At 42.2% G+C, this 72,089-nt stretch overlaps 2 protein-coding genes across 3 annotated transcripts in view; both read right to left on the bottom strand.

The window, feature by feature from the left end:
• Window positions 1-22,864: 22,864 nt before the first annotated feature.
• LOC145414594 (28S rRNA (cytosine(4447)-C(5))-methyltransferase) lies at window positions 22,865-53,172 on the bottom strand. 2 transcript variants are annotated; one of them, XM_080284121.1, is made up of 11 exons: window positions 52,965-53,172; window positions 45,998-46,120; window positions 44,900-45,143; window positions 42,044-42,199; window positions 38,910-39,102; window positions 37,648-37,803; window positions 32,443-32,542; window positions 29,974-30,113; window positions 27,676-27,891; window positions 26,448-26,560; window positions 22,865-23,144 (listed from the first exon to the last, which is right to left on the bottom strand). In XM_080284121.1, the coding sequence occupies exons 1-11, from the start codon at window positions 53,059-53,061 to the stop codon at window positions 23,009-23,011; spliced, it is 1,674 nt and encodes a 557-aa protein (XP_080140247.1). In that variant the 5' UTR covers window positions 53,062-53,172; the 3' UTR covers window positions 22,865-23,008. The 2 variants fall into 2 exon arrangements, with proteins under 2 accessions (XP_080140247.1, XP_080140248.1); XM_080284122.1 differs by lacking the exon at window positions 27,676-27,891.
• An 18,763-nt stretch (window positions 53,173-71,935) lies between these two features.
• The window catches only part of LOC145414548 (uncharacterized), a 17,286-nt gene continuing 17,132 nt past the window's right edge, over window positions 71,936-72,089 (bottom strand). The window contains exon 5 of the mRNA XM_080284068.1: window positions 71,936-72,089. This exon is cut by the window's right edge and continues 56 nt beyond it. Within this exon, the coding sequence (XP_080140194.1) occupies window positions 71,936-72,089 (154 nt within the window).

The following is a 72,089-nucleotide window of genomic DNA, read 5'->3' as shown; positions in this document are numbered from 1 at the left end:
CCGCTCTGACCGAAGGGTCGGAGGATCGAATCCACCCAAAGGTCATTGATAGACATCAGGAAGGGCATCCGGTCATAAAATGCTACACGCTCCAGTCCAAAGTCCTCTACCCAGGGTCAACGCCTTAGCCCTTCGGGGATACCTGGCGTAAAACCAATTTTTTTTCATTTTTTTTTTTTATAAAGCTAATCTGTGAATATCTTGTACTATTACAGCTACGACTAATATTGCTACTCTGCTGCTATAGTCCTAATACTAATGCAACTACTGTGCTGCTATTAATACTACTACAACTGCTACAAAGAATAATGTGAAAGCCAAACTCCACCACTGTACCCACTTAGTAACTACATAATATGTACTGAGGTTTAAAATACAAAGAATATTATTATACACGTTTTACTCTAACTTTGCCAAAAATTGTCATCTCCCCATCTTGCATCCCGAGCTGTTATATAACAAGAGATAATAGCTCGAATATGGTGCTAGTCACGAAGGAGTTGTATGTCAAGAATGTAGAGCCGTAACATTGTCATTTTCTGCCACTAAGTTGCGTGAAATAAGATGCAAAAGGACGAAGATCAGGGCCAAGGTAAAATAAAAACAATATAGTCCCTTTTACCTTAACGGGAATATATCGTTAAGGCTCCATAACACAAGACCGGCTATATAACTCCCTCTAGCGTAGTAAAAGTTGCAACCCCAGTCTCATCTGAATGTAAACCCAGTGGAATGAAGCCTGAAGCTTCATTATGAAGGGTTTGATGTAAGGGAGGAAGGGGTAAAGAAGGGGAAGTGGGCAGGGAGGGGAGGAAAGGGGCAAGGGAATGGAGAAATGAATTCCCCGAGCTAGACCCTGATCAATCATAATAGCCCTGCAAGGTGACGAGAGAGCGCTACCTCTCCCAGCAGGGCGGCTACCAGCGCGGGGCGCGAACTCTTGATCCTTTGGTCTTGGGTCAGGCGCTCTACCATCGACCCACCGTGCCCCCAAGGGGCAAGGAGAGCTACATCCTGCCAGGAGTAGGAGAAAAATTGAGGGAGGGGGGAAGGAGGACGACCTGCACTAAGTCTAAAAGGACTTTTAATTTTTTTTTTATTTCTTTGAATCACTCTTTTATGCCAAAGACATATTGTATTTTGTCCTCTCAGTCTATCAGTCAGTCTGTATCTGTTGTTATATCCTTAGGTACAGTAATAATCATCATCATCATCATCATAGTAATAATAATAATAATAATAATAATAATAACAACAACAACATCATCTTACTGCATGAATCAAGACAACTTCTGTGCTCTCATATCCCAAATAGCATCCCAACTTTGGTCACCACCTCCCGTCTCCTCTGTCTTACACACTGTCACACTCTTCTATAGTCAGTCACCCATTCTCCCTCCAGCTCACACACCCCTCTTGCATTTATCTCATTCTTCCGTCCTTGGTCCCTCACTTCACCTCAGTATAGTGAGTTGTGTGCAGGAATTTAGTTTTTCGTAAGTGAACAGTCAGTGAATCAGTGACAGTGTTTAGTGAGTCAAACTGAAGAGTAATCAGTGAAGGACGGAGTAGTCAGACAGTTAGAGTTAGTCAGCTAGTCGTAGCTAGTGCAGGACAGAGTTAACGTGGGAGAGAAAAATCGGTGTTTTGCAGGCATACCTCAGCTGTGCATAAAGGGAATAAAACTCTGAAGCGTTCATCTGTCTTTGATTAACCGCCTGGCCTATCTACGTGTCGTTCTCGACGTATGAACGAACCACTAATGTTGTAACAGTACTCTACTGTCACCATTCTCTCATATGATCGGCACAACTCTAGCAGTTTATTCCAGCTGATAATGGACAGTTTTATTTAGTTGAGAGTGTATAGGCGCCCAACAGCGATAATATCGTCATATGAACTCTCATGATCGAAACAACGCAAGTATTCTTTTCCAGTTAACACCAGACGATATTCAGCTGATAGTGAATATTCTCGATTGAGTGTTTGTTCAGCAGATACTGATAGTTTCTGTACTAATAGAAGAAGAGGCTTTACTCAGTGTTGTCACATATGTATACATTACATACCAAAAAAAAAAAAAAAAATGTACTGTGTCTGTATTACTTCACGTGGCCAGTTGTTCTGGCTTCAGAACCAGGTGATTTCAGGCTGAAGACGCCCTCCAGCACACCACCATCCTCCTCTCGGGGGATAGGGAGAGAGTTACAGGACGTTCGTACAACGTGGCCGTGGAGCCTCGCCCTGTTAAATCAGTGCCGCCACGTGAAGGCGCCTTCTTCAGCACCAGTTGTAGGCTAATCTAACGTAACCAGACCAGACAAACCATTTACTTATTACTCCAGCATAACCAATAATAATTTTTCTGACCTGACTCCCTCTTACTTAAATAGTCATCCCTAACATTTCATAACTAATTCTAAATTACTCTGACTGAAGCTTGTTGCCAATTAGCACCAGAGTTGGAATCCTGGTGAGGGCAACTGGCGTCACTCGACTTGGGTGTCCATCCACCCTTAGTGGGTTGATTGGTAAAATGAATACTTAGAGTAACACCCACCTGGATAAGGCAGTGGCCTTGTATCCCAGGATATCAGGTGAATAACTCGCCATAGGCCCAGAAGTCTATGTTGCGGAGACTAGCACGGCGGTTAAGTGCTTCATGGAGTTTTCCCTCACATTTGTCTTTCTAAATTACTTCACCATACCCTAATCTGACCTACCCTATCCTAGTCTTTGCTATCACACACACACACACACACACACACACACACACACACACACACACACACACACACACTTCTCCCCCTCCCGTGTCCCCTTCCACCGCGCCAGTCTACCAGTCACACCATGAGGATTAGACCAAAAGGGCACGTACGGACCGTTACAAGAACAGCGTAATACCAACAATACTTAACGTCAAGGTCCAAAATACATGCGATTTCAATGGATGTATCAATTAATCTCACTAAAGTTCCGCCTAACAATTTGCCAACAAAATTTATTCTTGTAACCTTTCCTCTGCGACCATGACGAAGTTTACTGTAATATTACCCGCAGTAACTGTCGAAGTGTCAACTTTCATCACTACCAGTCACATTAACCATATATCAGTATTGTACACTTTCAGTCTATGGCAGCAATATCAATGAATGTTTTACTGTTGTTATTGTTATTGTTATTGTTATTGTTATTATTATCATTATTATTATTATTATTATAGGGCATATGTGCAGGAGTAGGTGAGAATGAGAGGGCAAAGGAAGGAGTATGTATAGTTGTGAGTAAAAGATGGAAGAAGAGTATAATACAGTATGGATCAGTTGGGTCAAGGATTGTGTGGGTAAAGTTGAAAGTTGGAATACAAATGTGGGCGATTGTGTGTGTGTGTATGCGCCAACACAAGATCGTGCTAGCAGAGTGAGAGAAGAGTTCTGGACAGATGTGGAAGTGTGCATGGAAAAGTTTGGAAGGATGAGAGAGAGTTTTTGATCGGTGATATGAATGGTAAAGTAGGGAATGTGAAGGTGGATGGAATAGTTGGTGAGTGGGGTGTGCCTGCTGCGATAGATGAAAATGGCAGTGCGTTAGTGGACATTTGTGCTGGGAGGGAGTTGGTGATAGCCAATACCCTCTTCAGGCATAGAATGATCCACAGGTATACATGGCGAGTAATGAGAAGGGTGGGTGGTGAACTGAATGAAAGGAAGGCAATGATTGATTATGTGTGTGTGGATGAAAGGATGCGAAGATGTGTAATGGATGCAAGAGCTTATAGAGGTTGGGGGAGTGGACTTTCTGACCACTACTTGGTGGTGGCCAGAATTAGGATACAAGTAAGATGGAGGAATAGAAGAAGGGAAAGACGAGAGGAAGGAGTAGTTGCAAGGAGAGTGGAAAGGTTACAAGAGGATGAGAAAAAGGCAGAGTATAAGAGAGAAGTGGAGGAACGATTGGGCAAATATGAATTGGAGCAGATGGGGGATGTGGAAGGTGTGTGCGGGATATTTACAGAAGAAATATGTGCAGCATGTGATGTGGCGTGTAGGAGGAAGAGAAGACGGAGGGGGGTGCAAGGAACAGCGTGGTGGAGTGAAGAGGTGAGACAGGCTGTGGCACAAAAGAAGAAAGCATACAATGAATGGATGAGAAGTAGGGGCGTGGAAGAAGTTGAGAGGCGGAAGAGAGAGTTATATGTAGAAAGAAAGAGAGAGGTGAAAAGATTAGTAAGAGAGAGTAAGAAGAGAGTGGATGAGGAATTTGGAAGGAATTTGAGTGTAAAGTGGAGGGACTGTAAGATGTTCTGGAAAGAGGTGAAAAAGGTAAGACTGGGTGGAAGTGAGGTTTGCAGGGGAGTGAAAGATAAAAATGGTAGATTACTAGTGGAGAAAGGAGAAAAAGTGAGCAGATGGAGAGAACACTTTAAGGAATTGTTGAACATACATGATGGAAGTAATGTGAGTATAAGTGGCTGGGGAATGGCTGGGAGAAGGAGGGAGGTGAGAAGACAGGAAGAAATCAGTAGGATAGAAGTTGTGGAAGCAATGAAGAAAGTCAAAATGGGGAAAGCCCCAGGAATTGATGGAGTGTGTAGTGAAATGCTGAAGCATGGGGGAGAGATGGTAGTAGAATGGATGTGGAAGATGTGCAGACTGGCCTGGGAGGAAGGTAGAGTCCCGGAGGATTGGAAATCAGGTATAATTATTCCTTTGTACAAAGGAAAAGGGGAAAAAGAGGTGTGTGGTAATCATAGGGGCATTTGTCTTCTTAGTATAATAGGAAAAGTGTATGGTAGGATACTTATTGACAGAGTTAGAGAAAGAACAGAGGAATTGGTTGGAGAAGAACAGGGAGGCTTTAGGAAGGGAAGAGGTTGTGTAGATCAGATATTCATTCTTAGATCTTTAGTGGAAAAGTTTCTGGAGAAGGGAAAGAAGTTGTATGCGGCTTTCATGGATTTGGAGAAAGCTTATGACAGGGTGGATAGACAAGGATTGTGGAAAGTATTAAGAATATATGGAGTAGATGGAAAGTTGTTGAATGCTGTGAAGAGTATGTATGATGGTGCTAAGGCTGCAGTGCGTGTGGATGGTGAACTAAGTGAATTTTTCTCTTTGAAAGTTGGGTTGAAACAGGGATGTGTCATGTCTCCATGGTTGTTTAATCTGTTCATGGATGGGGTAATAAAAGAGGTACAAGGTAGGGCAGTGGATGTTGGAGTGGCCCTAGTGAGAAAGGATAGTGTTTGGAAACTCCCTGTACTGTTGTTTGCAGATGATACTGTGTTGTTGAGTGAAGACGAAGGGGAGCTGCAAGGCTTGGTGGATGAGTTTGGGAGAGTGTGCAAGAAACGGAATCTAAACGTGAATGTAGGGAAGAGTAAAGTGATGGTCTTTGAGAGAGGTGAAGTCAGTGAATGTACAGCGAGGTTGGATGGTGAGGAATTGGAAAATGTGAGTACGTTTAAGTACTTGGGTAGTGTGATGAGTAAGGATGGAGGTTTGGAGGGTGAAGTGCTTGAAAGGGTACAGCAGGGAAGAAAGGTTGCTGGTTCTTTGAAAGCAGTGATAAGAAACAGGGAAGTGAGCATGGAAGTGAAAAAGTTACTACATGACAGTATTGTGATACCAACTCTAACGTATGGTAGTGAAGGTTGGACATTGTTGGAAGGACACAAGTCAAGAGTGAGAGCAGCGGAAATGAGTTATTTAAGAGGAGCCTGTGGAGTCACATGGAGAGACAGGCTAACGAATGAGGTTATAAAGGAGCGTTGTGGTGTGGATGTGGATGTGATAGGAAGTGTTATGAGTAACATGCTGAGGTGGTTTGGCCATGTGGAGAGGATGGAGGGTGAAAGACTGACGAAGAGAGTGTATGTGAGTGAGGTGGAGGGGGGAAGAGGGAGGGGGAGGCCGAGGATGAGATGGAGGGATGGGGTGGAGAGGTATATGAGAGAGGGGGGTGTGAGTTGGGAGCAGGTTAGTGAAATGGCGGGGGACAGGACGACGTGGAGGCGATTTGTTTGTGGCCACCCCAAACGGGATTGAGGCATCTGGCAATAGATAGATAGATTATTATTATTATTATTATTATTATTATTATTATTATTATTATTATTATTGTTGTTGTTGTTATTGTTATTACTGTATTGTTGTTGTTGTTATTATTATTATTATTATTATTATTATTATTATTACTATTACTGTTATTGTTACTGTTATGCAGCGTATTCTGAGTCCCGATTTCTCTGGCTCAGGTACGGTGCGACCTTGGGTTCTTTGTTCTCGACCGGGTCAGTCACAGGCAAGGAAGGAAAGTCCAAACACAACTGGTTCAAGACACATATAGTAACAATACCCAATTACACATCACAATCCGTGATCAAAACTGCGTGATACAAAATAACAAGATGGCTCAGAAGACGACACTGTTTCTACCTAGTTCAGCGTGTTTGACCAATACACGGTACTCTACCTTTTCACATACAGGGCAATTCCCACACAGTGATACGCATATGGCCCATACAATACACCAGGTGTGCTCTGTCCTCAGGTATATGGCAAGTGCAATCACATGTATCTCAGTATACCCAAACGCGTGACATGACGGCAGTATATTCAGGTCCTTACATATTATGCTTGAGTAACATGAACGGCCTCCTATGCTATACTCAGTTTTTTTTATCGAGGCGAAGATGCACTTGACAGATTGGTGATTATTGGCTGAATGCAACATTACTTCATAATCTAGCATTATTAAGTGACAGCAAATATCTGAGGGGGAAATTTGGGTTGGTAAATATTTCTTGGACATGTTGCATTCAGCCAGTCATCATCAACCTGTCAAGTACATCTTTGCCTCAATAAAAAAAAAAAAAAACGGAGTATAGTTATGTGCATCCGCGTGACACAGACAATATCCTAGCTACCCTTATGCTACGTGCGCGTGACATAGGACGGGGGAATATAACACTGTCTATTCGCGTGAGATGGGCCGGAAAAGATGGGGGAAGGGGGACTCTATGGGGGTGTAGATTTCTCACGGGGACTGATTACTGGGAGTGTGCCTTACATACCACCTTCGGCTTATATTGACATAGACAGGTTCGGGGAGGGGGGGAAGGGGCTACATACGACAACTAAGAGAACGAGAGGGGGGGGGAGGGAGAGATACATGACACTGGTACTACGGGGGGAGGGGGGCAAGTCTGCTGTGTATAGCACTGGGGGGGGATGGTTCACACTTGCGGACAGCCCGTGGTCTGGCACCACACACTCCGCGCGTGAGTTTCTCTGTGATGGTGAGTTCAGTGTTCCACACAGGGGGAAGGTAACGTGGGGAGGGGGGGGCAGAGGGGAACATTGGGAGCACTGGGGAAAAGGGGAGGGGGCTGATGCACTGGGGATCGTGTCTTACAGTCACTAAAGGACAAACAACCGCAGAGTCTTTTACTCACAGGGCAGGTGGAGAGAGGCACTCGGGTATGCCGGGCAGGAGGTCCATACGCTGGTGGGGTCCGGGCGTCTGGGGTGGGCCGTCCAGAGTGTAGTCCAGAGGTAGGTCACCTCTGAGGTCGCCACAGGCCTGCCAGAGTTGGTGGGCGGCGTGGTGGGTGACCCTCTTTCTACAGAGGCCCTGGGCGAGGCAGGGCCGAAGAGGGCCAGGAGGCGCACAGCACAGCGCTGGCCCTTAGTCACAGTCGGGGTCCTGGGGGCAGACCTGGGGAGGCCCGGGCCAAGGGTCAGCTGCGGTGAGGGCGGCACCCTGGCTGGGCCGCGATCTCGTCCGGCAGGGGCAGCCATCAGGAGGGGACTGCAGCCGTCTGCACCGGGGAAGGTCCAGCAACTGCAGCAGGCGTCGGGGGTGTCTCAATGGCTCCGGGGGCTGCAGCCTCGCCTGCAGGAGGAGGCCGTCAGAGGTGGACTGCGGCCTCTTGCTCTAGGGCAGTCCGACAACGCCTGGGGACGATGAAGGAGGGGCTGCAGCTACAGGACACCTGGCCTCGGGGACGTCCCACCCTGACTGGTCTCTGGTGGGGTACCTGCGGGGGAGCAGATCCCAACCTCTTGAGAAGAGAGGCGGGGAGAGGGATGCCTTGCTCTGCCACAGGAAGGGCTGGCTGAGCAAGAGGCACTGCCCTCGATAGGAGCTCCGGGAGTCACAGAGGGGGAGCGATAGGTGGCCTGCTCCCCAGCTTGGCAGGCCTGACGAACCCTGCCGAAACTCAGGTCTGGGGCACAAGAGGGAGACCCGATGGGCACTCCTTCGGCCAGGCAGCCCTGGTGGGCACTGCCTGAGCTCCTACTCGGGACAGGGGCAGAGGAGGAACCTGGGGGAACTCCTCCAGGTGCCGCAGAACCTGGCTATGGCGGGAAGAAGAGGCTCGGTGGGCTCTCTTGGTGAAAGCCGCAACCCCGGTGGAGTTTGCTCTTCTGCCGTCGGGACTGAGGTGCCTGTCCCAGGGACGACGGGAGGGGGAGGCCCGGTGGGCACTCCTGGCCTAGGCTGCAGCTCCGGTGGAGTCTGTCCTCCGTTCGTCGTGGTTGGGGCAGCCTTGGGGACGACCGGTGGCCTGTCCTGAACGGTAGCTATGGTGGAATTTACGCCTGGGCCCGCCTCCCTCCTGGGGAGTCCCGGCGAAGGTGGGATGTGCCGACGTGCCGGCTCCCGAAGGTGGGTGGCAGAGGATGGAGAACCGGTGGTCACTCCACCCACAGTAGACCCGGTGGGCGCTACTGTGCAGCTGCTTCCCTGGGGTGTAGCAAGTCTAGAGGCTCCTCCTAAGTCCTAGCTCTCCTTTTATGGAGGCCGATCCGGTGGATACGGCGTCCAAGGGCTTGCTTGGGACTATTCGTGTGCAAGTCCCACCCCGATTCTGGCGAGTGTTTCCCCAGCTGGAGTGTAGTGTATTTTCACTGTACACTGCCCGGTGGTCTGGCTGTGGGGAAGAGGGGCATTGGGTCGCGGGGGAGATATTTCGTTCCTGCCTGGACGGCTCGTCAGGTAAAACGGCCTTCTCGTCATCTCGTGGGGTGGGTGTCACCCCCCTGTACTCTCCTCCTGGGGTGGTGGTGTCGGGCTCACCTCGCCGCGCGGGTGTTCGAATTATCATTATTTACATGTACATGCATACACATACATAAATACACACCCATACCTACAAGTACAAACACACACACATGTATACATACACCTGCAAACACGCACACTTGTGTACGTAAGGACCTAAGCACAAGCACACACTCACAGACTGTCTCGCCTCGTGTCTCCTACTACCTGTATGCTTTTCTGTCACCCAACTGTATAATATTGCCCATTTTTAAGCATATGTACAAACTGTTAGTATCTTATAAATAATAATATGGTGTAATTATTTCTTACTTTATAGAGGGGAAGTGACCACAAAGAGAGGCAGCTGACAGTGGGCAAGTTGCATTTGTTATTGTACTGTATTCTAAGAGGATTTGGAGAATTTATAACACCTGCATAGTGATTAATTTTACCCACTGTATCTCTATATCTTCTTGCATGCTACTGATGCAAACACTGACGATCATATTGTATCAGTCGCATCTTTTTATAAGGTTCTAACATGCTTGCCTGCGTCGGCTTTGGTCACCTAATGGTGGCTCTCCACGCTGCTCAATCTCTGGCAGCCTCCCAGTTCAGTCCCCTATTCCTGAAGTCATGCTCTATAACCTTGTCCCAGGTCTTTTTCAATCTCCCTCTTGCAACCCTACTCCCAATACTCACACTCTCACCCGCTACTGTACACCCAATTGTCATCCTCCACCCTGTCAGCATGCCCAAACCATTTCATTCTACCCCTCCTCATCGCAACAGCAATACATTTCAGTCCCATCCTTCATTTCAAGTCTTCAGTTGCAATCCCAATCCCCCAGGCCTTGCATTCAAGGACGCGCTACACATCCATCTAATAGCTGACATGGATGCGTAGTGTCTCCTTGAATGCGAAGCCTGAGGTTGCTAGGACTGTGATCTAAGAGTTCAGAGGAATGATGGGACTGGAATGCAATGAATTTTATACAAAAGAATGTCAAGGGAGAAGGTGAGATTGAGATGGCAAAAGAAGGAGTTTGTATTGTTGTATGCAAGAGATGGAAGAAGGATATAAGAGAGTATGGATCCGTCAGCTCAAGGATTGTGTGGGTCAAACTGAAAGTTGGACTACAAATGTGTGTGTGTGTGTGTGTGTGTGTGTGTGTGTGTGTGTAATTCACCAGGTCGGTCAGGATCACTTGATGGTCGTGATGGTCAGCTTTTACCCTCCCGGAAGGGAGCTGAGAGCTCATATAGTCCGATCTAAGGGCAAGGCTGTGACCTTCACACACGCACACACTCGTCCCCTTGCTCAAGGGGGACAGTAACCACCCACTTCGTCAGTGAAACTTTTCGCAACCTGAGCGAGGCGCGAACTCCCGTCCACCAGTTGGCAAGCGGGAACATTACCACTGCACCAGCGAGCGGTGTGTGTGTGTGTGTGTGTGTGTGTGTGTAATTCACCAGGTCGGTCAGGATCACTTGATGGTCGTGATGGTCAGCTTTTACCCTCCCGGAAGGGAGCTGAGAGCTCATATAGTCCGATCTAAGGGCAAGGCTGTGACCTTCACACACGCACACACTCGTCCCCTTGCTCCAGGGGGACAGTAACCACCCACTTCGTCAGTGAAACTTTTCGCAACCTGAGCGAGGCGCGAACTCCCGTCCACCAGTTGGCAAGCGGGAACATTACCACTGCACCAGCGAGCGGTGTGTGTGTGTGTGTGTGTGTGTGTGTGTGTGTGTGTAATTCACCAGGTCGGTCAGGATCACTTGATGGTCGTGATGGTCAGCTTTTACCCTCCCGGAAGGGAGCTGAGAGCTCATATAGTCCGATCTAAGGGCAAGGCTGTGACCTTCACACACGCACACACTCGTCCCCTTGCTCAAGGGGGACAGTAACCACCCACTTCGTCAGTGAAACTTTTCGCAACCTGAGCGAGGCGCGAACTCCCGTCCACCAGTTGGCAAGCGGGAACATTACCACTGCACCAGCGAGCGGTGTGTGTGTGTGTGTGTGTGTGTGTGTGTGTGTGTGTGTGTGTGTGTTTCCAACGCAAGATCGTGCAAGTAGAGTGAAAGACGAGTTCTGTAAAAGTGGAAGCGTGCATGGAAAAGTTTGAAAGGAATGAGAGAGTGTTTTTGACTGGAGATATACGTGGAAAAGTAGGGAATGTGAACGCGAATGGAGTAGTTGGAGAGTGCGGTGTGCCTGCAGAAGCAGATGAGAATGGCAGTGCTCTAATGGACGTTTGTGCAGCGAGGGGGTTGATGATAGCCAATACCCTCTTTAGACAGAAAACGATCCACAGGAATACGTGGCGAGTGATGCGAAGGGTGGGTAGTGAACTGAGTGAACGGAAGGAAATGATTAATTATGTGTGTGTGGATGACAGAATGAGATGAGTAATGGATGCAAGAGCATACAGAAGTTGGGGGAGTAGACTTTCTGACCACCACATGATGGTGGTGAAAGTCAAGGTTCAAATGAAATGGAGGAGTAGAAGGAGAAAACAGAAGGAAGTAGTCCATACAAGGAGGGTAGAAAGGTCGCAAGAGAATGGAAAAAAGACAATACAAGAAAGATGTAGAGGAGCGATTGGGTAAATATAATTTGGAGCAGATGGGGGACGTGGAAAGTCTGTGCAAGATATTCGCGAAGAAATCTGTGCAGCATGTGAGGTGGTGTGTGGGGTGAAGAGAAGACGAAAGGGTTGCAAGGAACAGCATGGTGGAATAAAGAGGTGTGACAGACTATGGGGCAAAGAAGAAAGCATATAGTGAGTGGATGAGAAAGAGGGATGTGGAGGAAGTTGAGAGATGGAAGAGAGAGTTATATGTAAAGAGGAAGAGAGAGTTGAAAAAATTAGTAAGGGAGAGTAAGAAGACAGTGGATGAGGAATCTGGAGGAAATTTGAGTGTAGAGAAAGGGGAATGTGAGGAAATGTTCTGGAAAGAGGTAAAGAGAGTTAGTCAGGGTGATAAAGAAATAAGTCAGGAAGCGAATGATAAAAATGGTAGATGGCTGGTGGAGAAGATAGAAAAAGTGAGCAGATTGACAGAACACTTTTAAGGAATTGTTGGGCATAGAAAATGAAAATAATGCGAGTATAAGTGGCTAGGGGAAGGAGGGAGGTGAGAAGAGAGGAAGAAATCAGTAGGATGGAAGTAGTGGAAGTAATAAAGTCAAAATGGGGAAAACCCCAAGAACTGATGCAGTGTGTAGTGAAATGCTGAAGCATAGGGAGAGATAGTAGTAGAACGGATCTGGAAGTTGTGCAGATTAGCCTGGGAGGAAGGTTGAGTCGCCGAGGATTGGAAGTCGGGTACAGTTATTCCCCTGTACAAAAGAAAAGACAAAAAAGAAGTGTGTGGAAGTCATAGGGCCATTTGTCTTCTTAGTGTAATAGAAGTATATGGTAGGATACTTATTGACAGAGTTAGGGAAATAACAGAGGAATTAGTTGAAGAACAGGGAGGTTTTAGTAAAGGAAGAGGTTGTGTAGATCAGATATTCATTCTTAGGTCTTTAGTGGAAAAGTTTCCAGAGAAGGGAAAGAAGTTATATACGGTCTTCATGGATTTGGAGGAAGTATATGATATAGTGGAATAGACAGGGAATGTGGAATGTATTAAGAAGATATGAAGTAAATGGGAAGTTGTTGAATGCCATGAAGCGTATGTATGAGGGGGCTAAGAGTGCAGTGCATGTGGATAGTGAACTGAGTGAATCTTTCTTTTTTGAATGTTGGATTGAAACAGGGATATGTCATGTCCCCATGGTTGTTCAGTCTGTATATGGATGGGGTTATAGAAGAGGTACAAGGTAGGGCAGTGGATGTTGGAGCGACCCTAATGAGTGAGGGCAGTGTTTGGAAACTCCCTGTAATGTTGTTTGCAGATTATACTGTATTGTCAAATAAAGACAAAGGAGAACTGCAAGGCTTGGTGAATGAGTTCAGAAGAGTGTGTAAGAAATAGAATCTAAAGGTGAATGTAGGGAAGAGTAAAGTTATGGTCTTCGAGAGAAATGAAGCCACTGAATGTACAGTGGGTCTATATGAGGAGGAAATGGAAAATGTGAGTGCATTCAAGTACTGTACTTGGGTAATATGCTGAGCAAGGAAGGAATTTCAGAGGGTGAAATGCTTGAAAGGATACAACAGGGAAGAAAGGTTGATGGTTCTTTGAAAGCAGTGATAAGGAACAGGGAAGTGAGTATGGAGGTAAAAAAGTCGCTGCATGACAGTACAGTACAGTGGGCTCGCATAGTGCGCGAGAGATTGGGCAGTGCACGAGCTCACGCACTGGGAATTCGCGTACTGGGAATACATAATCTTATGGGAATAATTACATGTGGGCAGTGCCCCCTCATACCTGGACATTTTTTTGGCCCTTAGAGAGACATAATAAAGGTCATATGTTTCAGACATTGTACTAAAGCTATAGCTGTCTATCTATCTATCTATTGCCAGACGCCTTAATCCCGTAAGGGGTGGCCATTTGACTACAATAAAAAAAATATGGGTAGTCACCTTAACAACAGTAGACAACAGGCCTGATGACCTTAAATAACATGGGTTCCGAGGCGCGGCAACACTTACAGCACTGCACTCCCCACCGCACCAACACTTCCCTCCACAGACTCCTCTTGATCACCTTCCCCAGGAGCATCAAAGTCACTCACTTCGGCCATAAACCCTTCAAAGTCCAATGCTGACACTTCTGACATTGCATCCTCTTCATCCTCAACAGGATCAGGAGCAGACGATGTCGATGGTTCCGCTATTTCACCAACTTGAGCCCGCTGTGTGTAGCTCGTTATGAGTGTCAGTCTTCTCCTGTTTATTTCTTCCCTGTGCCTGTCTGTGTAGAAACGGAAGAGTTTGTCGATACCAGCCAGAAGTTCCTCCGTTCTTAGGTTGCTCACTACCTGTGCCTTCACCTCTTCCTTGAGCTTATCCACAGCAGCAAGGATCTTGCTAATGTTTGACATACACAGCTCAGTCCTGCCTTCCATCACGTTACGCTGCTCAACTTGACTCTGTCTGGTGTCGGGCTCTGCGTCAGCCTCGTCTATCCATTGCAACACTTCCTCGGGAGGCTGTTCCTCAGTAGCAGTGTGCACTTCTTGTATGTCCGCCAATGTAACATCCTCGAAACCTGGTACAGCTTGTGCTGCTGTCAATGCTGCTGCCTCAGCATCAGCCAGTGGTTGAATGGCCGTCTCCTGGGTGATGCATAGGTGAGGCACGAGCATTCGCCATGCATGGTTCACCGTTGCAGGTGTAATCTGGCGCCAGGCTTGAAGAAGAAATTCAACAGCGTCCTTCACCATAAAGTTACGCCAAAATGCCTCAACAGTCATGGCATCTGTGGTAGGTCGGGATACAGGTGCTGGTGGAGATGGAATGGGAGCAGATGCCTCATCAAGGTCTTCATCGTGATCTTCTTGTTGAAGCTCCTCTTGTGTGTCGGTCTTCCTGTGTAGGTAATCGTACACTTCCTTATGGTAGAAATGCTTCAGTGTGGCGATTAGTTCTTGATCGAGTGGCTGCACTAGTGACGTTGTGTGGGGTGGCAGAAACATAACATGACAATCCTTGTGAAGATCTTCCACGTATGGAGGGTGACTTGGTGCATTATCAAGCACAAGGAGCATCTTAAATGGAATGCCCAGTTCCCGACACTTGGCTCTCGCATCAGGGACACACTGCCTCGTTAACCTGTCTGCCATAATGTTCCCGGTCATCCAACCATTTACGGACTTGTACCAATACACACCACTGGCATCCATGTTCGTGAGGTTTTTGTAGCACCTTGGATGTGAAGCTGTGTGTACAACAACTGGCCTCATCTTGTGGCTCCCAGACAGGTTTACAGCGAACATTACCGTCATCTTACACTTCTGGAGCTTGCGACCAGGGGCTTGTTTCTGTCTTTTAGCAATGTAAGTTGATTTTGGCATGGCCTTGTAATATAAGGACGTTTCATCGATGTTGTAGATCTGGTCCTTGGTGTACTGTCCCTCTTCAATAATCGTTTTAAATATTGCAAGATAGTCTCTCGCCGCCAGCTCATCGGCAGAGGCACATTCACCAGACAATTTCATGTAACGGAGTTCCTTGCGCATGAGAAAACAGTCCAGCCATCCAACCGATGCCCTGAACAGTTTTTCCACTTTTAACCTTCGAGATGCAGCCTTGTAAAAGAGCTGGGCTTGGTTCCAAATAAATCTTCCATTGTGTGGAACACCTTCCTTTTCTTTCCGCATTATGAAGGTGGCAAGATAGCACTCCATTAGTATCATAGCACGATTTCCCACCCGTGAACGGCCATCTAGGTCAGATGCACCGTACGTCTTCACTACAGCCTTTATGGCTTCACGGTTCTTCCACACAGTTCTCACTGTAGATTCAGCCAGTCCCAGGGTTCTCCCAATAGCTGTGTTTCCTTGACCTTCCTCCTTCATATTAATTATCTTTAACTTGGTGGTGTGCGTCAGAAGTTTCTTAACTCTTGGGGATGGAGCCATGGTGCGGCGAAGTACAGGCAGCACAAAAAACACCACACGTTGTACACGACAGGTTAGCTGTAGAGAGCGGATCAGCACAGTGTACGAGCCAGGACTGTTATGGCGCGCCTGCTTCCTTGTACCCCAAGCTGCACAGTAGAATACCCGGGAATTTCTGCGCATCAACATGATGACATGTGACGCGCTCTGTGAGGGGTGGTCGCGCACTAGTAGAAAATGGCATTTTTGAGCCACTCCTTGCCTCTGCCTTGCGTTCTGTGCGGTAAACTTGCACATTAAAGGGTTTTTGGTTATGATTTTTGGTCACTCGTGCACAAGGCGAATCGCGCACTGCGGTGACATGCACTGTGCGAGCCCACTGTATTTTGATACCAACCCTAACATATGGAAGTGAATTTTGGACCTCGATAGAAGACCACAAGTCAAGAGTGAGAGCAGTGGAAATGAGCTATTTGAGAGGAGCATGTGTAGTTACATGGAGAGACAGATTGGCAAATGAGCAAGTGAAGAAGTGTTGTAGTGTGGATGTGATAGAAAGTGTTAGGAGAAATACACTGAGGTGGTTTGGCCATGTGAAGAAGATGGAGAACGAGAGACTAATGAGGAGAGTGTATGTGAGTGAGGTGGAAGGGGGAAGAGGGAGGGGGAGGCTGAGGATGAGATGGAGGGATAGAGTGGAGAGGTACTGTATATGAGAGAGGGGGGTGTGAGCTGGGAGCAAGGCAGTGAAATGGCATTGTACAAGGCAACATAGAGGCGATTTTTTTGTGGCCACCCTTTACGGGATTGTGGCGTCTGGCAATTGATAGATATTTAGAATGTTAAGAGGTAACAAGCAAAATAAATTACTGTACTGAGGAAATGGTTCTGCAAATTGTTCTTTGCTACTTGGAATATGGTCCTTAACTGCAGTATCTGACCACTCTCACCACACATCCCTGCCAGTCCCTTGCCCCTCATCAGTCTGCCAAACATCCAAACATCGACTTTTTATCTATTGATCTATCTATAGCCAGACACCTTAATCCTGGAGGGGGATTGCTATAAACAAAATATCCCCATGTCCTCTGCCATCAGGCCAATCTCCCTCCACAAAACACCTCCTTCTTTCATGTACACCTCCACCCCTTCCCTCCCCTAACCTTTGGTCTCCCTCTTCTCCTCCACCAAAGTTATATACACATTTCATGGCAGATTCTCAAAGCCATATATTCCTCAAATGCCATGTAATTAGAAACGTAATCAACTACATCTTAATTTTATTGTCTTCTTTAATTGGACATGTTGCTACTTCCCACACTTATGAGACTTTCCAAGAAAAGTAATCTTTTCCTGCCTGTCTAGTTCTTTACACACTACACACTCAAAGTCAGCATAATTTTGCAGCCAACCTCCAATACAACTACAGCTCTTATGCACCCACTTATCACAACCACTGCACAAAATGGAGTTACACTCTACGCCCTTGTGGCAAAGTGCGAATGGCCACACTCCTGCTTTGACAACATTGCCATCTGCCTTAGATATCATCACTTATGTTTTATGTGCATTTACACTCAAACCCTTGTAACCCATTCCATTTCTCCACTTTCTAAATCTTTCCTCTGCTACCCTCTCATTCTCCACAATCAACATCAAGTCATCAGCATACAACACCTCCTATGGGAGTCCAACTCTAAAGTCATATGAAAGCTTCAAGTACCATGACAAACAATAAGTGGCTTGAAACTAACCCCTGCTGAACACCAACATTCATGGAAAATTCATCACTCAAACCTCTGCTCACACTCACCTGGGTGCAAGCACCTTTGTACATTGCCATAATTAGATTGTACAGAATGGAATTTTAACGCACTGCCAAGATAGAAAACTTAACACCCAGAGCACCTTAAAGTACTGATTTGGTAATCAGACTGTACATTTTATAGATACTACACTAGCCAGCCCTTCAGGATTATGACATTTATTATATTTATTCTTGCTACTGACAGATTATTTCATTCAGTGTAGCAGAGACAATGCTTGCAATGAAAAAATTAAAAACATCTTCAGGGGTATGGGAGCCTTAACATTTTATTCTTGCAACCACCAGATTATTTTACTTTTTCATCATCATCATCATCATCATCATCATCATCATCATCATCATCCGGACCTCCTTTCCCACCCTAGGGCAGGGTGAGGAGTAGCATGTCCAGACAGCCCAAGTTTGCCCAGTCCAATGGGCCACGCTTCCATTCACTCATCATTCAAGCCCCCAGAATCCTGGCTGAATCTGATACACCAAAAACTTTCACCACAGTCTGTAGCTTTGCATGCTACAGAACTTAGTATAGAAGGATCAAGAAAAGATTGATCCTTCTATCCTAAGCTCAATAAAATCAACAGGGGACAGCACGAATAAAATAAGATAAATATAACTGAGCTCACAAGGTTAAGGAGAGGCCCTCTTGTAGTGGTGGGGTAAAATGGAAGCAATTGGGTCCAGATTACACTAGCTACATACATTTAGCAATATCAGTCATTAACACCTTCCCTAACATATTAATCAATTCCTGCTACCACCCTGATTTTATTCAATTTATGAGACACATCTTTCCGTGAAGGGTTAATGTAGGCTGTTTGTAACCTTATCACTTTAATAAGTGTATCCTAAAGTTGAATAAATTATCTGGATTAACCAAAAGAGTGGAGAAAGGCTGTGATTCTACCCCTGTACAAAAATAAAGGTGAGTGAAGTGAGTGCAAGAATATTGTGGCATAAGTTCATTGAGTGTAGTAGGGAAGGTATTTGGAAGAATTATTACATGTATGGTGTAAGTACGGTGTAGATGGTAAGCTGCTAAGTGCCATCAAGAGTTTTTATGGTGGTAATGAAACATGTGTAATGGTTAATGGGAATCTAAGTGAATGGTTCATGATCAGCATGGGCATGCGACAAGGTTGTGTGATGTCCCCAAGGCTGTTCAATATATATGTGGATGGGGTAATGACAGAAGTAAAAACATGAGTAATGGAGACGAGGATTGCACTGGTAATGAATGGTGATGGATGAGATATCTCATATTTGTTGTATGCTGATGATGCAGTACTACTTGCAAATACCAGAAAAGAACTTGGTAGACTAGCACAGTTTTGCTGATGTCTGTGAGCACTGTGCCTTGAGAGTAAATATAGACAAAAGTAAAGTGATGGTTATTGAGAAAGAAGGTTACTCCCAGTGTGATGTTACAGTGAATGGAGAGAGACTGGAATTGGTGAGAGAGTTCAAATACCTGGGTACAGTGATAGAAAAGAGAAGAAAATGTGCAAAAGAAGTGAAAAGTAGAGTGACACAAGGAAAGAAAGAAGCTGGTGCTTTGAAGGCCTTGATAAGAAACAGAGGTTTGAGTGTTGCAGCTGCACGAGGCTTACATGAAGGAGTGTTAGTGCCAACTTTAACATATGGATGTGGCATGAAAATGAAAAGTCAGGAGTGAGAGCAGTGGAGATGGGACTGCTGAGGAATGTATGTGGAGTACAGAGAGTCGATAGGATACGAAATGTGATTCATGTAAGATGTGGAGTGAGGAAGTCTGTGGACACCAGAATCGAAGAGAGTGTACTCAGGTGGTATGGTCATGTGGAGAGAATGGATAACAATAAAGTGGTGAAAAAGATATATCTGAGTGACTTTCAAGGAGGGAGGAGGCAAGGTAGGCCAAGGAGAAGGTGGAGGGATATGGTGGATGAGTATGTGAGGAAGAGAGGTTTGGAAGTCGGTGAGGCTAGGGGACTGACAAGAGATCGAACTGGTTGGATGAATATTGTGAGAAGTGCATGATCAGGGATTTGGCACCCCTTTTTAATGTGACAGCGTCTGGACTGACTCCATCAGATATGTTTATGTGAAGCTACAGACCATGGTGAATGTTTGTGGCGTATCAGATAAAGCCAGGATTCCAGGGGCATGAATGGTGAGTGAATGGAAGCATGGCCCATTGGATTGGGTAAATTTGGGCTGTCTGGACATTGCTAATCCTCCCCCTGCCCTAAGGTGGGAAAGGAGGTCTGGATGATGATATGACGATGAACCAAAAATGTCACTAGACTGAAGAAGTTTCTCCTTCACTCCTATGATGTACATTCCCAGTTGATTCTTCTTACTTCCAAATAGTTTTGTTAACTTTAGAGAAACCATTTATAGTACCAAGGTTGGAAAGTCTCCATCAGCCCTTCACAACCCAATTTCTCTTCTTAAGCTGAATAAATCTTCTCAGAATAAAATTAAAAATACACCACTGGGCTAAGAGTAAGTTCATCACACATACATCCTTGCTGTAGGTGGTGGCAGCCATCATCCATGTGCTTGAACTTGAGGTAGTGCTGCCTGCTTCTCCCCAAGGTGGCTCTACACTGAGTGAGATGCCTAATGGTTTCTCGTACCCCAGGAAACCATTTACAATGCTAGGTGGTACCCATATAACCATACAGCAGGATGATGTGGAGCCTACTGTGGTGTTAACTCGGAGGAGAGATACAAATGTGGTGTCCAACCAAACTTCCACACTCTCCTGAACCTCACTGTGATGAAGCACTGTCCACTGCAAATGAAAGCTGGTTTCATTGTGCGAGATGGCCCTGCAGGAGCAATTGCTTTCCTGCGGTTGATGGGTCTGCTCGGCCAGAAAGACTGGGTTTGCTCTATTACTACTAATACTATTACTACTACTGCTACAACTACTACTTTTACACAAATACTCTGTTCAATGATGTACTCGATTATGGCAACTGGAACAGAAATAAAGAACACTTGGAATGCATTTTAAAATAACTATTATGTGCTGTCAGAACTGTATATGGTTATCTGTGGTTTTATCAGCTGAACCAGTTGACTTACTTCAGTTTAAGAGGGATGTCTTGTGCAGGGGTTCATGGAGGCAGTATCTAACACATCCATTTTACAAAGTCTTCTTGAGTAAAGCTGTCTGGTTGTATCAAGAGTGAAGGCAAATGTACTCGTATGTTGCTGTATTAATGGGGTTAATTGTACTCTCGGTGTATCGTTTATAAAAGCTCCAACATGCTTGCTAGCGTCGATCTTGATCACCTAATGTTAGCTCTCCATATTGCTCGATCTCTGGCAAACTCCCGATTCAGGCCCTTATCCCTGAGGTTACCCATGACCTTGTCCCAGATCTTTTTTGGTCTGCCTCATCACAAACCTACCTCCGGTGTTCACACTTCTTGCTTTCCACACCCAGCTGTTATCCTCCATCCTCTCCACATGCCCAACCCATCTCAATCTACCCCTCCTCATCACAACACCAACACACTCCAGTCTCATTCTTCCTGTTAACTCTTTAGTTGTAAACCTAGCCCACACAGGCCTCATATTCAAGGATGCACTACACATCCATCTAATCATTGACATTTCTGTATGTTTGAACTTATGAATATCCTCTTCCTTTACTGGCAAAGTCTTACTATCATTGCAGCATTACACTCCTAACAAATGCTGCATACAAAGATCCCTTAGTACGGAGGGAGAATCTCTCAGTGTCAGGAGAGGCAACAGCTCCCTGACCTTCCTCCAACTATGCCTTATTTTAGCCATAGAGATAGCTCCAGCTTCATCTCCAGAACATAACAAGTCCTCCAAATAAAAAAACTCTTCTACACACTCAAGAGATTAATCCTTTCATGCCTGACAATCTCTACATGCTCTCCTCGACACACTATGCACACGAAATCAGTATTACCTCACAATCTACCTCTAATGCCACTACATCTCTTACGCACCCACTTATCACAAATACTGGACGAGTAACATCTCACACCTTTGTGGCAAACAGCACATGGCCACTCTCCTGCTTTGACAGTACCGTCACCAGCCCTAGATATCATCATGTTCATTTTATTTGCATTTACTCTCGAACCCTTATGTGCCATTCTCTCTTTCTCTCTCCACTTCCTAAATCTTTCCTCCACCTCCCTTTCATCCTCTGCAGTCAGCATCAAGTCATCAGCATCCACCATCTCCCATGAAAGTCCATTCTTGAAGTCACATGTGAGAACTTCAAGCACCATTACAAACAATAAGGGACTCAAGACTGACCCCTGATGCATGCCAACATTCACAGAAAACTTATCACTCCAACCTCTATTCACCCTCACCTGGGTGTGATCACCCACATACATAGGCCATAACCACCCTAACCAACCACTCCTCGATTCCAAGTTTCCTCATTGACCACATCACCACCTACCTAGGGAGTCTGTCATAGGCCTTATCCAAATCAACAGAAATAAAGTGCAGCTCCCTCTTCTTTCTTCTATGTTTTTCCTGATGTTGTCAGACATAAATCTGGCATCAGTTGTCCCTTTGCCTAACATAAACCCAAACTGCATCTCATTAATATTTACTCTTCCCCTATATCATACCTTTTAGGACTCTCCATTCATTAGCTTCATTATCTGGTTCAGAAGTTTTATGGCACTACAATTTCCTCCTTCCAGGGCATTACCCTTCCCCTTGTACATATTTACAATCACACTCTTCAGCCAGTCATTTGGGACAACAAACTTATATATAGTCATATTTATCCAATCAGTTACAAAAACCCACTCATCTCCTGAAGCCTTCAGAATTCCAGCAGTCATCCCAAACACACCTGCTGCCTTCCCAACTACATCCCACCTGTTGTCCTGCTCACAGTAGCAACATCAATCAAAGGAAAGGGGCTAAACACTAGATTCACTGACTCCAATCCTTCCCTTTCAAACTCCTCATTTAGTAACTAGTTATAATGCTCTCTCCAGGTGTCTTTAAAATACTCATTGTCCACTACTACCTTTCCTTCATTATTCTTCACACACTGCTCACCTATGATATCCATTTTCCTTCATCATCTGAGTTGCCACCTTAAATACCATTTTCTTCCTTTCAGTGCTATTTTGGTTATCCAGTAAGTCTCTGGGATTCAGATTTTGCACTGTATACCTCCTTTCAACTTCTATGTGTGGCAGCCAAGTATTCCTCTCTGTTACCACCCTTTTCCATTCCCAGAAAAGCCTTCTCTTCTCCTTAACTGTGGCCTCTACACCCTCATCCCACCACCATGTTACCTTGTCTTTGACGGCACCCTTGTCCATCCACACAATATATCAATAACTCAGACAAAACTGACACACTTGCTGGCAAAATATTAAAAATTTTAACTTTCCAGTATTCAACATACCATACATAAACAAACTTGAAATAAAAAGCTTCTGAAATTACGGTATGTACTGTATTGGATATGACATATTACATTGTAACACAACAGCAGAAGTGAAGGTACAGTAATTATTGTACATTATGAATTATTGTTATATAAGTCACGATGTTTAACAACTAATATAACCAACTCCTATCAACAAGAAACCTAAGCTTTAACCTTCCTCCTCATCATGATCATTAGATTTTGTCTCCATTTCACTCATCTTCTTCAATTTGGCTATAAAGAATCCATCCATATTATAGGTATGGGGGTAGACTCTCTTGCACAGCTCCATTGATGGATTAAATCTGGAAAAGACCAATACCAGTGTCAATCTTAGTTACCACAGCTACATGGTTTCTGCTATAATATGATAAGGTCTTGCATCACTGAAGAAGGAAGGTCTATTCTGACACTAAATGAAATCACTTTAAGCAACTTAATATTACTGCAAAAGGATGTTAAAGTATGTTATGAGAGATGAGTAGACTTGAGTCAGTATGCACAGGCAGTATTTTATATCAATCTGCTTAAGTAACATAAACAGTACTGCCGATTCTATCATGTAATCCTCTCTCGTCCCTTCACAAGTTGGGAGCCTGAGGCTATGCTAATTGGTCTGTGAGGGTGCTCACCATCCACTCACTCAGTGTAGTGCTGCTCTCAAGTGACTGCCCTTTTCTCTCTTCCTTCCTTCTGTCCTTCCTTCCTCCTCTGTCTTTCCTCTATTCTTTCCTCTTCCTTCTGTCTATGGGTGACTCTACACTAAGTGACAAGCCAAATGGTTTCCTGTGCCAGGAAACCATTTACTATGCTGGGTGGTAACCATATAACCAAATTACATGGGGGAGGTGGTGGCTCATTTGGTAGAGAGGTGGCCTCCAGTTTTACTGGATCTGGGTTCAAATCCCGGCTGGGGCTGGGAACAGTTTAAGGATTTGAATTTCATAAAAATCAAACTTTACTGATCTACCAAAAGAACGGCCGACATGTCACAAAAATACCCCCACTAATACCAGTACACCAGTCCTGTATGAGACAGCCCTAGCATGTATTCGCTACGGACGGTGGATGTTAATGCCGAAGTGGTGACATGCAGAGGTGTATGGTATGTAGGACTACTGGGCCTTGGGAATAGGCTGTGAAGCCTATGCCCAGAGTCAGGCACATTAACCCCTTAACCGCGGGGCGTCACTTTTGTGACGCTTGGGAGCAAGGGATCATACCGCGGGGCGTCGCTTTTGTGATTCTGTGTTATTTTGAATTCACCCGGGCTTCCAAGTGGGGGCTTGTATCATCTATCAGTACTGCCGATGTCCAACACTAGTCAGCACTCCTAATCTCATCTGTACTCCCATCCATTGTTGACAATTTAGCCATTTCTCCCCGTTCTTGACTCCCCTCCCTACCCCCCCTCCATTACCCTATCCTCTCGCCTGCCCGGCCATGCTACGCTAAGTAAATCTTCCCTGGAATTTTTCACTGATTTCATCCATTGAAATAAGCCCTATGTCGTATTCTTATACCAAATAATATATACAAGAAAGAAATAAGGTAAGTGAGAGTGCCATACACCTGGAATTGGCTAATTATCACCTGACAACACCTCACGTGCACTCGTTCGCTAATTTTCGCTGTTTTTTTCCCCTTGAAATATGCCGTATAATCTATTTTCGTAATAAATATACATGTAAGGAGGGAAGGGAGAAGCCTAAGTGATATTTACATTCACCTGGAACTACCTAATTTATAATGTATTGTCTAGATTTCCTGCCAATCATATCAGTGCTACACAAAGCTGTTTCAAGATTTAACATTGGTAGCTCTGATTATATATCTCCTAAGTAGGCCTCTAATCTATTTTCGTAATAAATATACATGTAAGGAGGGAAGGGAGAAGCCTAAGTGATATTTACATTCACCTGGAACTACCAAATTTATAATGTATTGTCTAGATTTCCTGCCAATCATATCAGTGCTAGGCTTAGCTGTTTCAAGAGCTACATTGGTAGTGCTGAATAACCCTCAAGTAGGCCTCTCAACCCGGGCCGGCCCTCCTAGCAGTTCTCTCTCAGATTCCGAAGAGGAGGTACGGCTCATCCTCTTGCTGACTTCAGGGCCTTTTTTTCACCCCCATGCAAGGGCCCTGTGACCTTTACCCCCTACTAAACCTCGTGTGGAAAGAGGTAAAGGGCTGACAATTGATAAAAGAGTGACTACGATCTTTCTATTGAGTAAAACAGTGCAAGTGGAATTGTAAATAATGTGTAAATAATGTGTAAACAGCAAGTGAAAGTAATGAATGTAAATATACGTGAACAATGGAAAATAGTTTTATAAGTTACTTCAAGTGACAGTGCATAACACACTGTAAATAAAATAGAAATGTAAATAACGTAAATAAAATAGAGAACGTAAATAGAAATGTAAATGAGTAGTATTATAAGAATACGAGTATATACCCTAGGAGTAATGAAAGTGAAAGTTTCACTATAGCATGTCTGAATACTATGAGTTATGAGAGTGAAGATGAAAGTGACATTCACTCTCAATGCCAGTATACAGGACGAGAAAGTGAATGCTACGTATTTTACTGAAAGAAATTGAATCCCTACAGTGGCAATAAACTAATACTACTGAAGGAAACTTATGGATAAAGACTGTAGATATATATAAGTGTTATGTAGTTATAGAAATATAAAGTGTGAGGGGTTTTATGAATAATAAATGACAGAGTACCAAGAGCGAACTAGCGGAAGTGTGGCGGTCAGACGCGCTCATAATTTTCATTGCTTTCACAGTGTTTTTTTTTTTGGAGTATGGATCCCAAACTACTTGAAAATCATAGAGTAGTATTTATAGTGTTTATATCTGGCTGTGGTAATCATATTACGGGTTGTCGGGAACTGTAAAGTGGAGACTTCGTTACCCAACTTCAGAGGTCTCCACAAGTCCTACGGTAACTGACGAAGGCTCAACAAACATTCCAGGAGAAAGCTGAAGGTATGTGCCATAAGCATATATAATTTTAATATTCTAGGACTAATAACTGATTTTTGGCAAATATTTTTTGAGAGTCTGTCGAAGCCCGAATAACCCCGCGGCACACGCAAAACATCGGTAAACATGCCCGCGGTGTAGGGGTTAAAAAACTGATGGCAGAGTGGGTAATTAAGGTGCTCCAATCAGATTGAGCCGGTGCAGGTTTATATCCAAGGGAAGGTTAGGGTGTACTGCTCACATAATGCCACTCAGGGATGAGTGAGGCTGGTCACTCTCATCTTAAATGTCAGTACCAACCTGCCTAGCCCCAGCCTCCTATGCTCCTCATGGGGCAACAATGGCTCAGATGAATGAATGAATGAATATATGACCAGTTACTCTCCCTTAAGCACGATTACATGAGGAACTAACCCCAACTCCTTCATTTCAACCCTGAGCTACATTATGTGAGAAACTAACCCTAACTCCTAGGTTTGAACCCTGAGCTGAATTAAGTGAGCAACTAACCCCAACCATCTTTGGGTTTGAACTCTTATGGAATACATTCAATTGTAGAGCCAAGACCACCAAGTGTGTAAAATGAAACTAACAAAATTTATTTGACTCACCTGCTTTCTCTGTACTTCACAAACCCAGGCTTGCCTACATCTAAACCAGTTGGAACTAGTTTCACATTTCTCTTCTTGAGCGCATATTCTATAACAGCTTCATTTTCTTCAACCTGATGAAAGAAAAATAATATATATATATATATATATATATATATAGTCCATTCATTTAATTTTTTAGCATTTTTATCTTTCACTCCCCTACTATTCTACCACCCTGTCTAACTCTACTTCCTTCCAGAACATTTTCTTATATTCCCACCACTTTACACTCAAATTCTTTCCAACTTCCTCATCCACTCTCTTACTAATCTTTTCACCTCTCTCTTTACATATAACTCTCTTCTGACTCTCAACTTCCTCTACACTTCTGGTTCCTATCCACTCAGTAGCTATATGCTTTTTTCTTTTGCACCACAGCTTGCCTCACCTCTTCATTCCACCATGCTGTTCCTTGCAACCCCTTTCATCTTCTCTTCACCCAATACACCATCTCACATGCTGCACAGATTTCCTCTGTGAAAATCTTGCACACACATTCTACCTTCCCCACCTGCTCCAAATCATATTTACCCTATTGCTCCTCCACTTTTCTCTTATATTCTGCCTTTTTTCCATCCTCTTGCAACCTTTCTACCCTTCTTGTATGGACTACTTTCTCCTGTCCTTCCCTCCTTCTATTCCTCCAAAGCACCTGAACCTTGACTTTCACTGCCACCAAGTGGTGGTCAGAAAGTCCATACTCTCCAACCTCTGTATGCTCATGCATCCATTACATACCTTCTCAATCTGTCATCCAAATTCAAATAATTCAAATAATGCACAAACATGAGGTACCACAGACAGACCTTGGAAGTATGACTACAGATAATGCTGAAAGTGCAAGATGTGGCATGGAAGAAGAAAGCACAAGAGTGTACTGGTGAGAATGCAAGTGGAAAAGGAGTGTTTGAGAGCTGCTGATGTTACAACCTCAGGCTCATCTGAATGTGAACCAAGTCTATGGAAGGGAAAAGAAAGAAAATGGCAGCAGTCTGTCAAGGCCATCCTGTAAGCAGATTCTGTAAGATATCATTGGTTTGATGATAAAGAAAGAGACTATTCAGAAAAAAAAAAAAAAAAAAAAAATCATCCCAACTCCATGACATATTTACTAGGTAAATTTAACTGAAACACAGAAGAAACCTGATAATACAAAAGTAAACTTCATACAAATATTATTACTTACCAAAATAGAACAAGTGGAATACACTATATAGCCATTCTGCCCATCAAATTTGTGTACAGAGTCTATGGCAGCAAGTATTAATTCCTTCTGGATATGAGCACATCTCTGTATGTCTTTTGGATCCTTGCTGACCTTGACTCTTTCATCCTTACTGATAACACCAGTACCAGAGCACGGAGCATCCAACAGTACACGATCAAAAGCCCGTGGCATCATCTGTTATGAAAGATAAGACTCTTAAAAGATTTTAATACATACATATATATATATATCTATATCATCTAATCTTGTGTTGCCTGGTGAGGAGCGTAGGAGCCCGGGGCTAGGCAAGCTGGTCCTGACATTTAAGATGACAGCGGCCAGCCTCACTCATATCTGAATGGCATTATGTGTGCAATAAACCCTTGCCCCCCCTTGGATATAAACCTATACAGGCTCAATCCGGCTGGAGCACCTAATTACCCACTAAACCACCAGGCACCATAGTTTGGTTATATGGTTACCACCCAATGTAGTCAATGGTTTCCTGGTGTACAGGACACCATTTGGCTTGTCACTCAGTGTAGAGTCACCTGGAGACTGAAGGAAGAGGAAAGAAAGAAGGAAACATAGAAAAGGAGGGAAGGAAAAAAGGAAGAGAGGAAAGGGCAGTCACCCGTGAGCAGAACTACATTGAGTGAGTGGGTGGTGAGTGCCCTCCACCTACTTTCTTTCTAAAATATTATGACCTATATTCCTGTGGGGTTTCTTCTTTAGAACACATGATGGTACATGCACGCATGCACGCACACACGCATGTGGGCGCCTGCGCACGCACGCACATGCATGCACACACACACACACACACACACACACACACACACACACACACACACACACACAGAATACTGTCAGACTAGTCTAGTGAAATGGGACATAATCATTCACGCACAATCCAAATTTTCAGAATTTTGGCTCCAATACACAAGCAACAACTGCAAAAGTCTCTTTGTATTTGTTCTTTGAAATGTGCTTTATACACCAGTTTGTGGTAGGTGCGGGCATTCACCATCCTCTCACTCGATGTAGTGCTGTTCTCGGGTGTCTGCCCTTTCCTCTCCTCCATCCTTCTTACCTTCCATCCTCTTCTGTCTTTCTTTCCTTCATTCTTTCCTTGTCCTTCTGCCTACAGGTGACTTTACACTCCCTCTTCTGTCTTTCTTTCCCTCACTCTTTCCTCTTCCTCCTGCCTGTGGGTGATTCTACACTGAGTGACAAGCCAAATGGTTTTCTGTACACCAGGAAACCATTTACTATGCTGGGAGGTAACCATGTAATCAAATTTAGGTGTCTGGTGGTTTAGTGGGTAATTATTGCGCTCCAATCGGATTAAGCTGGTGAAAGTTTATATCCAAGGGATGGTTGGGGTTGATTGCTCATGTTATGCCACTCAGGGATGAGTGAGGCTGGCAACTCTCATCTTAAATGTTGGGACCAACCACCTAGCCCCAGGCTCCTACGCTCCTCATGGGGCAATGCTGGATTGGATGATGGATGGATGGATGATACACCAGTACTGTATATGCAATTATGTTGATGGTGGAAGTTTTGTTACTGCTGTGAATGATCCACTGTAATTCACAAATGAAACATTACGTAATGTTCTGTGTGTGTGTGTGTGTGTGTGTGTGTGTGTGTGTGTGTAAGTTTTTCTGGATCTTAGTTAGCTCCATCTTTCACACAGGAATTAAGTTTGGTACCACATGCTGCTGATCACACTCTTTTCCAGTATTACGTATCATAACAGTACATAATGCTCGAGCAGAATATGGTACATGTTTGGTGACTAACCCTGAGAGATATTACCAAATGAGTAATGAGTGCCTATATGCCAACAAGTCTTGTAACAAGCTAGAAAATCATAAATATCACGCAAAGTACTCATCCATTAGCACAAAGTTGAAGTCAAAGCTCTTGCACTACTATTACAAGTCTTACTACACATCAAAAAATTCTTTTTCTCAGTAGTTTCCAGCAACTGCTAGGTAGTGTTATAATGTGGGAGTTTTAGCACTTAGTTAAGATTCCATCTGACTGAAAATCTGCTACAAAATGGCCTGCCCATTTCCCTAAAAGGGTGCATGGAAACATTCTGATGATAAATAACTGAAACTCTTGGCCTATCTGCTTGTTTGCAATGCTCTGCATCAATAAATATACATTTACTTTTAGGGTTCCCCTGCAATGCCTGGTATCCAAGCTAGTTTACTGTTAATTCTTATCAATACAACAGAAATTCCTACAAGGTAGCTACTATACTTTTGGAAAAGTCCGGCCATCTTGTGATGTAATAACTGCGTTGGTGATCCCCATTCGATGAAAGTTACCCACCAAAGCCTTCACACGTTCTCGATTCAGGTCATTGCACACAATCATGCCAGTGTTCCGCATAATGGCAGCTGAAATGAATACATACAATGATCAGTTCCATAAATTATTAGTCTTACAACCCTAAATATATGACATTTAAAACAAAAAGTAAAACTACGACGATATAGCTGACTATGTTAACATTTTTATATGGGAAACACAACATTTTGCCTCCTATAAGAACTACTGTGTTAAGAAAATAATATCCAGTACCTATCAATATCTTAGCTTCCAATATTCTTTGAGAATACTTTTTCTAAACTACCAAATTAAAATGAGATGTCTTTTCTCTTACAGCTAATAAGTTTGACTGTTTCCTTCATATCAGCTTATTCATCTCTCTTCTGAGATCTACAGTAGTTCTGCCATGACCTTTCAGCTGTATAGTGATCCATTAAGAAAAACATCAGTCTTACTGTCTCAATGAAAGGGTTAAAAAGAAAGCTTTTAACACTGCACAGGGATTCTCTCAGCTGAATGAAATGGTCTGCAAGCAACTAAAATTAATTTGTTTAATTCATAAAGGCTCTGAGATCCTTGCATGCATCGGCCTTGGTCACCTGATGACAGCTCTCCACAATGCATACCCAAATCAACAGCAGCAGGCAAGGGGATAAATGCCACCATTTTTGGTCGCATCTACAATTTTTCAAATCACAGAATTTACCAAATCACTTCTTATTTTGCAGATTTAGTCCAGCCCCAACCGTTTACATTTCATATTGAAGAGCTCCAAATGATAATATTAATCTATCTATTGCCAGACGCCTTAATTCCATAAGGGGTGGCCATATACAAATCGCCCATATGTCAACATATCCCCTGCCATTTCGTGGCCCTCCCTCCAACTTACACCCTCCTTATACCTCTCTACTCCATCCCTCCATCTCATTCTTGGTCTTCCCCTCCCTCTGCCCCCTCCACCTTACTCACATACACTCTCCTAGTTAGCCTCTCACTCTCCAACCTCTCCACATGGCCAAACCACCTCAATGTATTTCCCCAAATGCTTTCTATCACATTCACACAATAATGCTCCTTCACTTCCTCATTAGTCAGTCTGTCTCTTCATGTACAGTAACTCCACATGCTCCTCTCATATTACTCATTTCCACTACTCTCACTCTTAGCTTGTGTTCTTCCAACAAGGTCTAAGCATCACTTCCCTATGTTAGAGTGGGGATCACAATACTGTCATGCAGTGATATTCTTACTTCCATCCTCATTTCCCTGCTTTTTATCATTTCTTTCAATGAACCAGCAACCTTTCTTCCCTGCTGTACCCAAAGCATTTCATCCTCCAAACTTCCATCCTTACTCACCACACTACCCAAGTACTTATATGAACTCACATTTTCCATTTCCTCATTATCCAGTTTCACTGTGCATTCAGTGACTTCATTTCTCTCGAAGACCACAGCTTTACTCTGCCCTACATTCACCTTTAGATTCTGTTTCTTACACATTCTCCCAAATCCATTTACATTCCCCTTCGTCTTAACAGAGTATCGTCTACAAACAACAGAACAGGAAGTTTCCACACACTGCCCTCTCTCATTAAGGCCACTCCAACATCCACTCCCCTACCTTGTACCATAACTCTTTTATAACTCCATCCATATACAAACTGAACAACCAAGATGACATGATACATGCCTATTTCAATCCAACATTCAGACAAAAAAAATTCACTCAGTTCATCATCCACATGCTCTCCTGTCCTAGCACCCTCATACATTACTCTTCATGGAATCCAACTGCTTCCCATTTATTCCATAGATTTCTAATATTTTCCACATTCCTTGCCTATCCACTCCGCCATATGCTTTCTCCATATCCATGAAGGAAGCATACAACTTCTTTCCCATCTCTAGAAATTTTTCCACTAAACACCTCAGGATGAATACCTGATCTATACAACCTTTTCCTTTCCTGAAACCTCCCTGTTCTCCAACTAATTAGTCTGATATTTCCCTAACTCTGTCAATAAGAATCCTACCATATAATTTAACCAGTTACACTAAGACAATTGCCCCTATATTTACCATACACTGTGTGATACAACTCAGCAGAAGAAAGACCATCTCAAGCTGCAGAGGTTAGAATCATACTCAAAAAATCCTTCAGTCAAGTAAAGTCTTATTTTATTCTGACTGAAGACAGCAAATTTTATTCAACTGCAGCTGTGGGCTAAAAGTAAACACAATTATTATACAATCCATGATATGTTCTGGTGCCAAAAAATATCCAGTAAGCAAGTTACTTTCTAACAAATATTAACTAAACAGTCATCATTTTTATACATGATGATCTCTGCTAAGAACTACAGTAGTTTTTTTTTTTTTTTTTTCAACTTACCAATATGTGTTGATTTGCCTCCAGGAGCAGCACACACGTCCAGAACTTTCTCCCCCTCTTTGGGTGCTAATGCCATAACAGGTAAAAAGCTGGATGCTCCCTGAGGATAAAGTTTGTAATAGTCACAAACTAACAATCTAACTATCTATTTATCTATTGCCAGACACCCTAATCCCATAAGGGGTGGCCACAAACAAATTGCCTCCATGTCGCCCTGTCCCCCGAAATTTCACTGCCCTGCTCCCAGCTCATACTCCTCTCTCTCATATACCTCTCCACTCCATCCCTACATCTCATCCTTGGCCTCCCCCTTCCTCTCTCCCCTTCGACCTCACCCACATACACTCTCCCCGTCGGTCTCTTGCTCTCCATCCTCTCCACATTGCCAAACCACATGAATGTGTTTCCCCTAACACTTCCAATCACATCCACATAAATATACATGGTATAGAGGAAACAGGGATCGTGCTGAAAGAAGCCTGATTGATTATGTGCTAACAGACAGTCGCTGATGGGAATGGTTGCTGATACGAGGGCTGTGAGAGGATGATGTGGAGGTCTGTCAGATCATGTCACTGTGGTATGCAAGATCAAACTGAGAGGAGTGAGGTGGATCAAGAGAGAAAGGAGCAATCAGGGAGAAAAACTGAAAGTTGAGAAGCTGAGGATCAAAGAAATGGCAGATGATTACAGGACCAAAACAGAGGATGAGTTAGAATCAGTGAACTGGTATGAACTGGATCTGGACAGCCTGTGGAATGCATTTTGGGACTGCTTAGTTAGGAATGCTAAAGTGGTAGGTGGTGTGGCAAGAGTAACAACAAAGAAGAAGAGTACGGCGTGGTGGGATAAGGAGATTAAGAGAGAGGTGGAGAAAAAGAGGAAGAAGTGGCTAAAGTGGTTACAGGATAGGGGTTCAGTTGAAATATGAACTGAGTATATTGACAGCAAGAAGCACATAAAGAGACTAATGAAGAGGAAAAAGAAGGAGGTAAATGATGATCTTGGAAGAAAAATGAATGCGAACTACTCTGAATATACTGTAGGAAGTCATTCTGGAAAGAGGTACGGAAATGTAGAAGTGAAAGCGGAAAGAAATGTGATGGTGTGAAGGATGCAGGTGGTAGGTTACTAACCCATGGAGATGAAGTAAGGACCAGATAGAAAGAATATTTTGAAAGCCTGATGAATGGGAACAGAGAGAGCAGAGTGGCTGTAAACATGATTGGTTTTGGGGGTGTGCAGAGAAGGAATGCAATGCCAGAAGACGTGACACTCGCACAGGTGAGGAGCGCTGTGAAACGGCTGAAAAATGGGAAAGCAGCTGTGGCTGATGAGGTGTATGCAGAGATGCTTAAGTGTAGTGGAGAGTAGAATGAAGTGCTTGTTGGAAATATGTAAGAAGGCATGGACGAGTGAAACTGTGCCTGCAGAGTGGAAAAAGGCTGTGATTGTACCCCCGTACAAAAATAAAAGTGAGCGAAGTGAGTCAAGAATTATCGTGGCATAAGTTTATTGAGTGTGGTAGAGAAAGTATATGGAAGAATTATAATACAGAAAGGTAGGGTGATATCAGAAGTCCTAGTGAGTGATGAACAGGGTGGCTTTAGGAGTGGCAGAGAATGTGTGGATCAAGCATTTGAAGTGAGACAGATAGCAGAGAAGGCTTATGAGAAGAGTAAAAGCAGTGGAGATGGGACTGTTGAGGAATGTATGTGGAGTACAGAGGGTGGATAGGATACGAAACAATGTGATTCATGAAAGGTGTGGAGTGAGGAAGTCAGTGGACGCCAGAATTGAAGAGAGTGTCCTGAGATGGTCTGGTCATGTGGAAAGAATGGATAACAATAGAGTGGTGAAAAAGGTATACCTGAGTGAATTTCAAGAAGGGAGGAGGCAAGGTAGGCCAAGGAGAAGATGGAGAGATAAGGTAGATGAGTGTTTGAGGATGAGAGGTTTGGAAGTCGGTGAGGCTAGGGAACTGACAAGAGATCGAGCTGGCTGGATGAATGTTGTGAGGAGATGTGCATGATCAGGGATTTTGGCACCCCTTGTGAGCATTGCAAAGTCCGGATTGACTCAATCGGATACGTTTGTGTGAACCTGCATAATGTGGTGATGTTTTTGGCGTATCTGGTATAGCCAGGATTCCGGGGGCTTGAATGATGAGTGAATAGAAGTGTGGCCTATTGGACTGGGCAAGTTTGTGCTGTCTGGACATTGCTACTCCTCACCCTGCCCTTAGGTGGGAAAGGAGGTCCGGATGATGATGATGATTGATGATATATAAATTATATATATATATACAGTAATCACTCCAATATCCAACGTAATAGAGCCATAGGTAGGTCCGGATATTGGTTCTGTCCGGATATTGGGCCCCAGCTTATGGACTTGTACTTATGGACCCTAACTCAGAGAAGCACCTATACAACTCCCTCTGGACATGCATAGCACCTATTTAAGACCCAAATCACACCAATAAGGCACATAAATGACTGAAATAAATGCAAAAGAAACATAAAATGAGGGTTTAGAAGTAGGTTCATACAATAATAAACATTCTGGTGACTGGCTCCTGGACTGGTACTTATGGACCCTAACCTAGCATAACTCAGAAAAACACCTTCCTACTGCACATGCATAGCTCCTAACACCCTATTCACACCAATAAAGGACATTAAAGAGTGAAATGAGGTAAGTATAGTATGGAAAAAAGTACAGTAGGAAACATTCTTATGTCCGGATAGTGGGGATGTTTGGATACTGGGTGTCCGGATATTAGAGTGATTACTGTATATATATATATATATATATATATATATATATATACGTATCCATCCATTCATCCATCATACAATCCTACGTTGTCCCATGAGAAGCATAGGAGCCCGGGGCTAGGAAAGTTGGTCCTGGCATTTAAGATGAGAGTGACCCGCCTCACTCATCCCTGAGTGGCATTACGGGAGCAATAAACCCCAACCACCCCTTGGATATAAACCTTCACCGGCCTCACTCATCCCTGAGTGGCATTACGGGAGCAATAAACCCCAACCACCCCTTGGATATAAACCTTCACCAGCTCAATCCGATTGGAGCACCTTTATTACCCAGTAAACCACCAGGAGCCAAAATTTGGTTATATGGTTACCACCCAGCGTAGTAAATGGTTTCCTGGTGTACAGGAAACTATTTGGCTTGTCACTCAGTGTAGAGTCACCCACAGGAAGAAGGAAGAGGAAAGAATAAAGGAAAGAAAGACACAAGAGGGAGTGTAAAGTCACCCGCAGGCAGAAGAAAGAGGAAAGAATGAAGGAAAGACAGAAGAGGATGGATGGAAAGAAGGATGGAGGAGAGGAAAGGGCAGACACCCGAGAGCAGCACTACATCAAGTGAGTGGATGATGAGTGCCCCCACCTACCACATATACATACATACATATATATATATAACCCATTGGATCCCAGGGGTGCCGGGCGAGGCATCGCACTGGGAGGGTACTAAGCATACCGCCCTCCGCCTATCGGCTCATGGTCGCAAAGCTCATAGGTCCCTACCGGGGGTTCCCTACTTTAAAAAGACTTGAAAAATCCCAGTTCTGTCCAATCCTTGGGACACTGGGCTCCAATGGGTTAAAGAGACTGATGGGCTTGCCAGTCATTAACCCACTGGATCCCAGGGGTGCTGGGCGAGGCATCGCACTGGGAGGGTACTAAGCGTACCGCCCTCCGCCTATTGGCTCGTGGTCGAAAAAGCTCATAGGTCCCTACCCGGGGGTTCCCTACTTTATAAAGACTTGAAAAATCCCAGTTCTGTCCAATACTCGGGACACTGGCCTCCAATGGGAAATATATATATATAATACAATCATCTGGAAGCCACAAGAATCAACTAAAGAGGATATCACCCTGATACAAAATGTTACCAGAAACAATCAGCAGTAACTATCATACTACATTTCATGTCACAAAACATCGATCATTGTTTATAGCAGACATTATAGTCATCACCATCGTCATCTGGACCTCCTTATCCACCCTAGAACTGGGTTAGGAGTAGCACATCCAGACAGCCTAAGTTTGCCCAATCCAATAGGCCAGGCCTCCATTCACTCATCATTCAAGCCCCTGGAATCCTGGCTCTATCTGATACAGAATCTTTTCTACAATCTCTTCCAAAACAAATACACAATCATTTCCTAATACTTAAGCTCAGTATTATCCACCTGTTACTGGATTACAATTTTCACACATACATGTACTATTATTCTTTAAAGAGGTTTTTATTTTCATCTATGTATACAGAGTTAGTATAGTAGCCTGGCGGAGTTTTAAAGGTGAATGTAGGGAAGAGTAAAGTGATGGTCTTTGAGAGAGGTGAAGTCAGTGAATGTACAGCGAGGTTGGATGGTGAGGAATTGGAAAATGTGAGTACGTTTAAGAACTTGGGTAGTATGATGAGTATGGATGGAGGTTTGGAGGGTGAAGTGCTTCAAAGGGTACAGCAGGGAAGAAAGGTTGCTGGTTCCTTGAAAGCAGTGATAAGAAACAGGGAAGTGAGCATGGAAGTGAAAAAGTTACTACATGACAGTATTGTGATACCAACTCTAACGTATGGAAGTGAAGCTTGGACGTTGTTGGAAGGACACAAGTCAAGAGTGAGAGCAATGGAATTGAGTTATTTAAGAGGAGCCTGTGGAGTCACATGGAAAGACAGGCTGACAAATGAGGATATAAAGGAGCATTGTGGTGTGGATGTGGATGTGATAGGAAACGTTAGGAGGAATACACTGAGGTGGTTTGGCCATGTGGAGAGGATGGAAGATGAAAGACTGACGAAGAGAGTGTATGTGAGTGAGGTGGAGGGGGGGAGAGGGAGGGGGAGGCTGAGGATGAGATGGAGGGATGGGGTGGAGAGGTATATGAGAGAGGGGGCTGTGAGTTGGGAGCAAGGCAGTGAAATGGTGGGGGACAGGGTGACGTGGAGGCGATTTGTTTGTGGCCACCCCGAACGAGATTGAGGCGTCTGGCAATAGACAGATCGATAGTTTTAAACCAGCTCAGTCATTTGTATGATACTGTTTACACTACTGGTGTCACTCTTTTATGGCAAGAAATCAAGCCTATGCCCAAAGTTTAAAGAAAAAAAAGAAAAAAAAAAAAAGTATTGTAATAACAGTAGCTATATTCAACCAAAGAAACTAACCTGGAGGATGTAGTGTCCTGCGAGGTACTCTGGTGTGGCTCCCAGTGTAACATTGCCAGGTGTGCGCATCACCACCAGACCCACTTTTGACCATGATATCGTGTCAACGTCGATGCCACGTGCAATCAGGGAAGTTGCCAGAATTTTCCTACGAGTCTGTCAATATATACAGTGCAACAACAAGTCAAAACCAACACAGGTAATGTGAAGTTTATCAACCAAGAGAAATACTAAAACAAACATATGCAAATTGTTACACAGTTGAGGCACAGCCAAGATTCTAGGACCTTGAATGATAAGTCAATGAGTGTCTGGCCCATTTCATGGGCATATTGTTGTTAGCTCTCCTTAACATATACTCAGAACCTGTACCCTTTTTTCAGTGCATAGTACAGCAATTTTTAACAATATACAACTCAATCCTGTATCTTCTTTAAACATACTTGGAGTTTCATTCTCTCGGGATTACTGTAATCTTGAAAAGATCATATTACCTCTCTTGTAAAATATGCTTCCACAAGATTATGTGTGCTAAGCCAACTCCAAGCTTTCTTTACCCCTGCAACGCTGTTGACTTTATACACAGGTTTTAACTGCCAGTGTAGAGTAAAACTCTCATGTGTGGGAAGGCTCACATACACCTCTTCTCAACATGGTGGTGTCAAAGGTTTTTCCATCTCATTAACTCCCCTCCTCTTACTGGCTCCCTTCAATTTCTGTCTCTTCATCGCACTGATGCATCTGTATCTCTTTTCTATCACTACTTCAAAGGTCACTGCTCCTCTGAACTGTCTGCTTGCATCCCTCCACCACTACGGTAGGCGCATAGCACCCATACAACAACAAACTCTCATCACTTTTCTGTCCAACCCTCTAATGCATGAGTTAACCGTAACTCCTAGTCCTTCATGCATGCACTCTGGAACTGTCTCCCTCTGCCTGTATTTCCTACTGCCTATGATTTCCAGTCTTCCAAACACAGTGTGTCCAGGCATCTCTCAATGAACGGAACTTGAAGTTAGGTCTCTGTTGTCTTGTTTTTGTTTTTTCTTGGAGACAACAATTTTGTGGGCTCCTGTCCTTTGGTTCCTTCTTTCTTGCAATTAAAAAAACTTATTGTCATCAGCAGTAAATACAACTAACTTATTCAAACACGACTCACTTGGACAGAAGAATTCAGGGATGGGGTTTCAGGCAGGATTCTTCAACAAGAAAGAATAATACAGATGGTGACTATAGACTACAGGTAATGTGAATCTCACCTTCAGTGTGTTTGTGCGAATAGTGACAGGTCTGGGTAGTTCATTGGCCTCCAAGAACTCAATCAATTCTGTGGGACCAAACATATCAAGCAGTTTCTCCATGAGGAACTTGTTGTAAGAGTAATAAGTGGAGAGGTCCTGCAGAAACACTGCAAGATAATCTGATCGACTTCTTCCTTCTTCTCTACGTTTGCTGAAAGAATATTGATAAAATTACATTATTTACTGCACCCCTTTATAGTGACATTAGCATACTAAATGATTCAACATTTTCTCACGCTAGGGAGGCAAACTGTGTGTTTCAGCCCTTTCTCAAAGCAGGAATGTTTTTCTGGTTACACACCCCTGATTTGACTCAGCTACGGTATAACACTAACAAGTAGTAAGTTTAGTTATGTCAAACATTTTCTCATAAAGGATATGTTTAGTTACCATACAATTTTATTAAATCTTTAATGTGTTAAATGTTAGAAAGAAAATAATACAAGGCAAAATTACCAGCCATCACTATATGAGATGTGACTATTTGCTTCTAATATTTTTTAGCCTAATACTGAAATCAAAATACAGTAGCTACCACTTCAGATGTGCACATTTTGTAAAATTATAACTGAAGTAAAATCCATTACATTCTTGAATAAGAATCTATAAAATCTATATCTTATTGTGGCTAGAATGATTGTCCAACAGGTGCCGTGGGAAAACAAATCTCTTTTAGCCTGAACATGTCATTATTCTATTCCGGCTAATATAAGACAATTTCTTTCCCTATACTATACAACAGTTATTAACAAAGTAAGAAAGACAACTAAGGGAACGGTAGAAGAGATGGGTTTTAAGAAGGAACGGGGGTGTGTAGGCTAGTCATCTCTCTGACATGTACAGTGAAGTATTTTGATATGGGGAAAGAACTGCATGCTGCCCTCATGGATCTGGAGAAGGTACTGCATATGACAAAGCAGACAGACAAGGACTGTGGAAGGTTCTTGGAAGAGTAACAATGCATGTTAAGCTGAAACAGAGTTGTGTCATGTCTTTGCAGTTATTCAACACCATACAGACATGGATGATGATGGATTATTAGAGATACTGGTAGCTACCAGTATAACATAAATCAGTGTGTTGGGGTGACCCCTTGTGAAAAAGGAGGAAGTGAGGAACTTACCAGTAAAATTAATTTATGAATACTGTTCCATTAAGTAAAGGTGTGTGGGAGTTGCAAGGCTTGGAGAATGAATTAGCAAGTGTCGTAAGAAATGAAATTTGTTGTTGTTGCTGCTTAACCCCTGTCTGTTTCGCCAAAGACCCGTCAACCACAGGTAAAAAAAACTACTTCATTGATGCCATCGTACAGGTCCAGTACAGAAGATACACTGTGTAGGGAACTGGTGCCCCCGTGTGGTAATCAACGTTAAACTGAGGTTGGACCAGGGTCCTTCACCAAAACGAGGTGCTGGGAAATATGAGGAGGTCTGGCTCCCAGGTGGACGCTGTAGCAGCTTTGCTCCACCCAGGGTACACAGCGCCACCATGTGCAGGCTCCTCGTCAGAGCCACAATTTGAAAGTGGAGGTAGCAAATAGTAATGTTACGTCTTTCAGGGGAATGAAATCAATGAGTGAGTAATGAGGCTGATAGGTCAAGATGTGGGAGATTTCAGGGCCTTTAAAGAATCTAGACTGTATGATGTGCAGGGATGGGAACTTAGTGGATGAAATGCAAGAAAAGTTATAGCAGGGATGGGGGACTGCCGATACAGTACACTGAGCCTGTTTACAAGGAAGGACCCTGAGCTGACACTAATGGAGGGCCGATTACCACAAGGGACACAATATCCCACACAGTTTATGTACTGTACTGTACCTGTAGGATGGGCCCAAAGAAGTAGCTGCTTGCCTATGGTCGATGGGTTTGTTCAGCCAGACAGAACTGGGTTAAGAAACAACACCTATGATAAAAGCAACAAGAAGATGGAATCAGAAGGCAAGTATTGCATGGGAATACTACGACCTCTATACACTAATATATGGAAATAAAGCTTGGACTCTGCTGGATGGATAAAATCAAGAGAGAAGTCAAAATAAGTTACCTGAAAGGGACACGTGGAGTTACTTGATGAGACAGACACACAGAATGACAAATAAGGAAGTGTGGATGCATTGAGGTGTTGATGCTAGTGTGCTGGAAAGTGGTAATACAAGTTATCCTGGGATGATTTGACCTTGTGAAGTGAATGGTGAGTGAGAGATAAACGAAAAGTGAATGTTGGTGAGGTGCAAGGAGTAAGGCGGAAAGGGAGACCAAGGACAAGGTGGAAGGACAAAGTGAAGAGGTTATGAATGAGGGTGATATGGGATGGAGGGGGTTGCTTAATGGCAGAGGACAGGGAAATGTGGAGGTAATATGTTCCTGGATGCCCTCTTTAGAAGTACAGTGTCTAGCTATTGATTAACACCAGCCTAACACCTAGAAACCATTTTCTAAACAAAAACAACTTTGAATCAGCAAATCATGCCAGTACCTTATATTACCAGTTGGTGACTGTCATCCACTCATTTGATGTATTGCTGCCTACTTCTTTCCCCTTTCCATTCTCTCTCTTTCTCTGCCCTCCACTCTTCCTATTTTTCCCTTTCCTTCCTGTCCCTTTTATTACTCTTCTTTCCACTTTTGGTGACTGAATGACATGCCTAATGGTTTCCTGTAACCCAGGAAATGATTTACGATGCTTGGTGGCAACCATATGCTGTGTCAGTAACCAATTTACGGGGTGGAGAGGTGCCTGCTATGGTGCCCCTGTTTACTGAGTGCAGAGATGCAAATGGGATGTCTGTCCAGGAACTAAACCACCATACTATTCCCAACATCTTGCTGTAGTGAGGCACTGTCAGTCACAAGGAAACATCAGCTTACTGTACAGGACAACCCTGCAGGAGCCACTGCTTGTCTGTGGCTGATGGGTCTGCTCATCTAAAGAGACTGGGGTTGATTAACAACGAGAGCAACAACAACATCAATATACTTCAAACTGTTCATGTTATGAAGTGACAGACCTCTCACAAAATTACGCTGACATATGTAAAGATACATAAAGATAACTTTATGAACAAAAACAAAAAGGATTGTCTTCTATACTTGAAATCAGCCAGTACAAAAGCTGTGTCTTTGATGCGGCTGTTTATGTTGGCCATATCCACAGGTTGTTCCAGTTCCTTTTGCACTTCCGCAAGAGTGGGAATGTGAAGATTTATCTTTGCTGCTGATTCTTCCATGTATGCATCAGCATCAGCCCTGGAAATTGACAAATTTACATGCAGAAAATAAATAAACTTCATTGAATACAATTGGCAAATCTATTCGTATTTGGGAGGACCTTTAGCACTGAATGGGCTAGTTAAAGCAATATTTAACCTCTTCAGCTCAGAAAGCCTCTCCCAAGTTGGATAAAATAGTCTGGAAGTAGTAAAAAATGAAACAGAAAAATCCCATATATCATCAAACTGAAAGGGTTAAATGAAAAATACTGCATCTCAGAACTCTATACTGTGCTGCACTTTGAACTAGGATGCATTTAAAGTCAGGCTACTTGGAAAAAAAAAAAGGGGGGGAAGAGAAGAGCATAACCTGAGGTAGTGCTGAAGATAATCAAATTTGGATTACTGGAATCAGATTTGGAAAAAAAAATAAGCACAGTAATACTAAACCAGTTCTGAGTTAACAGCAAGCCCAAAATCATACTGTAACAGTAAACTCCTTATGAACAAAGCACAGTAAAAGTCCTATTATTCGGCAGCTGATTGTTCGGTAGATCCGACATTTCGGCAGTTTTGAGAAATAGTCCCATTTACGAAAATCATTGATTGTTCGGCAGATGTCCGGAATCATCTCGGCAGTCTAGGAAGTGTTATCTGTGGCTTGTAGGCCTAATGTTTCATTACACTTCTGTATGTTCACTAATTTCCATATTTTTATTCAGATTCAGATATAGTACTGTATTGATTACAATATTGCACAGTATCATACACTACAGTAACCACCCCCACCAAATTAGCGAGGGTTACGTTCCAAGCCCCCACGCTAATTCTTGAAATTCTTTTTCTTGATGCCTTCCTGAAAATGACACTTACCGGTAATTGAGTAGCCCATGAACCACTGACACTATAATGCATTACCCATAAATAAATGTTGCTTGTTAAATCAGTTTTCCCGTTGTTTTTAGCTGTACCGTTGTGACAGCTCTAGTATTTTTATTCCTCAGCATAATGGTGGAAAGGACTGTCCTGTTTAACTGAACCTAACCTAACCGAGTTTAACTGTACCTAATAATTTAACCAAACCTAACCTAACCTAAAGTCAGAAAAATACTTAAAAATAAATTGGAGGAATATGAATTGCTAAGGTCTCTCTGATGAAAGTTAAATGTACATTTAGTGCTCATTCTTTTGTTTGTTTTTGTGCTTAACGTGAAAGAGAGAGCATTGATGCAAACAGTAATATATCCTATTAACCCCTTAATAACCTCCGGCACTGAACAACCTTTTACAGTACCGATGTCAGTGACGTTAAGTTAGTGTGAGCTATGAAGAAAACTGAACAATTATGGGGAGGGAATGAAGGTCACTGGTATGTTTACATGACTACGCTACGATTCCAAGCAGTTAGGCGGTCGGTTAATCTCAGATGTTTTCGCCCATTTTCTAAATACACCGTAACTTCATCAATCTTTCCGTGACTCATAGCGAATCATAGCATGGGTTTAGGAAGCTAAATAACACATTGCTAGGTGAGCCAGATGATTATCTTCCCATCTTTAAGAAAAATAAATTGATTTCAGAAGAATGGAAGAACTTTACGTACTCAGAGAGGGATTTAATTTCATCCATTTTCTTATAAGATGTGAAGATAATCGTCTGGCGCACCTAGAAATGTGTTATTTAGCTTCCTAAACCCATGCTATGATTCGCTATGATTGACTGGAGAATTGATAAAGTTACGGTGCATTTACCAAATGGGCGAAAACATCTGAGATTAACTGACCCCCTGACTGCTTGGAATCGTAGCTTAGAGTCGTGTAAACATACCAGTGACCTTCGTTCCATTCCCATAATTGTTCACAGTTTTTCCATAGCTCACTAACTCGACATCGGTACTGTAAAGGGTTGTTCAATGTCGGAGGTTATTAAGGGGTTCATGGAATACATTACTGTTTCCATCAGTACTCTCCTTTCACATGTAAACAAAAAAAACGAACAAAAGAGTGAGTGCTAAATGTAAGTTATAACTTTCATCAGAAAGACCTTACCAATTCAGGTCCCTTTATTTTATGCAATTTTCCGACTATTTTATTTTGTTTGGAAAAAGTACTGTATACAGTCCTCACTCCAAACATATTTGTAATAATATAAGTAGTGATGAGTTCACCAATACAAGTGATGTACTGAGCTGGTAGGTAATATTCCGTATCATTTCGGCCATCCAGGAAGTGTTATCTGACTTGTAGGCCTACTGTGTCATTACCCTTGTATATGTTCACTAATTTATATATATATATATAGTTCAGATTCAGGTATAGTACTGTATTGATTGCAGTATTGTACAGTATACAGTACTCTCTCCAAACACAGTTGTAATACCGTACCATAAGTGGTGATGAGTGTTCACCAATATATTTAAGGTACTGAGTGGGTAGGTTTTTGATTATTCGGTAAATCTAATTTCTCGGCATCATCGTGGTCCCATAGATGCCGAATAATGGGACTTGTACTGCACTTAAAAGCCATTTGTTTTATGACAGATACAAAATCATAACAGTAAGAGAAATGTACCATACACTATACTAGTGGCATTTGCAATTAAAATGACAGTTCAAAAGATTTATTTGAAACACATCTAAAGAATACAACACATTTACATGTCAGCTTTCCTTTTTTGATCTTCTCTGATGAAGCTTCACAACATCAATCATAACAAGCACACAAAACCTAAACTTACATTTCTGCTTTCTTTTTCTTCTCTAGCTTTTTTGATGCTGCTTCAAGATCACCATAATCATCATCATCATCTACTCCACTGTCATCTTCCTCTTCTTCATCATTCTCTCCTCTGTCTTCTTCATCCTGGTCTTCATCACTGCTTTCTTCAAACAAGGCAAATTTAGCTTTCTGTTCATTCTGTTCAAGCTCTGCAATCTCATCTGGGCTGAACTGCTCTTCTCCTTGACTATCCAGCTCATCATCTAATACAGAAAATGTTAAAAAATCAATTAAACAAGCACCCTAAATTCTTCAAATGCCAATCTACAGTAGGGAAAAAAAAAAAAATAATAAATAATTTTTAAAAATAAATGTGCATTAACTTTTCTGTACAGTAGTTTCCTGTGTACCCTGGCTCACTTAAACTTCGGAAATCTATACCATTTCGGCCAGGCATTCTTGGAGATTTTTTTTTTTTTCTTAGCATTATTCTTTTCCCCAACAGCCTGGGTTACTCACATATCTTCCACAACCTCCCCACAATATATCAGTATAATACAATCATGATTTTGGAAAACCCACATATATAATGCAAAAATATGCAAAAAATATGCATAGTTAAATAGCAAAAGAGACAAGTATTCAGATACACATGCTGGCTGGCTGCTGCATACAGTATGGACTGCCAGTTTTATTACAATCCTCAAAAACCTGAGTGGTTAGTCAATTTCTCCTTTTGACTCTTAGGACATCAATTACCATACAATACAGTAATCTTAAAACCGTCTACTCAGACAGTAAACAAAGCATGTCCTTGTTGTGAACTCTTTTTTCTTAATGTTGTAATCACGCCTAATCAAGACTCCAAAGTACTGTATTCATTACCCTCTTCCAACCAAACGTGTCAATCATTGCTATCCACAGACAGGTTTATTCAGCTACTATGAGTTTTTGAACTGAGGGGTTACACAGCTACAGCTGTCATTACTTTCTTCAACAGGAAGGGCTTTCCTCAGTCAAATAAAATAATTTGGAAGTAACAATAATACATCCAAAACACATTCAAGGGATTCATACCAGTACAGGCATCTAGGCCAACCCAATGAACCAATCTTACCTTCATGTGGTGTAACCTTCTGCTTCTTTGATGGCCTCTTTTCCTTTGTTTGACTTTTGAGTTCTCTTTTTTTGGCTCGCTGCTTTTGCCTTCGGCTTAACTTCTTCGGCTCCCCACCATCCTCTGTCATGAGCAATACCATATTACTGTACAGTGTGAATAGCTTAACCCACAGCTGTTTCTTCATGAGGAAGAGTAATTCATATTTTCAAAACACAGGAGTACATAGATTAACATAAACAGGGTTGGAATGTGTGCTGAAAGAAGCCTGTCAGTTTTCCCTTGCCAGGTTTTGTGGACCCAACTTCATTCCATCCTCTAGTTAAAAAAATAAAATAAAAGGGGGGGAGGGGGGTATCATGATGACAGTCATGCAGAAAGAATAGACTAATTAGGCTAAGTAAGTGTGTTTGCAACATGACAACTAAGAGAGCAGTGGAGAGAACATGATCATATGACTAACACATACAGTGAAGCTGAGACAAGTACATAGGAAAAACTGTGCAGGGTGTAAGAGTGATAGGCTAAAATTGGAAAACTGTGAAACTAATACCTTTACAGTAGCTAAAGTCATCATCCCCTATAACTACAACAAATTACCATATTACATTTTGAATAAGGATAAATACCCATTACCATGCACAGAAAACACTGTTCTGGTCCTAAGTTCTGCACCATCCACAACACAATCACTCTTGTCCCTTCTCAAATTCACAAGAGGTAAGCAGTATTTCCAACTAGGCTATATTAAGCAACCTCTCCTGTACTTGAACAACCTAATAATAGCATTCCTGTGCAGTATAAATCCCTACACGGTATGGTTACATCTAAACTGCAGCTGCATCTCATCAATTTTCACTCTCCCCCTACTGTTAACAACAATAATATTCTACATAAAATGTGGCTTTATTCTTTAAGTCTGGCTCATAATGGCCCTATTTTTTTCTTTATTAGTGCTTTCTATGACATTTTCTTATCAAATGGGGGTGGGGGTGGGTCTTCACTATGGCATTTCCTTCAGAAATGAGTCTTTGATGGGGTTATATGTTCAGCCTGAAAACTACTTCCCATGAGCAATGCATGGGGATCTGGATCCTGCGACAGCTTGTTTAAAATTATTACTACATTATACTGCCTAGCCAAATTTGTCGTTACAATTGCTCATGCTCCCTTCTATCAATCTTCCTTGAAAGAGTCAACCAAGTATGGTAGCAGAGAGATACATGACTAAGCCCAACCTTCACCCTTAGCCAATCAACAATGACTTGAACCAAACTGGGTGTGAACCTGCTTAATTACAACAAATAGAGGGGGGGGGGGGCTTTTCAAACATGTTGCCATTGAGTAAAGGGTGTCCTCCTAATGAACTGAGGTGTCCAAACTATAATACATGAGGACAAAAGCTACTAAAAGTGCAATAACTCTTTCCCAGTTTTTAAAATAAAGCAATGCAAAATTCTCAAACCCATATGCACACCAGGTCGTCGGCATCCAAAACCCTATCGATGACGAATTGAATGAGCACACTAAAGCAGCAGTGGCTCCACAAGGTAGGTGGTTGTCTTTGTTTGAGAGACTTTCAAGGTTAACTTACGTTTTTGTGGCAGTCCAGATGGTTAATGTCGTCAGGGGGTCTGGCAGGGGCAAAGCCTCCCCAAATTACATACTGTACCTATTTTTTCTTATGGTTTTTCATGTTTCAATTGATTTCTGATGCACATTTTTATAGGAAATGGCCTTTTTTATATGGTAGGTGGGGGTGCTTACCATCCACTCACTCAATGTAGTGCTGCTCTCAGGTGTCTGCCCTTTCCTCTCCTCCATACTTCTTTCCTTCCATCCTCTTCTGTCTTTCTTTCCTCTTCCTTCTGCCTGTGGATGACTCTACACTGAGTGACAAGTGTTACACAGCCTATGATTTCATCATCCTTTGTGTAATTCTAATGTACAGTGTGCTGCCTGTTTGATCACGAGCGTGTTCTACCTCACTCCCCCCCTTCTACCGTTATAGTAGAGTAAGTCGTTCTTTCTGTTGTTCAGAGCGGGATTGTCAACTCTTTGTCACCATGGCTTCATTTGCGCGTCCTTCTTACAAGTTGTATCAAGCTCTGCTGGCCCCTATATAATGAGCTCAGTCTCTACATTAATTGCCACTTAGATCTACTCATTTTGTTCACATCTCTGTCCTCCCCTGTACAGTTATTATTGTGAGTGCTCAGGAAGTCTCCAACCATCTAGCAGCTGTGTGTAATTTGAGTATAACTGTTGTTGCATTTTTTCTTGTACTGTGTAGTATAAGATTAATTCTTAGGCCTAGTAAGGTTTTTGTAATTCATGTAGGGTTCTTGTTGTTAGCCATTGTTCATAATAGTTTGTATCTGTAATAATTTATCTTGCATTAACTGAGCATTACCCAGTGTATTTTCATTTTATCAGGGCTGACTTAGGTAAATTTACTCTTGCTAATTTCGTGTTAATAGAGGCTATTGCAGTTAACAATATATTTAACCTGTTTTTTGCCATTACATTATCCTTATGAGTCCTGAATGTTTTGTTGTTAGTTTGTGCATTAAACTTTAACTTGTAATTTTACCTAACTCTTTTGTTTTGAACCTGGAACTTTACGGGACAGTAGTGATTTTTAGTATTCTCACTTAAAGTGTACATTATCTTTCGCTGTTCCGTAACACAAGCCAAACGGTTTCCTGTACACCAGGAAACCGTTTACTATGCTCGTGGTAACCATATAACCAAATTTTGGTGCCTGGTGGTTTAGTGAGTAATTATGGCACTCCAACCAGATTGAGCCGGTGAAAGTTTATATTCAAGGAGTGGTTGGGGTTTACTGCTCATGTAATGCCACTCAGGGATAAATGAGGCTGGTCACTCTCATCTTAAATGTCAGGACCAACTTGCCTAGCCCCGGGCTCCTACGCTCCTCATGGGGCAATGCAGGATTGAATGATGAATGAATGATGATAGCTTATTTTGCCAAGGAGCAACAGGAGAAGGGGGGGGGGGGAAGAACATGACAAATTGGGTATTTCAGGTATAAACTAAATATTCAAAACATACGAAAACCCACTAGAAAACCTGGAAGTCTATCTATCTATCTATGATATCTATCTACAGCCAGACACCATAATCCTATAAGGGGTGGTCATTTGTCTTTGAGTTAGTTTTGTGGGGAGGGGCACTAACCCTCAATCAACCCACTTGCCGACATGTTGGGAGCATACATGGGTTGGTTATATAGTTACCACCCTGCACTGTAAATTGTTTAGCTACTGCCTTATAGGAAACTATTTGGCTTGTCACTCACTGTAAAGCCACCTGAAAAGGAAAGAAGAGTAACAAAAAGTGATAGAAAAGATAGAAGTAGGAAAACTCAGGGCAGACACAGAAAAAGAGCATTAAAAGTGAAGGAAAATGTAGGTAGCACTACATCAAGTGAGTGGATGATGATCACCACCACCTACCACCTAACTGGAAGTCAAAGCAAAAATAAATGGATAAGTTAATGTTAAAAAAAAAAAAAAAAAAAATCAATGTGACATAGCTATTGAAAGCAGAATCTGGTGACTATAAGGACTATGTAACTAATATGATCACACATAACTAAACTGTACATACTGATCATAAAAATTTATTGCAAACAGGCTAAAGTTAAATGTAGGTCTTATTTTATGCAGCAAAAAACCTTACCAATTCCTATTCCTCCAGTTTGTTTTCTGTATTTTTCTGACCACTTTTATGGTGGTAAACTATTATTTCCTGTTCGCTTTTTTCCCCCGTTATCATCATCAGGTTCCTTATGCCTCACCGACATTTGTTTTCCTAAGGTATAATGGAAGAGACTTACTCAAACCTACTCAGACCTCCTAAATTCATTTACATTTTGCACTTACTTTTTCTACAATGGGTGACAGGCCTAATGGTTTCCTGTAAGCCAGGAAACCATTTACAATGCTGAATGGTAACCATACAAACAACCGACATGTGTCCCTATGTGTTAACAAGTGGGTTGCCAAAGTGTTGGAGCTCCTTCCCGTACAACTACCAACTTAAAGACAAACAACCACCCCTTACAGGATTATGGCATCTGACTATAGATCGACAGACAGATTTTTCTGCATCATTTGTCTTCTTTTTCACTGATTACGGTATAAGGGCTAAGTGATAATATTTACTACTGACTTTGTTTCACTACTGATCTTTTTTCTTGTGTTATTATCCATGTCCATTTTGCTTTACTGATGAATATTTATTAAACAGGCATGATGGCAAACTTACTAAAACATACCAGTACTCGAATTTTGGTAGATTTAAGTATGTCTGCCACTACACTCAGTACTTTTTCGGATAAACACCCAACTAGATGACACTGTAATTACAGTAATATGCTAGCTAATTGCTGAATTTAAGCAATTCTAAGCATTTTTTCTTATATATATATATATATATATATATATATATATATATATATATATATATATATATATATAAGAATTCATTGCAAATGTTTTTCTTCGTACATAAAAAAGGAGATGGGAGGGGGGGAGTCTCCAACTCCTATCTCTGTCATTCAATGCATCTAACTTAATCTACCCAAACCTAATCTACCTTAACCTAACATAGAATTTAATCTGGTCTCGACGCAGATTCGATTACAGACAGAGCTACGAGCTGAACAACCCCCACTCCTTATCTACTCAGTACTAAAACGTGCATCTGTGATGGATATATACAGCGTAGAAGAAAAACTGATTAAAAATGTATAAATTGAATGACAACCATGAATTTCACTCCACATTATTTGGATATTTTTCCAAAATAATACCCTACACTCAGGAAACAAACAGGTTGGTACAGTGGAAGGAATATGGCTAAAACTAGCAAACAAATTAACATAAAACGTTCATTTACCACCCTCAAAATAACTGGAACTGTTGGTCAATCTTTACTTTATTGCTGTTTCCTATTTTGGGTGATTTTTTTGTTCCATATGATAGTTTTTTAGTTCATTTAAGTGTTTTGAAGCCTCATTTGTAGTGAAAAAGAATAATAACCATAATATGACTATGACAATATAAGTTACCTCCTAACCCTGTAAGAGCTCTTGACTGTCACCTAACCTAACCAAACCTAACAGAAGTAACCAAACCTTACTTAACCAAACCTAACCTAAAAAAAGTGGTCAAACTTTACACGTTACCCTCATCCGATTTTCGACTTTTCGTTAACATTTTCTAGTAGAACTGGTCATTCTAAGAATCTTTTCTTCTATGACATTTCTCTCGCAAATTGATAATAAACGAGTTACTTCCACCAATCACAATCACAGACGAGCGCGCGCTCTGTCAGCTCACCCGCTCACATTTGAAAGTTTGTCCCCGAAGACCAAACTTTACACGTACTCCTCATGCGATTTTCGGCTTTCCTTTAACATTTTCAATTGTTTTTGTTATACTTTACGCAGTTATAAGCCTTTCTTCTTCTATGACGCCCGCCACCAGTTGCCGTTTACAGCTACAGACGGCTCTTCAGATGCAGACGAGGAACTGTAACCTGCTAGGTAAATGCATTATTTCTTATTTACACTCGGTTAGGTTAGGTTAGATGAGGTTTGGTTAATGTCATGGGGGTCTGGGGCGAAGCCCCCAGTTAGGAAGCACGGCCAGGGTTGGGGGTCTGGGGGCGAAGCCCCCAGTTAGGAAACACGAATTCCCTAAGAAGCTTAAAATTATTTTCTTCCGAAGGATTTTAGTGTTTTTCATTTGATTTTGATAACAGTTCCATTAGGAAATCACTCGCTTTTGCGTTTTTCCCCCACCCAACACCCCGGTTTCCCACAGGTCCCCCAGGAGGGGAAGAACCGCAAAAAATTACATTTCAAGTGATAACAAACATCCAACCTGAGTGTTTTCGGTTGTTTTTGGTGTGATTTTTGTTGATTTGGACCGGTCCTTTCCACCGGAAGTCGCTAGTGGCGTTCAACAAAAACTAGCGACTTGCGATAGAAACGAAGGTCAAAATCGAACGAATCACACCAAAAACAACAGGAAACACTCAGGTTGGATGAAAAAATCGGATGAGGGCAACGTGTAAAAATGAGGAGTACGTGTAAAGTTTGGTCTTCCGGGACAAACTTTCAAATGTGAGCGGGTGAGCGGACAGAGCGCGCGCTCGTCTGTGATTGTGATTGGTGGAAGTAAATCGCGTGTAACTCGTTTATTATCAATTTGCGAGAGAAATGTCATTGAAGAAAAGATTCTTAGAATGACTAGTTCTACTAGAAAATGTTAACGAAAAGTCAAAAATCGGATGAGGGTAACGTGTAAAAATTGACCAAAAAAGTAACCTAGCCTAACTTATGCTGATGGTCCTTTTTGGCTCATGCGACAAGTAAAGCTATCTCAAGCTAAGATATCTCAGCTTTGCTGGGTAGAATGCCATGATCTGTGAAAAGTTTAAGGTTGGCCTCGTTATTTTCAAAGAAATTTTTCCCAGTTTCACAGTAATTAAACATGCAGCCTGCACATGGCATCTTGGTGGTGGCTGTGGAGTCGAAGAGCAATTTCAAAATTAAATATGGCCCCGTGATTGGCCGGCTGAGTGACGTCGGTCTGAAATTTAAAATATTCATAAAAATTGGAAATATTCATTTTCACACACACACACCAAAAAACACATACAGGCATACACAATATGATAGCACAAATCCACCGGCTGTGGTAGGATTGCCCGCTAAAGAAACGGCAATAAAGTAAATAAATACGGAACTGTTTTGGTATGGTGCTTCTGCTACGGTACTTGAGTGTAGGAGGTGTTTACTCAGGTCCCCAAGCTCTCCAGGAAGTAGCATACATAAAACGCGTCTTTAGCTGGTGAATATGATGGGCTATGCTAAATAAATATTTATATATATGGCATGCTACCCATGAAAAAATGTAAACAGACCTCTTACCATTAAGCTTAAAACTGAAGACTGGTGCCTGCTGTTTCCTGGCTTTTCGTCCAGGTCCCTTTTTGGGCTTCTCTTGGAAGTTGCCTGCCCTCCCCATCCTATTTTACTCGCTGGTTACTGCCAAGCCCACAACACGTCTCACTCTACGTGCGTCAAATTAATCTGTAGTACCGCACAGTGTTAAATCAACCTCCTCACGCATTTGTTGATGTTCGGTCACACATCCAGACGTCGCTGAAGCACCGTAGCAAAACACACGTGCGTCAACATGAGGACATCACAGAAAATTGGGAGAGGGTAGACTCTCAAAGTTTTTAAATCTAGTGTACCGATGATATCGTTCCTCATTTAGGTTGCCTGGGCTTCTACTGAATGGTAGATTAAGAATCCAGATATAACCATAACAAAAACTTTATGACTTATTGCTACTGAAACTTGTTTACCATGATGGATAGGCCTATATAAATAAGAGCAATTTCATCAGAACAAGTGGGATACCGTGCATCTTTAAAGAAATAAACCAATCACCTGTGTACTGTTACCATGCAAGGTGAACAGTGCCCTGCGTAATCTACCTGTCTTAGAGTGATGAAGCGTGATGAGCACTGTTGAGGGTGGAGGGATGGTGAGAATAATTTCAGTTATCCCACCTGCGGAAGTAGGCAACTAGTGACTATGGCTAATATCCCCTCTATGACCAAAGAAAATGCTTCAAGGAGTGGCAATTGGTCTGTGCCACGAGGTCTGCCACGTGAAGTAGTCAAGAATTCATAAGAGGCATGTGGTCTGTCAGGAGGAAGTTTTGATAACTACTGGGCGCGGAAGGATGCTCTTCGGCTGAGAAATGGTATCTTGCGGCAGTGGGTCATACCTAACCAGGTAGCCTCACAGGTACTGTCAGTTTGCATTTCCCAAGGAAGATTAGGTCAGAGATATTGGAAGAGATACGCAACACCTTATCCGCTGGAAATCTTGTATAGTCCATACAGCAAAGATTTTACTGCATTGACAGACGCAAGGATACGGGAGAATGGTGTTGTGCATAAGTGTGTGTGTCTGCTGCGTCCAGAATGGACCTAAGCACTTGAGTAGACCCATGTGTGCTCCACTACAATTATGCCACACAGAGACACCAAAGGATAAGGTAGCACTGGATAATGCAGGACCTCTGCCACTCGCTGCTGATGGGAACTATGGCCAAGTCCTCGTGCAGAGTAACAGATGGATTAGCATCAAAGGTTGCATGTGTTACCGATGGCCTGTCGGTTGCCTATGAATCATCCAGACACACATCAGCGAAACTCATGCCAGCAGGACCCATATTAAGCCTGAGACAGCAAAGTGGAGATCAAGCCCCAGATTTTGACATTACTGAAATACATGATAGAAAATCAGTCTGACCTTTCTGTCTTGATGCTGGTTGCGTTATGTTAACTGGAATGCAGTCTAACAATTTCCTATCCTCAAAGGTATTTTGATGTTGACCGTCATAAATAAGGGGCTTGCATGTTGGTGTACTATCCAATAGTTCCAGCTGACCTCCACGGGAATCACCTTGTCGCGGTGAGAGACTTGTGTACCCTGTAAAGGTGGACCGTATCAGCTGGAGGAGTTTCCCCCCTTCCCGAACTCAGCAGTGGTACAGGATAACCCATGTTGGAGGGGCCATCAGTGAGGGGTCAGACTAAGTGTTCCCAGGCCCACTGCCTTGCAAAGATTACCCTTGAATGGGTTATGGCCATGGAAGTAAACCCCGAACGAAAAATCCGAGTGGAGTTTCACGGAAGGGGGGAGGGGGGGCAACAGACAAAGCTCCCGTCAGACTCCAGCAACCCTGCTCGGTAGTTGGTCGTCGTGATTCTTCATGCCACCATCACAGGCTGAGAAGGCCCAAGTCATGTGGTGGTAAGGACTGTACACCCTCACCATCACATCAAATCCTTTCATTGCGCAAGCCCACTACTGTATTCACCACCCATTTCATCTTTTCATCAAAATCAAAAGACGTGTGGTGACAGGATAGGGTGGCAGCGACAGGTTATGGATATGGCTGAATGTCGCTAAATCGAGTCCTGCACATAGACGGCACTGGCCCAGTAGTCACTGACATGATAGCATAGGAGCAGGTCATGACTTCCACAGCATCCGGTGCAACTAAGCAACCGGAAACGGACCCCAACTGCTTAGCCTTGAGGGGGATGTGTAACTTAAACATTTGCTACTCCACACGACCATTTAATGTGCAAGGAAGAAAGGGCCAAAGGCTAGAAGCCTGCAAAATGTTCCCTCCGAAAAAATAAATAAAAACAAGATAACAGAGAGCCCAATTCAAGATCTTGCTACCTGGAATATACGAACCTTGCTTGATACTGATCAAGACACACGAGCACGCTGTAGGACTGCACTTGTTGCCCATGAACTGAAAAGATATACATTGTTGCCTTGTGTGAGACTTGCCTCTCGGGAGAAAGCAATCCATTAGTAACAGGAGGATATACTTATTTCTGGAGAGGATACCCAGACAATGTAAGCGGAAACCATGGCACTGGTTTTGCAATCCGAATCAGTCGACTACAGAAGATCCAAGAATCACTATGGGTATATCAGAGAGGCTGATGTCCTGGCGAATATTACTCTGTAAAGGCCAGTACGCAATACTCATCAATGCCTTTGCTCCAACGCTTGACTCTGAGGACACCATCAAAAATTTCTTTTATGCTTCTCAGGATGCTACCACCCTTTGCGGGATTAGGGCGTCGGGCTATAGATAGAGATAGATAGGATGCTACCATTCGCTGAATACCACATTATGACAAACTCATCCTGCTTGGAGACTTTAATGCCAGAGTAGGAAAAGAAAATCATCTATGGCAAGGCATTATAGGCAGCCATGGTGTTAGTAACACAAACATCAATGACCTTAGACTGCTTTCTTTAAGCTCGGAGAACAATCTGGTCATCACCAACACCGTTTTTCAGCTTAAAAATATTCACTCGACCACAAAGATGCACCCACGATCCAGACATTGGCGCCTAACTGACTATGTTATTATAAGGCAGCGAGGTCGAAGAGAAGTTCTTATACCCCGAGCTATGAGAGGTGCTGAGTGCTCGACAGATCATAACTTTATACCCAACAAACTACAACTGGTCATAGGCCCACAAACGCGCCGATCATCCTCCAAGAAACAAAACTGTAGTATTCTAAAGGACGCGGCAACTTGTAACATGTTCCGCATCACTATTACAGGCACTCTTTTTCAGTGCCCACCACATAACCCAAACCAGAGTGCAACAAACCTAGATGCAGAGTGGTCGATCATTAAGACTGTTTCAAAACAATGCAGAAGAAACCCTGGGCTTCTCCACACGCTGCCATAAAGACTGATTTGATGAAACTGTTAAGGGCATACGTGGTCTTCTTTCAGTGAAGAACAGACACATAACAACTGGTTGGCTCATCCTAGCTCCTTAACCATAAAAACTGAATTCCAGAATCTCAGAAGTGAAGACCAAAAAAAAAAAAAACTGCATAACATGGAGAACAAATGGTGGACTGAGCCAGCAAATGAACAACAAAGACTGGTTGATATAAATGACCAATATGGGTTCTACAAATCCATAAAAACCATCTATGGGGCTTCCAAACACAACATGACTACTGTTCGACCAACAGAAGGAGAGCACGTGAAAGAAAAGCAAGCACTCCTAGAAAGATGGGCACAGCACTTCAAATGCCTTACTGAATCGAAGAAACCTGGTGAAGCACAGCATCCTTGATAACACCCCAATCGCTCCTCAAGCTACAGATCTCGATGTCTCACCAACACTTGCAGAAACTGTTCAGGCCATCCGATCTCTTAAAAATTACAAAATCCCTGGTTCTGATGCCATACCATCTGCATTAATCAAAGAGGATGGCCAGTTACTCCACCAGCACCTCCATAAATTTATGCTGACTGTCTGGAACCAAGAACGAATTCCATCTGAGTGGCATAATTCTGATATTGCAATCATCTACAAGAAGAAAGGGGACCGCTCAAACTGAGAACAACAGCAGAGGTATCTCTTTCCCAGTGAAAGCTAGCAAAGTACTAGCCAAGATAGTGTTATCCATAGTGACAAAACATCTGAGTCAACACTTCCTGAAACACAATGTGCATTTCAGAAGGAAGTACCGGTTGCCATACAGATACAGGAAAAATGCCATGAGCAAAACCGTGACTTATATATTGCAATCATCGATCTTGCAAATGCATTTGACATTGTCAACAGAGAACTTTTATGGAATGTTCTTTCAAAATCTAAAGTTCCAAACAAATTCCTCACTGTCCTTAAGAGCCTGCATTTCAACATGAATGCTGGTATATCCATAGGTAGGAACAAATCCGAACCTTTCAACTTGGACGTGGGCATAAAGTAAGAGCACGTCTTGGCTACTGTCATTTTCAACATCTATCTCACTGCAGTCACCCTTTTAAGTCACAAGCAAATGAACCCTGATGATGAAATAAAAATCCAGTTCCATTGAGCCGGTAACTTATTTAATCTCAGACGTCTTCAAACACACTCAAAGACTGAAATGGCTCATTTCCTAGAGCTACAATACGCTGACGACTGTGCTGTCCTTGCACATACCCCAGAACTAAGTCAATTAATAGTAGTAGAATTAGCCCCAGAAGCCCATGCAACAACAACGTCTCACTAAATTTTCCAACATATACAGCGCTATGGGGCTCCGAATAAATATCAATAAAACAGACATAATGTATCAGAGAAGCAACACAGCTAAGCTTCTTGCATTTCAGATAAACGGCAAAAATGTGAAACAGGTGGAGAATCTTACCTAGCTAGGAAGTGTGATCACAGATAAACATAACACTGATGCGGAAGTCCTTGCGCGATGCAACCACGCCGCAGCCTCCTTTGGACGTCTCATATTCAGAATCTTTGAAAACACCAACTTGAGAATCAAAAAGAAGGTATCAGTATACTGTATATGGCTGTATGCCTCTCCACCCTCTTATACTATGCTGAATCCTGGATTGCTTACCAGCGTCACATTAAATACCTTGAGTCTTCTCACATCCAATGCTTACAGCGCATCCGAAGACCACAAGGGAGGATCAAGTCCCTCACTCACAAATTCTCCAGTGGGCAAAGTCAACGAGCATATAAACCACACTGGCTGAAAAACAGCTGAAATGGGTCTGACGTGTTCCACATGTCTGAGTGCCGCCTTCCCTACTAAGTTCTGCATGGCCAACTCCCTGTAGCACGTCGCAACTCGCAACCCAGGGGAACGGAAGAGGAAATATAAAGATCACAATTATAAAGACAGCTTTGAAGTAGTGCAACATCATACCAAAAGATCTTGAAACCAATGCCCCGGACAAAAAATAATGGCGACCCTCTGCAGCGAAGGAACCATTCATCTCAAAGAAGCTCGGAACTTGGCCAGGGAAGGGCATCAACAACGGAGGCACAGCCAAAACAGAGTTCTCCTAGCAAACCCGGATTTGACATGCCGACTGTGTAGCAAGTTTGCGGATCCAGGATTGGTCTGCTTTGTCACACACGTTGGCAACAAAGACACTGAGAAACACACCACCCTAGTGAGTATAGAAGCCGTCGTCTTCTGTAGAAGGAAAACTTTGAGTAATTCCAGTTGAGATCGTTGAGCTGAAGACTGGAAAATACGACTTTAGATGCTCTCAGGTTTAATAATATGGTTGTAAAACATGAATCGCAGCTACCAGTGGGCTTGTTGGCTGGACGACCACTTGATGAACTATTTCAGACACCACTGGTACCAAGAAAGGTTGGCGTAAGTCTCTCACTTAGAGTGAAGATCTCTAGATTTCTCAACTGGACTAGTGGAGCGCAGCCATGATATAGCGCAGCAACGATTTGGGGGAGACGCCCTCCTATTTTTGGCAGACCAGTTATTGCATATACTAAAAAACAATGCTATTTACCAAATGCATTATGTAACAAATAACTTAAATGCAGCTTATTGCTCTCAATCTACCGTTATCTATTTATAGCCAGACGCCATTATCCCGTAAGGGGTGGCCGTTAGGAGCACTAACCCTCCTCCAATCCACTTGCTGACACGTTTGGAACACGTATGGTTGGTTATATAGCTACCATCCAGCGCTGCAAATAGTTTCCTGGCTTTCAGGGAACCATCAGGCCTGTCACTTAATGTAAAGCAACCTGAAAAATTAAGAGTAATAAAAGGTGACAGGAAAAATGGGAGAAATAAGAGGAGAGGAGGGCAGACACCTCCTGGGCGGTAATTCGTGGCTATAAATTCGGCATCATCGTCGTTAGGGATCAGTTCGAGTCGAGAGGTGAATGTCATAGGACTAATCCTCACGTTCGTATAATTCATTAATCTTGTATCTATTTAACTATCCTTTGTGATGTAATTCTCTTGTTCTGTGAGCATTACTTTGTTTGACTTCTTTTAAAAGTTTATTCGCTATTTCTTGATCTTTTACTCGTCTATTCTTTCTTGGCGTTAATTCGTTAATCCTCCATTTGTAACGTAGGGTATGTAAAATGTCATCCAGGGTCGCAATGGACACCGTCACTGACAGTGAACACAGAGTCCACTGCCCCAGTCCGCACCAAAGGTAACTGCCGAAAAAAAAAGGTTTAATTCTGGAATGTTGTTCTGTAATTTACTTGTGTATTATAATTAGTCTGATTTATTCCGTGTTTATTCGTCATTGTTATTCCTGATATTCTTGACAACTCTGTTGACGGGGATAATTCACACCGTCCATGAACGTCAAGTCCGTCAAGGGGTTACTTTGGGGTACAGACACAAGGAACAAACAGCGGAAGGGATTTTCTTGGTTTAGGAAAAACGTTCAAAAATTTGCCCGGGAGCCCAGATCTCAATACAGTATTTATTAAACCGTTTGCTGAGATAACTCGTGTTAAAATTATAGCTAATCTCAAATACAAGCTTACTATTGATGTTATTTATATAACTGTATACGAGATTTTGTCCCTCGCAACTGGGATAAGCTTTTTTTTTTTTTTTTTTTGTCGTCAGAAATTACTGGTTTCATCTAGCAATGCTGGTCGTTAATTTGGCCATTGATGTGGGCCAGGTGGCCTGGGGTCTGGCCCTCTGTGCCAAGTTTTATGCGGAGGTGTCGCTGTCGCTGGAGTATTCTGGCGCTATGGAGTTCCGGACCTTTTGGTACGCGACAGCCGATAATCGGGTGGGGATGTACTGCTGGTTTGGCGGCAAAATGGTAGTGGTTATGATGTGTTTGTTTCTGACCCACCGCCTCACCTCCAACTCTCCCATTGAACAAGCCGTCACTAGGGTGGCCGAGGCTTTGATGTTCTGATTGGTTGGAAATCATTCCCCATGTTCTTATTATATGATTTACTGAGCGGTTTTGGCGTTTTGTTATAAGGCATTTTTGTTTTATTAAGAACTCTTTTTTGAAATTGCTTTTTTTCATGGTTGACTTGCCGAGCCTTTTTACTTTTGGCTACAAGGAGTTTTTGTTTTATTTATTTATTTTTTAACTTTGTTGTCTGATTTATGTCTTTATTATGACTAAGTCCACTGTCAGTCCGGTAAAATAAGCCTACTGTGGAATGTCCCGCCGGGATAAAAATGGGGATAATGCGCCCGTGTCGCTACCTCATTAGGTGGCGTGGAAAAGCGATAACAGATGCAAGTTATTCCTTCATAGGGTAAATGAGTAATTAACACCTTAATACTGAGGTGGAAAAAGCATCATATATATAAATTCAACAGAGTGGTGCAATAACTATGACTGTATTAGTACGGTGGAGTGCAGGCGTCTACGGAAGTATACAGCAGTGGATTGGTTTTCATTTGACGACGGAAATGGGCCTCCTACAACCTGTGTGTGTGTGTGTGTGTGTGTGTGTGTGTGTGTGTGTGTGTGTGTGTGTGTGTGTGTGTGCTTTAACTCCTCCTATGCGATGGATTAGAATAAAACTTTCCAGGTGAGTTCATCTGGTTACTGGGAAGGTCTTCCACTACATACACTATTCCACCCATGATTTTTTGGGGTCAGCCCCCTTACGAAATTAAAATTTCTCAGAAAGAGTGAAAGGAGGGCAGATGTGGCTTTGGTATCTTAGTACATGTTGTACAGTGGAATCTCATCCGTAATGCGATGATTACGGAGCGTGGCCGGCTAATGAGTCTTCGGGGAATCATCCCCCTCCTAAAAATAAACATTATCAGAAGTAGGGGAAATTGAACCAATGGATTGTAACGAGCTCGGCATACATATTGCAGGATTGAGTATGCAGTTTCCATGTTTTCTCTCAATGCACGGGAAGAAACTGAAGAAACTGCATATCTACTTTATTATTCGACGGGAAAAGAAGCTGAATCAGACAATCGGCATACAAGAAATCAGCCAAACTAAGATCTACTACAAAGTATATTGTGTTTTTGGCCAGTTTTACTTCTACCAGTGTATGGAGTTTCCTTTCCTAAGTTCCTGAGTTCAGTTTCAGAAAATACTATTAAGTGGTACAGTAGCTTTAGGAAACATTCCCGGGTGGATTGAGACAGGTGTGCAATGACAGGTGTGGGATACGACAGGTGTGGGATATGACAGATGTGGGGACATGGCTTGTGTGGAAATAACTATTGAGTACTGAGTTTGCCTGTCCGTGTTTTCGGAACCTTGGGACGGAGCCTTGGGATCTCTTGACCTCTCTGGATCCACCTGCTTAGGGTTGCCAAATTGGAAACTTTGTCGCTAGATTTGGCGACTTTTCAAGTAGCTCAGCTATGTTTTCTACCATTTAGCGGCTTGATGACAGTTACTTTCTCTTTTGTTTGGCGACATTTTTGGCGATTTTTTGGCCAAACTACTTTAATAACAAATAAAATAAAAATATCAGCTAAAGAAAAAAAAAAAAAAAGGTAAAACAAGATGACAGTGACGCAGAGATTCGAGCTGTTTTCTTATAGACTCACGTTCATAAGTAAAATAATTTTAGTACTAGATTCATCACAAGTGATTAACATTTGATTTTCGAACAAAAATATTGCAGAGCAAACAAAAATATACCTGCGCTGCGATATTAAAGAAAGCCGCCTGAACGCCCCCGACAGCGTGTTCGCTGCCGATCCCGCCGACTAGACAGAAGGTCAGCACACCAAGCAATCTCATGTGTATATAATTTAAAACCATAAATAGCAGAGGAAGCCTAAATGGAGGCGTTGAAACCTAACGGTGGGGGGGGGGGTCGCCCCCAAACCCCCCAGTGATTATAACCCACCTCACAGCGTGCAAACAAAAATGTGCCTAGGTACAACAGGTAATCTATGGATATTGGGTAGGCCTACAACTTGCGCCAAAACAGTATCGTGGGTTAAGAGCGTTCGGTGAAGGTAGATGCGATCATAAAACAAAGTTTTATGTAGGCCTACATCGCACAGGAAACATTCATCAAAATGTGATCAGGTTAGCAAAAGAACGCTCGGCCATGAATTTCATATTCCGTAACATCTAAGATACACACAGTATGAAATAAAATAACGGAACCTCTATTTTACGAACTTAAAAAAAAAAAAAACATTTTTTAAAAATCCCACTATATACGATAATATTATAAAAAAAAGGAAAGATCTTGTCAACACTTCATTTCGATGGTAAATTTGGAAAGGCCGCGTCACTATTGTAATATTCTAATTACCTGTATATGTGAAATTAAAGGCGGAAATCCCACGATTGCTGATTATCTGATTTGTGCGTTAAGACTGTGTGTGCCATTCACTTTAACATGAAGTCTTTTATACCGCAAGTGATCATCTTCCACGGCACCTCGATTTTTTAATCAGACACTTTCAGCTGGTTCTCAAACTCGTGTGTGAGACAAATAAGGTACAAAGAGCTTTATGGTTTGATTAATGAAGGACAACCCCCTTTGAAACTTGTGCAGTTAAGTCAGACACGATGGTTGGTGATTGAAGTTGCCAGAGTCAGAATTCTGAACTGGTGGACTGAGCTCAAAACTCATTTTGAACTTGCACAGAAAGAAGAGCGCTCAGCGCTGTTATGCTGCTTAACTCCTTTGTTCACGGCTTTGTGATAAGAAAAACTATGTGTTTATGGTGTTTTTAAAGTACAGTCTTGGAGAAGTTCAGTATGTTAACAGAAAGTTTAAAACAAAGATAGATGGTCCATCAAAATTAATGAATGATTTGCTTGACTCCTTGTGCTCTAAGAGCATCATTTCAGGATAATAATAATAATAATAATAATAATAATAACAGGAAGTGACGCAGTAGAAAGTTTCCTGGATTAACACCATTATTTGGGTAATGAGTTTCAGAGAGAAATGAGGGGGCTGCCAGTTTCCTGACGAGACGCATATCGTAAAAGGCGTATCCTGTTTGTTACTGAACTTGTAAAGCAACTGCATAATCGCTTGCCAAATAATGTTCGTGTCAGTGCAAGTGAATGTCTGCAACCTGTTAAACTAGTGATTCTGGACTTGATTACGATGTTTGTTGGTGACGAAAGCACTCTCACCCGCATAGACACTCAGTGGAGAAATGTACACTAAACAGTGAGGAAACAAGCTTCCGACACAATTCAGCGTTGGGCAGAAGTGGCAGATTACAAAGATGCCGCTGAGGAAAATCTCTACAGTGATCTATCTGACCTAGCTCTATCAGTACTCAAATTATAACTTGCTAATCGTGATGTTCAGCACGTATTTACCCAAATGAACATTGTAAACTCAACAGTCAGGAACAGAATGAGTGTGAAGTGTATGAAAGCCCTCTTAGCTATACAATATGGACTGAGACGGCAAAGAAAGAGTGCCATAACTTCAGGTTGTCTGAGGAGATCATTATGAAAACTGGCACAGTGGAGGCTTACAAGAAAAAGTCGGGTAATAGTTCACAAGCTCCTTCAACCTGTAGCCTGACCATAGAGGAAGATGAATGAAGACTGTGACTTGACTGATTTATTTTTATCGTCTTCCAAGTATGTGCTGAATTTACGTTACACCGAATTTTCCTCATATCGTTATTCTGATAATTATGCATTCAGCCTATGTGGGTCACTTATTGTGTGCTCATTGTTAACTTTATTGTTGTCTTTATATTTAATTATTTAGCGACTTTTAAGGACCAGTCTAGAGGCTTTTAGTCTGCATGAGCTGGCAACACTGCCAGAGTGTCCTGTCTAGTTTCGGCGGCTTATCAGTGCAAACGTATCCCTGTGTCATTAATATAATCTCCGTTCATCCGCACAGGTAAGTCTGTTATCGTTATATTTGTGGGCGGGATAGATAAATATATGTTTTGGGAACACTATGAAGGAATTTAGTGGTTGCATCTTATTTTGTAACGGAGATATTCACGAATTTCTTAATGGCGTCGGGATGTCAACGAATTCACCAATATCTCAGCCGTAGTCATGTTTCATTTTTATCTTCATCCATCTGTTTAGATAAGTCTGTTATCGGTATCTTTGTAGGCAGGATAGATAGATAAATATCTTGGGAACACTGTTCTCGCAGTCACACGCAGGGGTGTGAACTAACAATGTTGTCTCGAGATCACAGCCTTACCGCATCTTCAAAACGCAAACACGAGCCTTTCAGTTAAAAGCACAAAGCAAAAGTGATGAAAAAAAAAAAAAGAAAAAGAAAAAATCATGGGTCCAGACTCCGTATGCGGAGAAACCTGGTGGAATGACGGAATAATTGCGAGTTCCCTTGTCTGTAGGTTTATCAATATAGGGCCTCACTCCTTGATAAGGAGGACTTTAGTATATATATATATATATATATATATATATATATATATATATATATATATATGTATATATATATATATATATATATATATATATTACCATCATCATCACCAGCCATTGCAAGTCCAGTGCTGAAAAAAGGCCTCCCTCAACCATCTCCACAATTCCTTGACTGAGCCAGTCTCTGCCACGTTTTGCCAACAAACTTCTCTGTTTCATCTCGCCACATGGCCTCTTTCTGGAACGTTTGCAATCTCTTGAAGTCCAGTAAGTCAGCCTATTGCTCCATTGGTTGACCCATTTTCTTGCTACATCACCTGGCCACCAACATTTTTGTTTTTTTTATAACTTCAGTAATGTCATTGGCTTTCGTCTGTTGTCTCACCCAAGGTGATCTCTTCCTGTCTTTCAACGATATTCCCAACACTGACCATTCCATTGGTCTTTGAGAACAGATTAGTTTTTCCCCTGATTTTGTCATTTTCCAGGTTTCACAACCGTACTTCACTGCTGGGTTTATGCATTCGTTATATACTTATCGTTTCATACATACGGACAAGGTGCTTTTCATGATGTCTCTGGGTTTGCCGAAAGCTTTCCATCTAGTTGTAATGCGTCGTTTTATTTCGTTTTCATGGTCTTTCGTTAGTTTTAGCATTTGCCCCACTTCATGAATTTCTACAAAGACGACGCTGTTTGATGTATTTAGATTTTAACATTAGTTTTACTCCTGTTCATCTTTAGCCCTGCTTTATCTGTTTAGGTTTTTTAACATTTCTTGCAATGTCCCTGCTGTTTCTGAGATTATGGCTATGTCATCTGCATATCTTAATTTGTTTAAGTATTCTCCGTCTATGTTTACTCCTTTGTTCTTCCATTCTAGCTTTCTGAAAATGCTTTCAAGGCAGGCTGTAAATAACTCTCGTATCTCCCTGACGCACGCCTTTCTCATTCTTGATTTTTTGCTAGTCTTTGTGTAACCAAACTGTAGCAGTTATATGTATTCGAGCAGTTTCACAAAGTTCTCCTTGTTCCAGCAATGAATTTAAAATTTCTATGTGCTCCACTGAGTCGAAAGTCTTTTCGTAATCGACAAAACCTTAGCACAGTGGTTTATTATAGTTTGTAGTTTTCTCAGCTGATTCACTGTGTGTAGATGATCAGTAGTCGAACACCGGTCGGAATCCTGCCTGCTCACGAGGTTGGTTTTCATCCATTTTTTTTTTTTTTGTTATTCTGTTTGCAAGGACTTTAATGAAGATTTTGTATATGACTGATAATAGGCTAATAGCTCGATAGTTACTAAGATATTTTGAGTCGCCTTTCTTGTTAAGCAAAATAACTGCAGCATTAAACCATGTTTGGGGAATTTTCCTCTTCTTTATACACTGGATGAATAAGTGGGCGAACTGGTTTTGATCTTGTACTCCTGCATCCGACAGTTAAATCTGCTACTGTTCCACCTTCTCCTGAGGCCTTTCGTCTTTTCGTACTTTAGAGAAAAATTTACCTCATCTGGTGTTACGTCTGTTATTTCACTTGTGTCAGCTGAAAAGTTAGCTATTGGTACTATTGTGTTTGATGTATACATTTCATTGCAAAAATTTTCAACTCTCTTCACCATCTCTCTGCAGTTAATGACTTCACCATTTTTCAGTGATATAATTTGTTGCTTTCCTAGTGCCATTTTGCTCCGGACCTGTTTAAGAATTTTTCATTTTTTTGGTTTCTTTTATCTGATTCATGTTTCTTTTTCGTTTTTTCTTATCTTTGTCTGTTATTGATAAGCTTATGTAATTCATCTCCTTCTATTTCATCTTCCTTTGTTTTTACTTTAAACTCCTTTCTTCTTTTCATGAGCTCGAGGGTCATTTTCGAATACCTGTTGGCCTTGGTTGTATAAGCTTTCCCCTTTGCCTCGTCTGATTCCCTTAACACTTTTGTTAGTCAGTCATTTAACTCATCAGTGCCACACTCAGCATAACTTAGAAATTGAAATTTGTTACTTATTTCAGACTGAAAAGCATCTTTGTTTTCGCTTACGCTCACTGGGCATAGCTTTTATTTTTCATCAGGTTCTTTCTTTCACTTCTGAAATTGAATCTGGCTGTGGAACCTACCATTCTGTGGTCACTTCCTACATTTATTTTGTTGGTATCTGTGACATAATGATTGTGTTGTTCGGATCTGTTATAATAAAGTTGATTTCGTTCTTTGTTTCTCCACATGGGCTTCTCCAGGTCCACATCTTCCTTGTTCTCATGTGGAAGATGTATTAATTATTGTCATGTTACACATTTCAGCAAAATTTATCACCGTTTCACCTCTGTCATTGCTCTCTCCTACTCCAAATTTTCACATACATGCTTCTCCAATTTTCTGTTTGGCAATTTTTGCATTGAAGTCTCCCATGAGTAACTGAGTAGAGTATATCAGGTCTTTTCTTCTTCCGTAATCTGGGAGCTGTCGTTATAGGATGTTTCTATTTCTTAATCTGTGCTTTGATAGGTGAACACATATGCTTGTATTACTTTCAGGGTGTATCTTTTGCATGGTCCAATTACAGTCCATGCTACTCTGTCAGACTCATTGCTGAATGTAACAATGTTTTCTGCAAGATTTCTGTTAAATAGGAATCCTACACCACTAACTATTTCATTCTAAATTCCTCTGTAGTAAAATAGGTGGTTTCTGTCTTGAAAATGAATTAAATTTTCTTCTTTTCTGTGGATCTCGTTTAGACATATAATATCCTAACTAATGTTTTCTAATTCAGTCATTAAAGTATCAAGTTTGTAGTTTTCTGCAAGGCTTCATACATTGTATGTGTTGATTTTCGTGGGTTTCAGTTTGTTTAATGTCCTGGTCACTGACTTGCCAAAACAGTGTCTACTCACTTTCGGTGGCATACTGACCGTAAGCACAGCAGGCAATGGGTTGGACCTTTAGCGGACGATGATCCAACAGGAATGCCCATAAAGTCATTACCAGTAGAATTCTTTTTCATTTGGAGGGATTGTGGCAAATAATCTCACCTCCCTGCCACATTGTCTCTGATGAGATTTTTTTTATTGTTTTTCCACCTTATTCAGTATATTCGGTGGAACCCTATATTAAAGGGTCCCATGGGCTGCAGCATCTAAGATGATACCTCATAAATCTATTCAGTTATATATTAAAACTTCCCACATTCCTGTGGGAGGTTTTCTTGATTTTGTCATTATTATTATTATTATTATTATTATTATTATTATTTTATTATTATTATTATTATTATTATTATTATTATTATTTTTACTACTACTACCACCACTACTACTACTACTACTGCTACTACTGCTGCTGCTGCTGCTGCTGCTGCTACTACTACAACTACTATTACTACCACTACTACTACTACTTATTTTAAAATTACGATATGTCAAAGCCTATTTGGCCTTGAGCCTTCAAACTTGGTCAACATTAATTGGACAGCTGTCTGCTTCTTTTGGCTAAATAAGGTGGCAATGCGTCAACCAGATCTCCGGATATTACTTGGAACACAGAAAAGTGAGTGAGCCAAGCTGTCTGAAGAATCCCTTAAGCTAGGAGGCTGAAATTTTACTACAAAATAGCATTAAGGCGAGCGCAGCCTGGAAGGGAATATGGTTTCAATCGGTTGATTATTCTCTGAGATCGCCTGGGGTTAAAAATTGGGACTTTTCCAGGTATTCCAGCTATAGCCTAATTTTACATAATGGATTAAAGCTAGAGCCACCAAACTCGGTGAACTTATAGACTGTGATGACCTAAGGTGACATGCACAAGATCTATGACCTTGACCTCGCCTGGGGTCAAAAGTTGGGACTTTTCCGAAATATCCGGATGTCACCTAATTTTACGTGAAGAATTAAAGCTAGAGCCACCAAACCTGGTGGACTTATCAACTATGATAACCTAAGGTGACATGCACAGGGTCAGTGACCTTGACCTCAAGGTCCTTTCATAGTTCGACTTCCAGTAGTTAGTGGCTGTGGGAAGTTTTTCTTCATCAAAATTGTCCTAGGACAGTTTTACGATGTTCTAAGTTTATTTTTATTTATTTATATATTTATTTATTTATATAGGTCCATAAATAGTGCTCCACTAGAAACTCACTTGGCGGTATCTTGTGTTGTGAGAACTGCTTAGACGTGCGTATGGCAGTATAATTAGGAAATGAATTAATGATGCAGACTAGGCGTTGGTAACGCAGAGGCGTCCTCTCATCACACAGAATGCTAAAAGAGCGTTTAGAGAGAGAGAGAGAGAGAGAGAGAGAGAGAGAGAGAGAGAGAATCGGCACTTTGGGTTTATTTGTAAGCAAAAAGGAAAACTTTGACAACTCATCTAGGGAAATTTTGCGTGGCAGACCTGGCAGGCTGACAACATTGCCACCATGACCACCACTGCAATTTCATGCCATGGACAAAGCGGTAGTACCTGGGATGACACTGAGGAGCAGTCATCTACACCAATAAAGTGTGTTTGGTGAGCGCGTGACGAGCGAGCGAGCGTTTGTACATACGCCTATCATCATAATTTCATCTTGGTGTAAACTTTCAACATTTCTGGTGAGATAGTTGAGCATTACCAAGAATAAATGAGCTAAAATATTTACTCTGTCTGTCTGTCTGTCTGTCTCTCTCTCTCTCTCTCTCTCTCTCACACACACACACACACACACACACACACACACACACACACACACACACACACACACACACACACGCACGCACGCAAGCGCGCGCAATCAACATATGAGAGTGAACAATAACTCATACCTTGCATGTCACTTTCATAGTACTTTAAATCGATTTCATGGTGAAGCCCTCGGTACATTCCCTTGGAAAGCTGGGATTCCAAGGGGTTTCTTTGGCCTCATGAGTAAATATATGGCTAAAATCAAAATTTATTGAGTATACTTACAACCTGCTGAGAGAATCTCTTCACTATCTCACACAGTAGAAAAGTTATTAGCCTCTTATAACCATCGCGGTCGACTCGTGTCGTGTCGGGCCTGGCCGGGTCAAGGTCAAGACTTGGGCCGGGTCGTGTCAGGCCGCTCATTTCTCAGCGGAACGTAAACATTACGCTACGCTTGCTCGCTTCGATCGCTGCGCTCGCTCGCTCGTAAGAAGACGAGGACGAAAGATCCGAGATTCTGAGCGACATTTAAGCTGGGCTGATGCAGGTTACTTAAAACCAATCTTAACCCAACAGTAAAGACAGAGCGTCCTTTAGGCCTAGGCTAATCCTGTAGTTCCTGTATATGTGCTCTTCATTAAGTAAACTTCAGTGGTGGCTTAAAAAGTAAGTAAACGCTCATTTCAAGACCCGTGGTGTGGCTGTCATCACCTGAACTCAATCGACCCTCCAGCTTTCGAGTTTCATGGTCAGTGGGGGGAAAAAGAAGCCACAAATTAGGTACTGTATATCTGGTGCTTTTCGAAAGGACTGTAGTCAGTCTTAATTGGCCTACATAATACAGAATATTCAGCACACATCAGCAGAGACTTGAGATCTCTGTTTTTTACTGTTAGGAAAAGCACCTCTAGTCAACCAAAAGCTCGAGGATCCAGCATGTGCAATTTCGGGAAGGATGCCTTTCGATAAGAATCGTTTACAGCTAACGAAAAAACAATGAAACGCAAACTAAAATCTTTTTTTCCTTTTAATGAGAAATCAGTGCATATAACCACAATGAAGGGTAACAATAGAAGACTTATGACTAGAGAAATGACATTATGCATTCAGCGTCGAGATCATCTACAACCACTGCTAAAACTGAACACAAAAAATGATAGTACAGAGAGCACAGATATAGATGTACGACTAGAGCTTCACACTATGCACGACTAACTGAATTGTTTTTTTTATTCACTGTTATAAAAAGTAGAGTCACCATTTAAACATTAGACTCCGAAAAAAAAAAAAAAAATAGGTGCAAGAAATACTCGCAGACTTAAGTGTATACAGCAGAGGGCAGGGAATGGCTTGAAATGATGCAGTTGAATTCTTAGGATATGGTGTTAGGTATCTTCCCTTCAGTCTGATGATATATATATAATCTATTCTTGCTGCCTACATATTTCATTCAATTTAGGAGAGATCTTTCATAGAAAAGGGGTTAATGAAAGCTGTATCTATTCCTGCAGTTCGAAAAGTCCCTCTTAATCTTAGTTAAGTATGGAGGTTAAAAAAAAAAAAAAATCGGAGTCGAGGAATGACAATTAACTCTTATAAGCAAAAACCCTTGCACAGACAAAACAAACTTACTAATCTACCTGCTTTTCATAAAACTAGCCAAATAGAACTGCATGATAAAGTGAAGTAAAAATCAGTAAACGTAGCTGAGAAAAAAAACATGTACAATAATATGTGTTCTCCACTGTAGTTTTTCTCTGCACACCGGGATACCCATAGCATTAACAGAGACATTGTTACAAATGATTTAACTGTAATAGATTCTAGAGTATATTATGTCATTCGTTTTAAGAAGATAAAATAGAGAATCAATGGACCTCTACTTTTTTTTTTTTTTAATTCAATCTCTATTACAAGTAAGCACAAGTAGTCGGAAATAGAAAACTGGCAGACGAAGAGTACAGATGTATAAATGGAGGGCAAAAAATATCATGAGAGACTGGACAGAATTAGTGGTGAATTTATGTGGATGGCCTGGTGATATATAATTGCTGTTTTCATATCTTACAGGGGAAGAAACGTAGTTAAAGTTCAGATGAGAAATGATGCATCATTATGGCCATTAGACAGAGATCAGATAAATGATCCAGAAGGAAGGGACATTGCTGACGTAAAGGCTCTCTCACTGATCATGCTTAAGTACATCTTACGGTGCTGCACATAATGAATCTTGGGAGAAAAAACAAAGACGAAAATGAAAGTATAGATTAATTCCTGCCTCCTACACAAGGGTCATTAAGGCAGGCAGGCAGTCTTGTTAAGTCTCAGTATTCCCTTAGAAAACGACAAGCAATGATCAATAAAGATGATAGTCTTCCCTTTCAAAGCCACAGTTATAACCAGCTCCACTGCAGTTTTGTGACAGGTGACCCAGCATCGCAGTAGTGGCCATACCCTTCTTTGTGTCCCGCCGTACCCTCATCGGTGCCCGTTCACTCTGCCGTGCCCTCAGTGGTGTCCGTATCCCCCACCGTGCCCATGCCCTCCGCCTTGCCCATAACCCTTTGGACACACAGTTTCGTACGTCTTGCGCGTCCTGGTGGCGTACACAGTGACGTAGGACTTCTCGGTGACGGTGATGTACTTGGGGTGGGTATTGACG

The sequence above is a fragment of the Coenobita brevimanus genome, chromosome 100 (genome assembly GCF_032717465.1).
Source record: "Coenobita brevimanus isolate Jiangsu-jjx chromosome 100, ASM3271746v2, whole genome shotgun sequence".
In the NCBI taxonomy this organism is placed as follows: domain Eukaryota; kingdom Metazoa; phylum Arthropoda; class Malacostraca; order Decapoda; family Coenobitidae; genus Coenobita; species Coenobita brevimanus.
The sequence above is the reverse complement of the archived record's forward strand: the minus strand, read 5'-3'. Positions and strand labels throughout refer to the sequence as shown.

Excerpts from the sequence above, each read along its gene's own strand:
- LOC145414594 (XM_080284121.1), bottom strand. The coding sequence starts at position 53,061 with ATGGGGAGGGCAGGCAACTTCCAAGAGAAGCCCAAAAAGGGACCTGGA. Across the intron at positions 32,543-37,647 it reads CAGGACACTACATCCTCCAG|GGAGCATCCAGCTTTTTACC; the intron begins GTTAGTTTCTTT and ends CTTTATCCTCAG. Across the intron at positions 23,145-26,447 it reads GTGAAGTACAGAGAAAGCAG|ATTTAATCCATCAATGGAGC; the intron begins GTGAGTCAAATA and ends GGTCTTTTCCAG.